This window comes from Salmo salar, chromosome ssa05 (genome assembly GCF_905237065.1).
Source record: "Salmo salar chromosome ssa05, Ssal_v3.1, whole genome shotgun sequence".
Taxonomy (NCBI): domain Eukaryota; kingdom Metazoa; phylum Chordata; class Actinopteri; order Salmoniformes; family Salmonidae; genus Salmo; species Salmo salar.
The window spans coordinates 10,357,163-10,409,560 of NC_059446.1; the positions used below are offsets into that span (position 1 = coordinate 10,357,163).

At 45.4% G+C, this 52,398-nt stretch overlaps 1 protein-coding gene across 4 annotated transcripts; it reads left to right on the top strand.

Annotated features, from left to right (window-relative positions):
• Window positions 1-2,427: 2,427 nt before the first annotated feature.
• sh3rf2 (SH3 domain containing ring finger 2) lies at window positions 2,428-51,381 on the top strand. 4 transcript variants are annotated; one of them, XM_014198670.2, is made up of 12 exons: window positions 2,428-2,591; window positions 3,131-3,605; window positions 5,858-6,184; window positions 18,580-18,675; window positions 21,082-21,606; window positions 27,236-27,259; window positions 43,471-43,595; window positions 43,977-44,147; window positions 44,398-44,684; window positions 44,937-45,397; window positions 45,882-46,171; window positions 50,755-51,381. In XM_014198670.2, the coding sequence occupies exons 2-12, from the start codon at window positions 3,153-3,155 to the stop codon at window positions 50,933-50,935; spliced, it is 2,940 nt and encodes a 979-aa protein (XP_014054145.2). In that variant the 5' UTR covers window positions 2,428-2,591; window positions 3,131-3,152; the 3' UTR covers window positions 50,936-51,381. The 4 variants fall into 4 exon arrangements, with proteins under 4 accessions (XP_014054145.2, XP_014054147.2, XP_014054150.2 ...); XM_014198672.2 differs by lacking the exon at window positions 27,236-27,259 and having other exon boundaries at window positions 21,082-21,618; XM_014198675.2 differs by lacking the exon at window positions 5,858-6,184 and having other exon boundaries at window positions 50,755-51,380.
• The last annotated feature ends 1,017 nt before the right edge of the window (window positions 51,382-52,398 follow it).

Sequence of the window (52,398 nt, forward strand, 5' to 3'; positions counted from 1 at the left end):
ATCTGCTGCTGCTACTCTGTTTATTACCTATCCTGATTGCCTAGTCACTTTTAACCCCTACCTACGTGTACATATTACCTCAATTATACCTCAACTACCTCGTACCCCTGCACATTCACTCGGTACTGGTTCTCCTTGTATATAGCCTTGTTATTGTTATTTTATTATGTTACTATTTCCATTTTTTATTTAGCAAATTGTTCTTACTTTTTAACTCTGCATTGTTGGGAAAGAGCTCGTAAGTAAGCATTTCACAGAAAGGTCTACACCCGTTGTATTTGGCACGTGACAGTACATTTTTTATTTGATTGTAATTCGTAACATATCCTACTAAATGGATGATGGACATCAACAAATGAATCCATACCATACGAAATGTAACATACCATACTAAATGGATGATGGACATCCACAAATGAATCCATACCATATGAAACGTAACATACCATACTAAATGGGGTGTCCAGGATTGACATTTACTATGTTGGACGAGAAGAACTGCACTGTTCAACCAATCCAGTAAATGTGGAGGAGTTAAGATGGGGTGTGGCACAGAGAGATAGAAAGAGGCCTCATTGTATCCGTGCAATTATGGCGTCTGTGAAAGCCTCAAAGGCGCTGCCCATGCTATCTCCATTTTGAAGTAGTACATTTTCTTCTTCACGATTGGTTGATCTCTCCTGATGACCCGGTTGGACATGACTCCAACAGTGTCAACCAACAGGGATCAGACAATGAAGTCGGAAGTCTCACCCAGTTCGCTACATTAAAATGGTGCAAACCCTTAATGGCGCTGCCCATGCTAATACGGCCTTTTGGCCACTAGAGGCCTCTATCGTATATGTAGCCTTGTTTAACGTCCAAAACAGGAAGTGGCGCCACAGGGTCTTTCCATTTCTCCTGATAACCGGAACATCCGGTTGTTGCTAGTCGGCTAACTTCATGATGAGATTAGGCTAACTTCATGATGAGATTAGGCTAACTTCATGATGAGATTAGGCTAACTTCATGATGAGATTAGGCTAACTTCATGATGAGATTAGGCTAACTTTGATGAGATTAGGCTAATTCATGATGAGATTAGGCTAACTTCATGATGAGATTAGGCTAACTTCATGATGAGATTAGGCTAACTTCATGATGAGATTAGGCTAACTTCATGATGAGATTAGGCTAACTTCATGATGAGATTAGGCTAACTTCATGATGAGATTAGGCTAACTTCATGATGAGATTAGGCTAACTTCAGGATGAGATTATTATGGATAAAAGCTAGATCATTTTAATTTGTCAAAAGGCAGCCAAGCATCAGGTCTTATTCTGGTGACATGATGATTGATGCTTGGCTGCCTTTTGACAAATAACAATTATTTATTGGAAAGCAGCATCAAGCTCACCACCATCCAATTTCATCACCCTGTGAAGTTCATCACAATTTATTTAATTTTTTGTCTAATAAACTACATGCTTTCCCGAGTCGTAGTGGGAGGACCACACAACATATCATCCATCGCGTGACTTCAGTACTTCGATATGATGGTTATTATATCAATATTTGCGCATATGGAGTTTCCACTGCAATTTCTCGCATAATTAAAGCGTATTATGTTTTGTAGACATTAGTAGTTTGCCGACAAATTTGCTGTATCCATCAGGCCTTTCGTGACATTTTTTTTATCTGACATGTACTTTTACTCGTATGAAAAGGTTGGATGGAAACCTGGTTTATATGGGTAAATTATTTATCCATTGGATGTAAGAAAGGGAATTTGGAGTTAAGTGTGTGAATGAAAATCTGGCATTTCATCACCCACATCATCATCACCACCACCTCCTCTTACTTCCCTCATCATTGTCATTTAACTGACGTAATTAAAGTTCAAAGAGTTTCCAAGAAAATGCATTAAATGTCAGAGGTTTGAGCCTGAAATATTGTAATATTTCTTTATTGCCCTGTAATAATACGTAGTTAAAAGATGGTAATAGCAGATTTCTCTGTTTTCAGATGAAATATGTGAAATGTATCTACTACCACTAGAGGGAGTACATGATACATGATAGAGAGAGACAGCCGGCTCGGACTATAAAGGCAACATCATGCCACTTTTCAAATCATTAGCATGCTGATAGGCCTCCTGCTTTCTGCCAGCATCAATTTCTATTGTACAGACACAATCTTCATTATAGCTTCACAGTAGTACCCATTTTATATTCAGTTAAATCGTCACAGCCCGTATATGGGCAAGCCTACTTCAAAATATTACATAAGAAAAATAACTATTACCCTTTTGATAAACTAAAGAAAGATAATGTATGTGACTTGTCTGCATTTTACAGTTTGGCGACATAGCCTACTGTGTGGTGATGGTTTGGTTATGGGCTGACTACGTACCTTTCCAGTTTTGATTGTGTACAACCACAAATAATGATTTAGTGGCGAAATCTCCGCCAGCTACCAGTCAAGGGTTAAGGAGTGAGACATGTAAACCGATACGAGTGTCTGGCAAGTGCAGTTGCAAAACGTGTTCAGTTTGGACGTGGGAATGTTTGTTAGCATACTTGCCTTTAGAAGAGTGATTCCGACAAAAGAGGTAGGCTATGTATTGATATTGTGGACAAATATGTGGGTTGAATTTAAAACATTGCATTGAAACGCGTGTCTGTAAATCGACAAGGAGATTTGTCAATTGTGCGGCTTTCTACTGCGTCAGCCGAAGCGCAAGAGACAGTTCCAGCGCGTAAACAATTTTTGTTGCAATTTATTTTCATACGTTTATTGAAATCTACCGTCTACTGTCTGTAATTTTAACAAGCACGGTACGTTATTCATTACAGCGATTCTACGTTGATGTGTTTTTCGATTGAGTGGACAGGTATGTCGCTTGGTATTGCACTTCCGGTTACCTGAACAGTAGGCCTCACCGCAGGTGACATGACACTTATGCGCGATCTGCACCGCTCAAGAGAAGAAGCAACCGTATTCGATGCGATGTTTACAAGTGGAAAATATGATCACTAGCCTGTATTTAATGTAATAACAATACATTACGTAGTATAGAATTGTATACATGGGAGATTCTTTTAAGGAAAATCTTTATATAACTTATGATTTCCTTATCCTCCTTCCCAGGATGCTGTAATCAGTCTGATGAATGAGAACACATAGCCACACCGAAGCAGAACCCTGCACCCATTCTAAGATGGAGAAGCTGGCTGTGTTGGACTTATTGGAGTGCCCGCTGTGTTTAGAGCGGCTGGATGTTTCAGCCAAGGTCCTGCCTTGCCAGGATACCTCCTGGAAGCCCAGCCTGCATCAACAGGAGACCTCCAGGCCCGGGGCCAAGATTGAGCTCCACTGCCCAGAGTGTCATACCCTGGTCCAGGCCAGGTCGGTGGAGGAGCTGCCCCCTAACCTCCTGGTTCGGCTCTTGAAGGGGCTCAACCAAGGGTCCATGGGGCCAGGACGGGACAGAAACAAACCGTCTGCCCGATATATGGTATCCTCTGCCAGGGGCAGGGAGGCCCAGCAGCAGCATCAGAAACAACAACAACAGAACCCACATTCTGATCAGCAGCACAGAGAGAGACAGCCAGGAAAGAATGAGGTGAGTAGCCTATAGGGCTGAGTGTTATTATGGATCCACTCTCCTTTGAAGTTATGATGTGAAACTCATCACTCTGACTAGTGCAGAATGACAGCACCAACCAGTATTCTGTTACTAAACTTTACATTTGGACTGATCTTCAACTAAATGTGTTTTGGTAAAATTTGTTAAGTGTGCAAAGAGTTGTATGGTTTGTTTAACTTTGTAATCACCGGTTTTTGTTTGACATACATTTTAAAGTGGAACATAGTGCTGGTATACAGTAGTGCTCCTACAGTGATTTGATCCATGCTGGTATACAGTAGTGCTCCTACAGTGATTTGATCCATGCTGGTATACAGTAGTGCTCCTACAGTGATTTGATCCATGCTGGTATACAGTAGTGCTCCTACAGTGATTTGATCCATGCTGGTATACAGTAGTGCTCCTACAGTGATTTGATCCATGCTGGTATACAGTAGTGCTCCTACAGGGATTTGAGCCATGCTGGTATACAGTAGTGCTCCTACAGGGATTTGATCCATGCTGGTATACAGTAGTGCTCCTACAGGGATTTGATCCATGCTGGTATATTGCTCCTACAGTGATTTGATCCATGCTGGTATACAGTAGTGCTCCTACAGGGATTTGATCCATGCTGGTATACAGTAGTGCTCCTACAGTGATTTGATCCATGCTGGTATACAGTAGTGCTCCTACAGTGATTTGATCCATGCTGGTATATTGCTCCTACAGGGATTTGATCCATTCTGGTATACAGTAGTGCTCCTACAGTGATTTGATCCATGCTGGTATACAGTAGTGCTCCTACAGTGATTTGATCCATGCTGGTATACAGTAGTGCTCCTACAGAGATTTGATCCATGCTGGTATACAGTAGTGCTCCTACAGTGATTTGATCCATGCTGGTATACAGTAGTGCTCCTACAGTGATTTGATCCATGCTGGTATACAGTAGTGCTCCTACAGTGATTTGATCCATGCTGGTATACAGTAGTGCTCCTACAGGGATTTGATCCATGCTGGTATACAGTATTGCTCCTACAGGGATTTGATCCATGCTGGTATACAGTAGTGCTCCTACAGGGATTTGATCCATGCTGGTATACAGTAGTGCTGCTACAGTGATTTTTACAGTGCATTTTGATTTATGTTGTGAAGGGTCCAAATATCTGTATCAGATTCACATATATTATTCATTAATTTGATATATTGTCAGGCTTGATTTCACCCCCCAATATGAAATACACTGCATTCAATACACTGCATTCAATGAAAAATGTAGCACTACAAAATAGTACAATGTATTGCATGACATTATAATAAGAGGCTCTTATCTGAGCAGTTCAATAGAAATAACAGTCAAGGCTAAGTTTACTGATAGGTATCATGACTGTTGAAACGCCTCTTCTTTCCCCACTTTGTTGTGTACGCCGCTGGCTTTGTTGGAGGGGATCAGAACTGCTGTTCTGAGACTCTGTAAATACAGTTCCTGACTCCCGCTCCCAGTTTGTCAGACTAGGCTGAGGCCCAAATGGCTCCCTGTATTGTACACTACCTTTGGGCCCTGTGCTAGTCTAGCGTCCTGTCCAGGGGGGTGTACATCAAGCTGCCTCATGCTACGGAAACAGGAGATAGGAGCAGGAGCCTATGAGCCATTCTGGCTGGCACAAGCCAAGGCTCCTTACCTACTGTTGACCAGAGCCCTATGCGGTAGTAGTGCACTATATAGGGAATAGGGTGCCATTTGGGAGGCAGAGTAGATCGATGTCAGAGACTCAGAGTCCTGTGTTAGACCAGAAGGAGAAGCAGGTGATTGTCTTGGCAATGAGACACCGTTTACATCTGACATCATGGGAAAGTAGAAGAAGCATGGCATGGAAACAAAGTTAGGGGCTTCTCGCCCCAAACTGTTCAAACACACTATTTGTTTTTATTTGACTATTTTTATGAATAATTCTGTCATTAAAAATGTCCAACAAGACTCTACAGAACGTCAGGGCTATTGAGTTACATTAGTCCTCGATGGTCACACGCCACCCTGCTGGTTCTCTTTATTCCTCCGGAGTTAATAGATCAATGAATGTCATCGATTAACCAGTGAGTTCAAACACCTCATTGTCCCAGATTCACACCCTTCTAGAAAGAATACATTCAGCTGGCCTCTAGCTAAGAACAAAATAGACCTGTCCTGCATATACCTCCTGGCAAACGTACAGTAACAAACTCTATTTTCCCCATCCTGTGTCCAGTTCATTGCCAGAGCCCTGTACGACCACAGAGAGAACGTCCCAGGAGTGATTGACATGGCGTCTGGTGACATCATCATTCTGAGACAGAAGGTGGATGAGAACTGGTATTATGGAGACACGAACAGCAGTAGTGGGCTGGTCGCTGCTAACATGATACAGATTATTGACCAGCAGCAGACTCCACCACAGTGTCAATCCCAACAGTCCCAGACCCAGCCACAATTCCAATCTCAGCCTTTAGCCCTCTGCAAAGCCCTGTACGACTTTGACTCCAAAGAGATGAACGTGAATCTGGATGACTGCAAGGACTGTCTCACATTCCACAAGGTACATCTGCCTGTCTCTCTTTAACTGTATATACTACTACAATACATCAAAGTAATTCAAGCCTGGCCCTGGAGACCCACAGGCTGTTACTCCAGCCAAGTTGATGTTCTCCAGGTCTCCTCAAATTATAAATATACTGTATTTTATACCATCTATTGCATCTTGCCGATGCCACTCGGTCATTGCTCATCCATATATTTACATGTACAGTTGAAGTCAGAAGTTTACATACACTTAGGTTGGAGTCATTAAAACTCATTTTTTAACCACTCCACACATTTTTTGTAAACAAACTATAGTTTTGGAAAGTCGGTTAGGACATCTACTTTGTGCATGACACAAGTAATTTTCCCAACAATTGTTTACAGACAGATTATTTCACTTATTCACTGTATCACAATTCCAGTGGGTCAGAAGTTTACATGCACTACATTGACTGTGCCTTAAAACAGCTTGGAAAATTCCAGAAAATTATGTCATGGCTTTAGAAGCTTCTGATAGGCTAATTGACATCATTTGAGTCAATTGGAGGAGTACCTGTTGATGTATTTCAAGGCCGACCTTCAAATTTAGTGCCTCTTTGCTTGACATCATAGGAAAATCTAAAGAAATCAGCCAAGACCTCAGAAAAAAAAATGTAGACCTCCACAAGTCTGGTTCATCCTTGAGAGCAATTTCCAAACGCCTGAAGGTACCACGTTCATCTGTACAAACAATAGTATGCAATGTGGCAGACCAGGGTGTTGGATCAAAACGTTTACACAGATCAGACACGGACAGAGTAGGATTAGCTCAGTTTCAAAGGTGTTTACTAAAATAAAAGTCCAAAAGAAAATAGGTCTCCCCCAAGAGAACCTCTCCGGGATACCGTCTTCTGGGCTCCAGGTCTTGCTGTATCCTGTGTGGATCAAAAACTGAACTCCCTCCTGTTACCTCTGGTACCATCCCCAACTATATGGGAGTCCTTTCCTCCCCCAGTCTCTCCCCTGTGTGCTGCCCTTCTGGCAACTTTATGGGACTTGTACAGCTGGTGAGCAATCAGCTCTTGATTACTCACCAATCAGCCCCAATTAGTCCTGGCCGGAGATCCCGTCGAGATCTGGCACGTCCAGCAGATGGAGCCATCGCCTCGTGATTTATACTCCGTCTGTCACCAGCCTTCGACGAGTCTCCCCCTGGTGGCTGACCTGCTGTACGCCACAGAAAGTATATACACCAGGAAGGAGAGATGAACGTCCTAGAGATGAATGTACTTTGGTGCGAAAAGTGCTAATCAATCCCAGAACTACATCAAAAGACTTTGTGAAGATGCTGGAGGATATAGGTACAAAAGTATCTATATCCACTGTAAAACGAGTCCTATATTGACATAACCTGAAAGACCGCTTAGCAAGGAAGAAGCCACTGCTCCAAAACCGCCATCAAAAGCCAGACTACGGTTTGCAACTGCACATGGGGACAAAGATTGTACTTTTTGGAGAAATGTCCTCTGGTCTGATGAAACAAAAATAGAACTGTTTGGCCATAATAACCATCGTTATGTTTGGAGGAAAAAGGGGGAGGCTTGCAAGCCGGAGAACACCATCCCAACCGTGAAGCACGGGGGTGGCAGCATCATGTTGTAGGGGTGCTTTGCTGCAGGAGGGACTGGTGCACTTCACAAAATAGATGGCATCATGAGGCAGGGAAATGATGTGGATATATTGAAGCAACATCTCAAGACATCATTCAGGAAGTTAAAGCTTGGTCGCAAATGAGTCTTCCAAATGGACAATGACCAAGCATACTTCCAAAGTTGTGGCAAAATGGCTCAAGGACAACAAAGTCAAGATATTGGAGTGGCCATCACAAAGCCCTGACCTCAATCCCATAGAAAATGTGTGGGCAGAACTGAAAAAGCATGCGCGAGCAAGGAGGCCTACAAACCTGACTCAGTTACACCAGCTCTGTCAGGGGGAATGGGCCAAAATTCATAGATACTTTGTGGGAAACTTGTGGAAGGCTACCCAAAACGTTTGACCCAAGTTAAACAATTTAAAGGCAATGCTGCCAAATACTAATTGAGTGTATGTAAACTTCTGACCCACTGGGAATGTGATGAAAGAAATAAAAGCTGAAATAAATCATTCTCTCTACTATTATTCTAACATTTCACATTCTTAAAATAAAGTGGTGATCCTAACTGACCTAAGACAGGGAATTTTTACTAGGATTAAATGTCAGGAATTGTGAAAAACTGAGTTTAAATGTATTTAGCTAAGGTGTATGTAAACTTCCAACTTCAACTGTAGATATTCTTATTCTAGATTTGTGTGTATTACGTAGTTGTGGAATTGTTCGATTACTTGATAGATATTGCTGCACTGTCGGAACTAGAAGCACAAGCATTTCACTACACTCGCAATAACATCTGCTAACCATGTGTATATTGGGGCGGCAGGTAGCCTAGTGGTTAGAGCGTTGGACTTGTAACAGAAAGGTTGCAAGATTGAATTCCCGAGCTGACAAGGTAAAAATATGTCGTTTTGCCTCTGAGCAAGGCAGTTAGCCCACTGTTCCTAGGCCGTCTGTAACGATCGTCTGGAAGAGGGGACCAAGATGCAGCGTGGTAAGTGGTCATAATTATATTTAACGAAACACTTTAAAACAAACAAGAAAACGAAAGCCAACAGTTCTGCCAGGTGAACACACACAAGACAGAAATCAACTACCCACAATACCCCAAAGGAAAACAGGCTGCCTAAGTATGACTCCCAATCAGCGACAACGATGTACAGCTGTCCATGATTGAGAGCCATACCAGGCCAAAACAAAGAAACACAAAAGCATAGAAAAAAGGACATAGAATGCCCACCCAACTCACACCCTGACCAAACCTAAATAGAGACATAAAAAGGCTCTCTCAGGTCAGGGCGTGACAGTACCCCCCCAAAGGTGCGGACTCCGGCCGCAAAACCTGAACCTATAGGGGAGGGTCTGGGTGGGCATTTCTCTGCGGTGGCGACTCTGGAGCGGGACGCAGACCCCGCTCCACCACTGGCTCACCCCACTTTGGTGGCACCTCTAGAGCGGGGTCCCTCGCCGCGGGCCCCGGACTGGAGGGCGACTCTGGCGGCGCCGGACTGGCGGGCGGCTCTGGCTGCGCCGGACTGGCGGGCGGCTCTGGCTGCGCTGGACTGGCTGGCGGCTCTGGCTGCGCCGGACTGGTGGGACATGCAGGAGGCCTGGCTCTGGGAGCAGGCACAGTACTCACCAGGCTAGGGAGACTTGTAGGAGGCCTGGCTCTGGGAGCAGGCACAGGACTCACCAGGCTGGGGAGACATGCAGGAGGCCTGGCTCTGGGAGCAGGCACAGGACTCAACAGGCTGGGGAGACCTACTGGAGGTCTGGTCCGTGGAGGAGGCACAAGATAGACCGGGCTGTGGGGGAGCACTGGAGGCTCCGGGCTGAGGAGCGTCGCTGGAGGCTCAGGGCTGTAGGCCGTCTCTGCAGGCTCCGGACTGTAGGCCGTCTCTGCAGGCTCCGGACGGGGAACTGCCGCCGGAAGCTCCGGACGGGGAACTGTCGCCGGAGGCTCAGGACGGGGGAACTGCCGCCGGAGGCTCAGGACGGGGGAACTGCCGCCGGAGGCTCTGGACGGGGAACTGTCGCCGGAGGCTCTGGACGGGGAACTGTCGCCGGAGGCTCTGGACGGGGAACTGTCGCCGGAGGCTCTGGACGGGGAACTGTCGCCGGAGGCTCTGGACATCCGGCTGAATGCGCGGAGGCTCTGGACGGGGAGTGAGCACTACAAGGCTAGTGCGAGGAGCAGGAACAGGACGTACTGGGCTGGGCAGGCGCACTGGAGAGAGAGTCCGAGAGGCAGGCACATGCTTACCACAAAAAGCACGGGTAGTTGACTCAGGCCTCACCTCTGGTCCAGCAAAACTACCCGTGTGCCCCCAACGATGTACAGCTGTCCCTGATTGAGAGCCATACCAGGCCAAAACAAAGAAATACAAAAACATAGAAAAAGGACATAGAATGCCCACCCAAATCACACCCTGACCAAACCTAAATAGAGACATAAAAAGTCTCTCTCAGGTCAGGGCGTGACCGTCATTGTAAACAAGAATTTGTACTTAACGGACTTTCCTAGTTAAATAAAGGTACAATAAAATTATAAGTATTTGAATTGTTGATAAAAGTGTCTTTTAAAACACACGTCCAAAAACTAACGAATTAATTTCGGTTTCCTCCATAGAAATAAATCCTGCCTTACTTTTGAAAACAGGAGGAAGATTGTTCAAGCATCGTTCCTCCCAGTACTTGACTATAGTGATTTAATCTACATGGATGCAATAGCCTCTGGTTTAAAACCTTTAGATTCAGTCTATCACTCAGCCTTTTGTTTTATCACTGGAGACAATTTTTGTACACATCATTGCCTTTTATATAGTTCTGTTGGCTGGGAGTCTCTGACTACCAGAAGGGCCCAACATTGGCTGCTATTTGTTTATAGAAAGCAGTTCCCCAGAAATTCCCATACTACCTCACCTCACTTCTTTATTGGAAATCCAGACACCATCAGACTCTCTCTCAAGACTGGCTGGTTCTAGAGCCGGGGTCTCCAACCTTTTCTTACATGTCGCTAGCTACTGTTTCTGATCATTTTTTATGGAGATATCAAATTGGCCCATTCTTCTCTTCTCCTCTACCCTGCAACTCTTCCCTGGGTCCTTTGTTTACAAAATAAAGTAGTGCGCTGTGTTTTCTGTCAATATACCTGGTATAATAATGGTTGATAAACAACCCTAAGGCCCCATAAAATGATCTTTCTTATTTTCCTGAATTCTGTATTGTCGGTTTTATTTTTCCGGGTATTTTTTTTCCTTCAGTTTTTAACTCTCAATATTACAATTATTCCCAGAGAAACAACGAAAATGGATGTTCTGAGTCCATTTTGAGGTTTGGAGAAAAAAAACACATTTGAGATTTTTTGTGTGTAATTGCCCTTTAAATGTTCATTTAGTAAGAGAGGAATGTTTTGGTCAAGCGATGTTTCTGTTAGGCCCACTACTACAGCACATGCCATGGCAGAGTTTGCAAAACAATCGCCACCCAATTCATACAAATAATCATGAAATCTTTCTGTCAGGAAAGCCAACATTGCAGTTAACATTTAATTGTGAAGGTTATTGGGGGAACGTCTTTATGTCTACCCACAAGACGGTTATCATTAGCCTACTAGCATCGCTAACTGGCTACATATGGAGGGATACACAAACGGGCACACCAAAGACAGACAGAGACAATATTGAAATGATTTGGCAGATATTGTGTTAGGTTTGGCTTTTTAAACCAATTGTGGCTAACCAGGAGTGGGATGTCATTTTGGCTTTGACTGGATAGTAGCCAGTAGCTTTACAGTATGTTTATGACTGTTAAAGAGGAACTTTGACTGGATAGTAGCCAGTAGCTTTACAGTATGTTTATGACTGTTAAAGAGGAACTTTGACTGGATAGTAGCCAGTAGCTTTACAGTATGTTTATGGCTGTTAAAGAGGAACTTTGACTGGATAGTAGCCAGTAGCTTTACAGTATGTTTATGGCTGTTAAAGAGGAACTTTGACTGGATAGTAGCCAGTAGCTTTACAGTATGTTTATGGCTGTTAAAGAGGAACTTTGACTGGATAGTAGCCAGTAGCTTTACAGTATGTTTATGGCTGTTAAAGAGGAACTTTGACTGGATAGTAGCCAGTAGCTTTACAGTATGTTTATGGCTGTTAAAGAGGAACTTTGACTGGATAGTAGCCAGTAGCTTTACAGTATGTTTATGGCTGTTAAAGAGGAACTTTGACTGGATAGTAGCCAGTAGCTTTACAGTATGTTTATGGCTGTTAAAGAGGAACTTTGACTGGATAGTAGCCAGTAGCTTTACAGTATGTTTATGGCTGTTAAAGAGGAACTTTGACTGGATAGTAGCCAGTAGCTTTACAGTATGTTTATGGCTGTTAAAGAGGAACTTTGACTGGATAGTAGCCAGTAGCTTTACAGTATGTTTATGGCTGTTAAAGAGGAACTTTGACTGGATAGTAGCCAGTAGCTTTACAGTATGTTTATGGCTGTTAAAGAGGAACTTTGACTGGATAGTAGCCAGTAGCTTTACAGTATGTTTATGGCTGTTAAAGAGGAACTTTGACTGGATAGTAGCCAGTAGCTTTACAGTATGTTTATGGCTGTTAAAGAGGAACTTTGACTGGATAGTAGCCAGTAGCTTTACAGTATGTTTATGGCTGTTAAAGAGGAACTTTGACTGGATAGTAGCCAGTAGCTTTACAGTATGTTTATGGCTGTTAAAGAGGAACTTTGACTGGATAGTAGCCAGTAGCTTTACAGTATGTTTATGGCTGTTAAAGAGGAACTTTGACTGGATAGTAGCCAGTAGCTTTACAGTATGTTTATGGCTGTTAAAGAGGAACTTTGACTGGATAGTAGCCAGTACTCTACAGTATGTTTATAACAGTTAAAGATGGAGCAAATGAAAAAAATGCATGTACTTTCTGAATTGTTTGGGGAGCTGCTCATAGTTGGGCTGCGAGCTACTGGTAGCTCACGATCTACCTGTTGGAGAACCCTGATCTAGAGGTTTATTGGGTTCCACAGAGTCTGGGATGATCACGTTTAGTTATTGTGCCCCTAGCGTATGGATTGACCTCCAGGCCACTTTCAGGCGTAACTCTCTGGTCTGGAAGGGTCAGTTTGAGGTGTAAGTCTCTGGTCTGGAAGGGTCAGTTTGAGGTGTAACTCTCTGGTCTGGAAGGGTCAGTTTGAGGCGTAACTCTCTGGTCTGGAAGGGTCAGTTTGAGGCGTAACTCTCTGGTCTGGAAGGGTCAATTTGAGGCGTAACTCTCTGGTCTGGAAGGGTCAGTTTGAGGTGTAACTCTCTGGTCTGGAAGGGTCAGTTTGAGGTGTAACTCTCTGGTCTGGAAGGGTCAGTTTGAGGTGTAACTCTCTGGTCTGGAAGGGTCAGTTTGAGGTGTAACTCTCTGGTCTGGAAGGGTCAGTTTGAGGTGTAACTCTCTGGTCTGGAAGGGTCAGTTTGAGGTGTAACTCTGGTCTGGAAGGGTCAGTTTGAGGTGTAACTCTGGTCTGGAAGGGTCAGTTTGAGGTGTAACTCTGGTCTGGAAGGGTCAGTTGAGGTGTAACTCTGATCTGGAAGGGTCAGTTTGAGGTGTAACTCTCTGGTCTGGAAGGGTCAGTTTGAGGTGTAACTCTCTGGTCTGGAAGGGTCAGTTTCGGATTCTGAGGAGAAATGTTGTAAAGTAGAACTGCACTTGTTTTGATTGATGTGTAATTTTGTCTGTTGCTTTTGAATTTGATGTATTGTTCCCAGGGTACCCTTGTAAATGAGACCCTGGTCTCAAGGGGTTTCCCCTGGTTAAATAAATCTATAAAGAAATCTAGGACTACACCTGCTTTTTAAATGGAATTAACCATCCAGACCGTGATTCATTTAGTCAGATGTGTTCGTACTGGCCATGCACGCCCCGTGGGTCGCCACATTGAGAGGCCTGTCCTGACAGAGTAGTCTCTAGCATGTGAATACATGACTTTCTTTCTCAGAGATTGTGTCGTTCTTATTCAAATTAGGTGTGGGGGGATTTCTTTGATTTGATCAGTTGATGATTAGTTAACAGATCATTGTGTATAAACTCACCATACCCTGGTGTTCTGTACCTATCATAAGGCTGTAGTTAGTAGATACATAAAATAACATACTACTACTTCAAAATGACTTATTTCAGATCTCAAATGTTCTTTCTGCACTTCTTTTAAAGGCTCTGAGAGAAACAACAGAAACATATAAACCCACTAGCTATTTATGTCTGTCTCTGTCTGTCTGTCTGTCTGTCTGTCTGTCTGTCTGTCTGTCTGTCTGTCTGTCTGTCTGTCTGTCTGTCTGTCTGTCTGTCTCTGTGGCTCCAACTCTATCTGTCTGTCTGTCTGTCTGTCTGTCTGTCTGTCTGTCTGTCTGTCTGTCTTTCTGTCTGTCTGTCTTCCTCTCTATCTGTCTGTCCAACTGTCTGTCTATCTGTCTGTCTTTCTCTATCTGTCTCTGTGGCTCCAACTCTGTCTGTCTATCTGTCTGTCTCTATTGTCTCTGTGGCTCCAACTCTGTCTGTCATCTGTCTGTCATGTCTCGTGGCTCCAACTCTGTCTGTCTGTCTGTCTGTCTGTCTGTCTGTCTGTCTGTCTGTCTGTCTGTCTGTCTGTCTGTCTGTCTGTCTGTCTGTCTGTCTGTCTGTCTGTCTTTCTGTCTTTCTGTCTTTCTGTCTTTCTTTCTTTCTTTCTTTCTTTCTTTCTTTCTTCCTTCTCGCTCGCTCACAGAGACCTCTGATGCAGTGTTTCTTACCATGAAGGAGGGAGGCTTAGAGAGGAAAGACTTATATAAGGGTCTTAGTACTCTCTCATTCACACTCTGCATTAAGGAACACATTCTAGCAATGCTTCTTTGGAAAGCAGATGGTTACAAAGAATTCGAAAACAAATCCCGATTTTGATAAATTCCCATATCTATTGGGTGAAATACCACAGTGTGCAATCACAGCAGCAAGATGTGTGACCTGTTACCACAAGAAAAGGTCAACCAGTGAAGAACAAACACCATTGTAAATACAACCTATATTTATGTTTATTTATTTTCCATTTTGTACTTTTTGCACATCATTACAACACTGTATATATACATAATGACATTTGAAATGTCTTTATTCTTTTGCAACTTGTGTGAGGGTAATATTTACTGATAACTTTTTTTATTGTTTATTTCACATTTGTTTATCTATTTCACTTGCTTTGGCAATGTAAACATATACAGTTGAAGTCGGAAGTTTACATACACCTTATGTCACGCCCTGATCTTAGAGAGCCTTTTTATTTCTCTATTTGGTTAGGTCAGGGTGTGATTTGGGTGGGCATTCTAGTTTTCTATTTCTTTGTTTGCCGGGTATGGTCCCCAATCAGAGGCAGCTGTCTATCGTTGTCTCTGATTGGGGATAATACTTAGGCAGCCTTTTTTCCACCTTAGTTTGTGGGATCTTGTTTTTGGTACTGTGCTGTTAGCCCTACTGAATGGTACGTTTCGTTTGTATTTGTTTTGGGTGTTCATTTTAATAAAGTAAGATGTACGCCTACCACGCTGCACCTTGGTCCAATCCTTCCAACAACGATCGTAACACCTTAGCCAAATATTTTGAACTCAGTTTTTCACAATTCCTGACAGTTAATCCTGGTAAAAATTCCCTGTCGTAGGTCAGTTAGGATCACCACTTTATTTTAAGAATGTGAAATGTCAGAATAATAATCGAGAGTGATTTATTTCAGCTTTTATTTATTTCATCATATTCCCAATGGGTCAGAAGTTTACATACACTCAATTCGTTTTTGGCTGCATTGCCTTTAAATTGCTTAACTTGGGTCAAACGTTTTGGGTAGCCTTCCACAAGCTTCCCACAATAAGTTGGGTGGATTTTGGCCCATTCCTCCTGACAGAGCTGGTGTAACTGAGTCAGGTTTGTAGGCCTCCTTGCTCGCACACGCTTTTTCAGTTCTGCCCACACATTTTCTATGGGATTGAGGTCAGGGCTTTGTGATGGCCACTCCAATATCTTGACTTTGTTGTCCTTAAGCCATTTTGCCACAACTTTGGAAGTATGCTTGGGGTCATTGTCCATTTGGAAGACCCATTTGCGACCAAGCTTTAACTTCCTGAATGATGTCTTGAGATGTTGCTTCAATATATCCACATAATTTCCCTCCCTCATGATGCCATCTATTTTGTGAAGTGCACCAGTCCCTCCTGCAGCAAAGCACCCTTACAACATGATGCTGCCACCCCCGTGCTTCACGGTTGGGATGGTGTTCTCTGGCTTGCAAGCCTCCCCCTTTTTCCTCCAAACATAACGATGGTCATTATGGCCAAACAGTTCTATTTTTGTTTCATCAGACCAGAGGACATTTCTCCAAAAAGTACAATCTTTGTCCCCATGTGCAGTTGCAAACCGTAGTCTGGCTTTTTTATGGTGGTTTTGGAGCAGTGGCTTCTTCCTTGCTGAGCAGCCTTTCAGGTTATGTCGATATAGGACTTGTTTTACTGTGGATATAGATACTTTTGTACCTGTTTCCTCCAGCATCTTCACAAGGTCCTTTGCTGTTGTTCTGGGATTGATTTGAACTTTTTGCACCGAAGTACGTTCATCTCTAGGAGACAGAACGTGTCTCCTTCCTGAGCTGTATGACGGTTGTGTGGTCCCATGGTGTTTAAACTTGCGTACTATTGTTTGTACAGATGTACATGGTACCTTCAGGCGTTTGGAAATTGCTCCCAAGGATGAACCAGACTTGTGGAGGTCTACAATTTTTTTTCTGAGGTCTTGGCTGATTTCTTTACATTTTCCCATGATGTCAAGCAAAGAGGCACTGAGTTTGAAGGTAGGGCTTGAAATACATCCACAGGTACACCTCCAATTGACTCAAATGATGTCAATTAGCCTATCAGAAGCTTCTAAAGCCATGACAAGGAACAGTCAACTTAGTGTATGTAAACTTCTGACCCACTGGAATTGTGATACAGTGAATTATAAGTTAAATAATCTGTCTGTAAACAATTGTTGGAAAAATGACTTGTGTCATGCACAAAGTAGATGTCCTAACCGACTTGCCAAAACTATAGTTTGTTAACAAGAAATTTGTGGAGTGGTTGAAAAACGAGTTTTAATGACTCCAACCTAAGTGTATGTAAACTTCAACTGACTTCAACTGTATCTCCCATGCCAATAAAGCCCCTTGAATTGAATTTAATTAAATTGAGGGAGAGAGAGAGAAGGACTGTGTACACAGAGAGGGACAGGAGAGAGAGAGGTTGTACGTAGAGAGGGAGAGAGCGAGAGAGACTGTACGTTGAGGGGAACAGGATAGAGAGAGAGGGTCTGTACGTAGAGGGGAACACGAGAGGGGGAGAGAGAGGGGCTGTACATAGAGAGGGACAGGATAGAGAGAGGGGCTGTACGTAGAGAGGGACAGGATAGAGAGAGGGGCTGTACGTAGAGAGGGACAGGATAGAGAGAGGGGCTGTACGTAGAGAGGGACAGGAGAGGGAGAGAGAGGGGCTGTACGTAGAGGGGAACAGGAGAGGGAGAGAGAGGGGCTGTACGTAGAGGGGGGACAGGAGAGGGAGAGAGAGGGGCTGTACGTAGAGAGGGACAGGAGAGGGAGAGAGAGGGGCTGTATGTAGAGAGGGACAGGAGAGGGAGAGAGAGGGGCTGTACATAGAGAGGGACAGGAGAGGGAGAGAGAGGGGCTGTACATAGAGGGGAACAGGAGAGGGAGAGAGAGGGGCTGTACGTAGAGAGGGACAGTAGAGGGAGAGAGAGGGGCTGTACGTAGAGGGGAACAGGAGATGGAGAGAGAGGGGCTGTACGTAGAGGGGGACAGGAGAGGGAGAGAGAGGGGCTGTACGTAGAGAGGGACAGGAGAGGGAGAGAGAGGGGCTGTACGTAGAGAGGGAGAGGGAGAGAGAGGGGCTGTACGTAGAGAGGGACAGGAGAGGGAGAGAGAGGGGCTGTACGTAGAGGGGGACAGGAGAGGGAAAGAGAGGGGCTGTACGTAGAGGGGGACAGGAGAGGGAGAGAGAGGGGCTGTACGTAGAGGGGGACAGGAGAGGGAGAGAGAGGGGCTGTACGTAGAGGGGGACAGGAGAGGGAGAGAGAGGGGCTGTACGTAGAGAGGGACAGGAGAGGGAGAGAGAGGGGCTGTACGTAGAGAGGGACAGGAGAGGGAGAGAGAGGGGCTGTACGTAGAGGGGAACAGGAGAGGGAGAGAGAGGGGCTGTACGTAGAGGGGAACAGGATAGAGAGAGAGAGGGGCTGTACGTAGAGGGGGACAGGAGAGGGAGAGAGAGGGGCTGTACGTAGAGGGGAACAGGAGAGGGACAGGAGAGGGGCTGTACGTAGAGGGGGACAGGAGAGGGAGAGAGAGGGGCTGTACGTAGAGGGGGACAGGAGAGGGAGAGAGAGGGGCTGTACGTAGAGAGGGACAGGAGAGGGAGAGAGAGGGGCTGTACGTAGAGAGGGACAGGACAGGGAGAGAGAGGGGCTGTACGTAGAGGGGAACAGGAGAGGCCTACAGACAGAGTGGATGCCAGATTGTGTTGAAGGTTGGAGGGATTGAGTGGGGAGCTCCTCTGAGTGGTTCCTTCTGCAGGCGTAGCTCTCTCTCTGTTCTAAACACGTTAGATGTGCTGCCTCTTACTCACCCAGTCTCTCTCTCCTTCTCTTTCTCTCTCTCTCCTCTCTCTCTCTCTCCTTCTCTTTCTCTCTCTCCTCTCTCTCTCTCACTCTAATCCTGAATTCCAGGGAGACGTCCTCACGGTCATCAGACGAGCAGATGAAAACTGGATTGAAGGAAAGCTGGGAGACAAAGTTGGCATTTTTCCTCTCCATTTCACTGAGGTTAGTCCTCTTTATTCCTTCCATCCATCCATCCATCCATCCATCCATCCATCCATCCATCCATCCATCCATCCATCCATCCATCCATCCATCCATCCATCGTATAGTGAGAATACCATAGTGTTAGATATGATCAACGTTGTGATACCTCATCTCTCAGGACCCTATGCGTTGGTATCTTGTAATAGAGGTTAATACTGGCTCAGTGCTGAGGCAGTACTTTGATTCCTCTGAAATCTCTCTTTGATTCATACCTAAATGTCAGGCCTCCTGCCTTCTGAATTGTGGTGTACTGAGGCGAATAGAGCTAATCCTACTCTCCCTACTGAGTCTGGCCCAAATCCCAATAAAGTGCACTACTTTTGCCCAGGGCCCTCTTCTCTTTCCTCATTTCCTATCTGCCACTCTCTTCTTTTCTATTTTTACCCTTCCACTCTTCTGTCTTCTCCTCTCCGACCTTCCACTCTTTCGTCTTCTCCTCTGCGACGTTCCACCCTTCTGTCTTCTCCTCTCTGACCTTCCACTCTTCGATCTTCTCCTCTCTGACCTTCCACTCTTCGATCTTCTCCTCTCTGACTTTCCACTCTTCTCCTCTCCGACCTTCCACTCTTTCGTCTTCTCCTCTGCGACGTTCCACTCTTCTGTCTTCTCCTCTCCGACCTTCCACTCTTCTGTCTTCTCCTCTCTGACCTTCCACTCTTCTGTCTTCTCCTCTCCGACCTTCCACTCTTCTGTCTTCTCCTCTCCGACCTTCCACTCTTTCGTCTTCTCCTCTCCGACCTTCCAATCTTTTGTCTTCTCCTCTCCGACCTTCCACTCTTCTGTCTTCTCCTCTCTGACCTTCCACTCTTTCGTCTTCTCCTCTCCGACCTTCCACTCTTTCCTCTTCTCCTCTCCGGCCTTCCACTCTTCTGTCTTTTCCTCTCCGACCTTCCACTCTTCTGTCTTCTCCTCTCCGACCTTCCACTCTTCTGTCTTCTCCTCTCTGACCTTCCACTCTTCGATCTTCTCCTCTCTGACTTTCCACTCTTCTGTCTTCTCCTCTTCGACGTTCCACTCTTTCCTCTTCTCCTCTCCGACGTTCCACTCTTCTGTCTTCTCCTCTCCGACCTTCCACTCTTTCGTCTTCTCCTCTCCGACCTTCCACTCTTCTGTCTTCTCCTCTCTGACCTTCCACTCTTTCCTCTTCTCCTCTCCGACCTTCCACTCTTCTGTCTTCTCCTCTCTGACCTTCCACTCTTTCCTCTTCTCCTCTCCGACCTTCCATTCTTCTGTCTTCTCCTCTCTGACCTTCCACTCTTCTGTCTTCTCCTCTCCGACCTTCCACTCTTCTGTCTTCTCCTCTCCGACCTTCCACTCTTCTGTCTTCTCCTCTCCGGCCTTCCACTCTTCTGTCTTCTCCTCTCTGACCTTCCACTCTTCTGTCTTCTCCTCTCTGACCTTCCACTCTTCTTTGCACTTTTAGCCTTTCATATTTATCCCTCTGTTTTCCTGTTATGTTCTCTCCTCCTCTCTACCCTTCTTTTATCCTCTACCTCTTCCTCTCCTCTCTGTCTCTGAGCCTGCGTCCTCTCCTCTACTCCCGTGTCAGGCAGTGAAGCGTAAGGACACATTAATGCTTTCTGTGCTTGGATGGCATAACAGCACATCACTGTAGGGAGTGAGAGCATTAGCACTGTCTGCCTGTCTTCCTGCCTCTCTGCCTGTCTGTCTACCTGCCTCCCTCCCTTCCTTCCTTCCCGTCTGCTCTGCCTGTTTAGCAGCATCACTCTGCTCCACTCTGCCTCCTGCTCCTCTTAACCTCACGACTGACTGCCTATCTCAACTGGTGCTTTTCTGCCTGCCTGACTGCCTAGAGCCTAGAGAGCCTAGAGCCTAGCCAACAAGTGCAGGATGAGAGCTGGGGAGTGAGAGAGTACAGGCCTCTTTAAAACAGCTGCGTCACAGATCAGAGAAGACCACAGTGGAATGAGAGTACAGGCCTCTTTAAAACAGCTGCGTCACAGATCAGAGAAGACCACAGTGGAATGAGAGTACAGGCCTCTTTAAAACAGCTGCGTCACAGATCAGAGAAGACCACAGTGAGGATCCATGGGATGGCAGGTAAAGAGGCTGAGAGAGGGAGAAGGAGGAGGGAGGAAGAAGGAGGAGGGAGGAAGAAAAATTTCCTCTCTGTTTGTGATCAACACTTTTTTATTTTCACTGGGAGATTAGGAGTGAGTGGGTTCTCTATTTATGCTCTCTCTCTCTCTCTCGGTCTCGCTCTCTCGGTCTCTCTTGCTCTCTGTCTCTCTCTCTGTCTCTCTGTCTCTCTTGCTCTCTCTCTCTCTCTCTCTCTCTGTCTCTCTGTCTCTCTCTCCTCTGTTCTCTCACTCTGATCCTGTAATGTGTTTCTTTCTCTCCCAGCCATTCACAGAGGCAGCAGCCAAGCTTCTGGAGGAAAAGACTTGGAAGGGGAGTGACTCCTCGGCTGAATCTCGCCCAGGGATCGGGAGTGAGAGTGGAGTTAGCAACAGCGGGACCGGTGACTCAACAAACCCCGACCGGGCAACCTTCTTCGGGGCGACCCAGAGCCCCACGAAGACCCCCAATATTTCTGCTCTCAGCACCACCCAGGGGAAACAGCAACAAGCTAACAGCAGCACCCTGTACCAGTCCAACCAGACACAACCTTCTAAAATCAGTGGTCTGTACCAATCAACCCAGGCACCACAACCTGCTAATATCAACAGTGTGTACCAGCCGACTCAGGGGCGGGGGCAGCCACCCAGCGTCAGTGCTCTCAACAGCCTGAACCATCAGGTTCAACAGAGCCAGCTGTCCCAACCCTCTGCCCCCCCTCCCAACCACAGCTCCTCTCACCGCTCAGGTGTGACCTCACAGCGCGTGAAGAGAAACTCAGAGAGAACTGGCAGACACCTGTCACAACAGGTGAGTCCTCAGGTGTGTTTGTGTTCAGGACAGCGTAGAGGATTTGGATGAAGCTTCAAGCCATTTACTCTGTGGCTCAGTGTCTTGGTGTTGACTTTGTGCTTGCTTCCTACATCTGGTTATTTTTGTTATATTCTTCCTCTTTGGAATTCCCCCATCAACTGTCTCTCTATTGTCTCAAGATCTCTGTGGAATGCCAGGGTTAGAGAGAGAACTAGTCCGTTAACACAGGCTGTTTTCACAATAACTAGTCCTATAACACAGGTTGTTTTTCACAATAACTAGTCCTTTTAACACAGGCTGTTTTTTACCATAACTAGTCCTTTAACACAGGCTGTTTTTCACAATAACTAGTCCTTTAACACAGGCTGTTTTTTTTTCTCCATAACTAGTCCTTTAACACAGGCTGTTTTCACAATAACTAGTCCTATAACACAGGCTGTTTTTCACAATAACTAGTCCTTTAACACAGGCTGGTTTTCACAATAACTAGTCCTTTTAACACAGGCTGTTTTTCACAATAACTAGTCCTTTAACACAGGCTGTTTTCACAATAACTAGTCTTTTAACACAGGCTGTTTTTTTTACCATAACTAGTCCTTTAACACAGGCTGTTATCACCATAACTAGTCCTTTTAACACAGGCTGTTTTTTTACCATAACTAGTCCTTTAACACAGGCTGTTTTCCCAAGAACTAGTATTTTAACACAGGCTGTTTTTCACCATAACTAGTTAATTTAGCACAGGCTGTTTTTCACCATAACTAGTCCTTTTAACACGGGCTGTTTTTCACAATAACTAGTCCTGTAATACAGGCTGTTTTCACAATAACTAGTCCTTTAACACAGGCTGTTTTTTTACCATAACTAGTCATATAACACAGGCTGTTTTTCACAATAACTAGTCATATAACACAGGCTGTTTTTCACAATAACTAGTCCTTTAACACAGGCTGTTTTTCACAATAACTAGTCCTTTAACACAGGCTGGTTTTCACAATAACTAGTCCTTTTAACACAGGCTGTTTTTCACAATAACTAGTCCTTTAACACAGGCTGTTTTCACAATAACTAGTCTCTTAACACAGGCTGTTTTTTTTTACCATAACTAGTCCTTTAACACAGGCTGTTATCACCATAACTAGTCCTTTTAACACAGGCTGTTTTTTTTTACCATAACTAGTCCTTTAACACAGGCTGTTTTCCCAATAACTAGTATTTTAACACAGGCTGTTTTTCACCATAACTAGTTAATTTAGCACAGGCTGTTTTTCACCATAACTAGTCCTTTTAACACGGGCTGTTTTTCACAATAACTAGTCCTGTAATACAGGCTGTTTTCACAATAACTAGTCCTTTAACACAGGCTGTTTTTCACCATAACTAGTTAATTTAGCACAGGCTGTTTTTTACCATAACTAGTCATATAACACAGGCTGTTTTTCACAATAACTAGTCATATAACACAGGCTGTTTTTCACAATAACTAGTCCTTTAACACAGGCTGTTTTTCACAATAACTAGTCCTTCAACACAGGCTGTTTTTCACAATAACTAGTCCTTTTAACACAGGCTGTTTTTTACCATAACTAGTCCTTTAACACAGGCTGTTTTCACAATAACTAGTCCTTTTAACACAGTCTGTTTTTCACAATAACTAGTCCTTTAATACAGGCTGTTTTCACAATAACTAGTCGTTTAACACAGGATGTTTTTCACAATAACTAGTCCTTTAACACAGGCCGTTTTTCACCATAACTAGTCCTTTAACACAGGCTGTTTTCACAATAACTAGTCTTTTAACACAGGCTGTTTTTCACAATAACTAGTCCTTTAACACAGGCTGTTTTCACAATAACTAGTCCTTTTAACACAGGCTGTTTTTTTTTACCATAACTACTTCATTTAACACAGGCTGTTTTCACAATAACTAGTCCTTTAACACAGGCTGTTTTTCACAATAACTAGTCCTTTAACACAGGCTGTTTTTAACCATAACTAGTCCTTTAATACTGGCTGTTTTTCACAATAACTAGTCCTGTAATACAGGCTGTTTTCACAATAACTAGTCCTTTAACACTTGCTGTTTTTTTAACCATAACTAGTCCTTTAATACAGGCTGTTTTTCACAGTAACTAGTCCTTTAATACAGGCTGTTTTTCACAGTAACTAGTTAATTTAGCACAGGCTGTTATCACCATAACTAGTCCTTTAACACAGGCTGTTTTTTTACCATAACTAGTCCTTTAACACAGGCTGTTTTCCCAATAACTAGTATTTTAACACAGGCTGTTTTTCACCATAACTAGTTAATTTAGCACAGGCTGTTTTTCACCATAACTAGTCCTTTTAACACGGGCTGTTTTTCACAATAACTAGTCCTGTAATACAGGCTGTTTTCACAATAACTAGTCCTTTAACACAGGCTGTTTTTCACAATAACTAGTCCTTCAACACAGGCTGTTTTTCACAATAACTAGTCCTTTTAACACAGGCTGTTTTTTACCATAACTAGTCCTTTAACACAGGCTGTTTGTCACAATAACTAGTCCTTTAACACAGGCTGTTTTCACAATAACTAGTCGTTTAACACAGGATGTTTTTCACAATAACTAGTCCTTTAACACAGGCTGTTTTTCACCATAACTAGTCCTTTAACACAGGCTGGTTTTCACAATAACTAGTCCTTTTAACACAGGCTGTTTTTCACAATAACTAGTCCTTTAACACAGGCTGTTTTCACAATAACTAGTCTTTTAACACAGGCTGTTTTTCACCATAACTAGTTCATTTAGCACAGGCTGTTTTTCACCATAACTAGTCCTTTAACACAGGCTGTTTTCACATTAACTAGTCCTTTTAACACAGGCTGTTTTTTTTACCATAACTACTTCATTTAACACAGGCTGTTTTCACAATAACTAGTCCTTTAACACAGGCTGTTTTTCACAATAACTAGTCCTTTAACACGGGCTGTTTTTAACCATAACTAGTCCTTTAATACTGGCTGTTTTTCACAATAACAAGTCCTGTAATACAGGCTGTTTTCACAATAACTAGTCCTTTAACACTTGCTGTTTTTTTAACCATAACTAGTCCTTTAATACAGGCTGTTTTTCACAGTAACTAGTCCTTTAATACAGGCTGTTTTTCACAGTAACTAGTCCTTTTAACACAGGCTGCTTTTCACCATAACTAGTTCTTTAACACAGGCTGTTTTTCACAATATCTAGTCCTTTTAACACAGGCTGCTTTTCACAATAACTAGTTCTTTAACACAGGCTGTTTTCACCATAACTAGTTAATTTAACACAGGCTGTTTTTCACAATAACTAGTTCATTTGACACAGGCTGTTTTAAAAAGGATAATTGAGTCACAGGAGAGTCAAGGGCTGCATCCCAAATGGCACCCTACACCTTAAGGGATGGAACCATTATGACTATGTCCTTTAGGAATGAACCAGAGGGAGGGGAAGCATTATTACAGATGGAGGTAGTGAACGATAGAGGGAGTGAAGGAGCGGTGGGTGGAGGTTGTGTTGTGAAGGAGAGGTGAGTGGAGGTAGTGAAGGAGAGCTGGGTGGAGGGAGTGAAGGAGAGGTGGGTGGAGGGAGTGAAGGAGAGGTGGGTGGAGGTAGTGCAGGAGAGGTGGGTGGGTGGTGATAGTGAAGGGGAGATGGGTGGAGGGAGTGAAGGGGAGGTGGGTGGAGGGAGTGAAGGAGAGGTGGGTGGAGGGAGTGAAGGAGAGGTGGGTGGAGGGAGTGAAGGGGAAAGGTGGGTGGAGGGAGTGAAGGAGAGGTGGGTGGAGGTAGTGAAGGAGAGGTGGGTGGGTGGAGGTTGTTAAGGAGAGATGGGTGGGGGGAGGTAGTGCAGGAGAGGTGGGTGGGTGGAGGTAGTGACGGAGAGGTGGGTGGGTGGATATAGTGAAGGAGAGGTGGGTGGGTGGAGATAGTGAAGGAGAGGTGGGTGGAGGGAGTGACGGAGAGGTGGGTGGGTGGATATAGTGAAGGAGAGGTGGGTGGGTGGAGATAGTGAAGGAGAGGTGGGTGGAGGGAGTGAAGGGGAGGTGGGTGGAGGTTGTGAAGGAGAGGTGGATGGGTGGAGATGGTGAAGGAGAGGTGGGTGGGTGGAGATAGTGAAGGAGAGGTGGGTGGGTGGGTGGAGGTTGTGAAGGAGAGATGGGTGGGGGGAGGTAGTGCAGGAGAGGTGGGTGGAGGTAGTGAAGGAGAGGTGGGTGGAGGTAGTGAAGGAGAGGTGGGTGGGTGGAGGTAGTGAAGGAGAGGTGGGTGGGTGGAGGTTGTGAAGGAGAGGTGGGTGGGTGGAGGTTGTGAAGGAGAGATGGGTGGAGGTTGTGAAGGGGAGGTGGGTGGGGGGAGGTGGGTGTAGGTAGTGAAGGGGAGGTGGGTGGAGGTAGTGAAAGATGAGGGGGAGTCTATAGGAAATGGTAAGGAAGCCCAGATTCCAATCAGAAAGGTTGGTAGGAGACCAGGCTTCCCTGAAGCTGATGAGTAGCAGTCTGAAAGGATATAGCATGCTCCTGCTGTGGTCTAGCCTAGGAGATAGAATACACCTGCGTCCAAACCCTATTCCCTATATAGACCAGGGCTCTGGTCAAAAGTAGTGCACTATGTAGGTTGCAATTTGGTATGGAGCCACAGACAGGAAGGGTGCTCAATAAGGTGTATCTGAGACGAGATGGAGGGGACAACAACCTTGAACTTAATGTACCATAAACATAATCTGGACTGCTGATACAGCGTTAGCTATGCACCTATGCTGACTCAGGTGCAGTACCTACCGTGTGTTATGTTGTGCCTGGTCCCAGATAAAGAAATTAACCCTAAATGATACTGTACAACTACACTATGCTGTGCAGTCATAGTCATTTCAAAGCAGGTAATTCTGACGCTAGTGCTATGTCAGCCGTAACCAACACAAAAACACCTCTGCTTTCATTTCAAACCTCAGGGCTCGACACTGACCTTTTTTTAAAGGAGCACGTGTGTGGCTAAGTTAAAAGACGTAGGCACACACAAAGGAATATAGGGGCACAAAGAAAACATATTTTAGGTGGTATTAAAGCTAGAATCCTTAATTATTCTGTGTACACTGGTACTCCTTAATAACAATTCCAGGTCGCACAGCAAAATATTTCTATGTGAGTAAAATGGTCACACCGAAAGAGCCTTGTAACCTACTTCTCACTGGCTGTTGCCAGCTGACCTACCCCTTTAAGATAATTAGTTTGATTAAATAGAAACGTCATTGTTCTACCCTGCAATTATATATGTCAGGGAGGGACAGAATCATGTTGAAAGTGCAGATGTAGACTCATGCTCTCACGCAGGGATAAAGAGGAGGATGAAGAAAGGAGAGGAAGAAAGGAGAGGAGGAGGGAGGTCCAGAGCGCCCCTCTGTCTCTCTGTTGGTCCCTCACATGCTTATGATGATGATGATGATGAGTCACTCTGTAGAGTCAGTTATATAACAGTACCCCTTGTCTCTCTTTCTGTTTTCTCCTCTCTCCCTCTCTTTCTCTCTCGTTCCCGATTCCCCCCCTCTCGCTTTCTGTCTTTGTCTTTCCCTCTCTCTCTTTCTCTCCCATCTCCCTCTCTTTTATCTGCCTGAGAGCTCCTTCCTCTTCACTGAGCAGGTAACAGTCCTTCACATCGCTGTGCCTATAATAGCAGACAAGCCTGGTCCTGCATGCCCGCCCTCCCTCCCTCCCTCCCTCCGTCCATCCCCGCTATACAGAGGGAGGTTGTTCATGTTATGTGTGTTTTCTTCCCATCTCAGCACTTTGTTGTGATGTCATGATGTGAATGGGGGATTGTAGGAGGTAAGGATGTAGAGGAAGTAAACCAGTCTTTAACATTGCTGTTTATTTGTAGAGCTGTAAGTTAACGTTACACAGTATGGGCTTCATAATCAGAGAGCCACGTTCTGTCAACATTATCAACATCTCAAAATGGATATACAATGCTATGAGGCTGTCTGTGGAGAACAGTTTATTTCTCCTGTTTCTTTGCCAGATCTGAATTGTGATGTTTGGGATGAGTTGGCTAATGAAGTACAAACAAACAGATCTCTGCTAACAGTCACTAATAGTTTAACAGTTGCTAAGAAGTTACCTGCTGCTAACAGTTGACTTGTTGTGTTGCTGGAGATGGTATGATATTATACCAAGTGGTGAGACAGTAGGAACACGCTGCCAGGCTGTGTTTCTAGAGGTGTGATGCTAATAGCCTGGGTCTGGAACACCCTGCCGGGCTGTGTTTCTAGAGGTGTGATGCTAATAGCCTGGGTCTGGAACACCCTGCCGGGCTGTGTTTCTAGAGGTGTGATGCTAATAGCCTGGGTCTGGAACACCCTGCCGGGCTGTGTTTCTAGAGGTGTGATGCTAATAGCCTGGGTCTGGAACACCCTGCCGGGCTGTGTTTCTAGAGGTGTGATGCTAATAGCCTGGGTCTGGAACACCCTGCCAGGCTGTGTTTCTAGAGGTGTGATGCTAATAGCCTGGGTCTGGAACACCCTGCCAGGCTGTGTTTCTAGAGTTGTGATGCTAATAGCCTGGGTCTGGAACACCCTGCCGGGCTGTGTTTCTAGAGGTGTGATGCTAATAGCCTGGGTCTGGAACACCCTGCCGGGCTGTGTTTCTAGAGGTGTGATGCTAATAGCCTGGGTCTGGGACACCCTGCCAGGCTGTGTTTCTAGAGGTGTGATGCTAATAGCCTGGGTCTGGGACACCCTGCCAGGCTGTGTTTCTAGAGGTGTGATGCTAATAGCCTGGGTCTGGAACAGCCTGCCAGGCTGTGTTTCTAGAGGTGTGATGCTAATAGCCTTGGTCTGGAACAGCCTGCCGGGCTGTGTTTCTAGAGGTGTGATGCTAATAGCCTGGGTCTGGAACACCCTGCCGGGCTGTGTTTCTAGAGGTGTGATGCTAATAGCCTGGGTCTGGGACACCCTGCCAGGCTGTGTTTCTAGAGGTGTGATGCTAATAGCCTGGGTCTGGAACACCCTGCCGGGCTGTGTTTCTAGAGGTGTGATGCTAATAGCCTGGGTCTGGAACACCCTACCAGGCTGTGTTTCTAGAGGTGTGATGCTAATAGCCTGGGTCTGGAACACCCTGCCGGGCTGTGTTTCTAGAGGTGTGATGCTAATAGCCTGGGTCTGGGACACCCTGCCAGGCTGTGTTTCTAGAGGTGTGATGCTAATAGCCTGGGTCTGGAACACCCTGCCGGGCTGTGTTTCTAGAGGTGTGATGCTAATAGCCTGGGTCTGGAACACCCTGCCGGGCTGTGTTTCTAGAGGTGTGATGCTAATAGCCTGGGTCTGGAACACCCTGCCGGGCTGTGTTTCTAGAGGTGTGATGCTAATAGCCTGGGTCTGGAATACCCTGCCGGGCTGTGTTTCTAGAGGTGTGATGCTAATAGCCTGGGTCTGGAACACCACAATATAGTGTTTACAGAGTGACTATAAAGTGAACCACAAACCATTACAACAGGAGAGGAGGAGGAAAGGGATTAGAGGGAGGAGGAGGAGGGTAGTGTGAGGTTGAAGGTAGGAGTGAGATGCTTAAGAAATAACCACAAAAACAGGAGGGGAGGAGAGCAGGAATGAGAATATACTGAGATTCACTGCTAGTTTTGTCTTCGGACTGAAGAAAAACGAACCAAAAAGCTAAACATCATAAGATATTTAAAATGCAGTGGTTATCAGAGAACTTCTCAATTGATAATACATTATTTTTACTCTCAGGTTGTTGTTTCTTGGATCTTTCTGTCTCTATTTCTGTCTTTCTCGCTCTGTCTATCGCTGTCTCTCTCTCATTATTAGAATGCTGCACAACACAGCACTTGAAACAACAGGCTTTGAGTCTGAAGTGATGTTGTTGACATCCTGGTTAGAACAGCCAGTTACTAGAGTCTGAAGTGATGTTGTTGACATCCTGGTTAGAACAGCCAGTTACTAGAGTCTGAAGGGATGTTGTTGACATCCTGGTCAGAACAGCCAGTTACTAGAGTCTGAAGTGATGTTGTTGACATCCTGGTCAGAACAACCAGTTACTAGAGTCTGAAGTGATGTTGTTGACATCCTGGTCAGAACAGCCAGTTACTAGAGTCTGAAGTGATGTTGTTGACATCCTGGTTAGAACAGCCAGTTACTAGAGTCTGAAGTGATGTTGTTGACATCCTGGTTAGAACAGCCAGTTACTAGAGTCTGAAGTGATGTTGTTGACATCCTGGTTAGAACAGCCAGTTACTAGAGTCTGAAGTGATGTTGTTGACATCCTGGTTAGAACAGCCAGTTACTAGAGTCTGAAGTGATGTTGTTGACATCCTGGTTAGAACAGCCAGTTCCTAGAGTCTGAAGTGATGTTGTTGACATCCTGGTCAGAACAACCAGTTACTAGAGTCTGAAGTGATGTTGTTGACATCCTGGTCAGAACAGCCAGTTACTAGAGTCTGAAGGGATGTTGTTGACATCCTGGTCAGAACAGCCAGTTACTAGAGTCTGAAGTGATGTTGTTGACATCCTGGTTAGAACAACCAGTTACTAGAGTCTGAAGGGATGTTGTTGACATCCTGGTCAGAACAGCCAGTTACTAGAGTCTGAAGGGATGTTGTTGACATCCTGGTTAGAACAGCCAGTTACTAGAGTCTGAAGTGATGTTGTTGACATCCTGGTCAGAACAGCCAGTTACTAGAGTCTGAAGGGATGTTGTTGACATCCTGGTCAGAACAGCCAGTTACTAGAGTCTGAAGTGATGTTGTTGACATCCTGGTTAGAACAACCAGTTACTAGAGTCTGAAGTGATGTTGTTGACATCCTGGTCAGAACAACCAGTTACTAGAGTCTGAAGTGATGTTGTTGACATCCTGGTCAGAACAGCCAGTTACTAGAGTCTGAAGTGATGTTGTTGACATCCTGGTCAGAACAGCCAGTTACTAGAGTCTGAAGTGATGTTGTTGACATCCTGGTCAGAACAGCCAGTTACTAGAGTCTGAAGTGATGTTGTTGACATCCTGGTCAGAACAGCCAGTTACTAGAGTCTGAAGTGATGTTGTTGACATCCTGGTCAGAACAACCAGTTACTAGAGTCTGAAGTGATGTTGTTGACATCCTGGTTAGAACAGCCAGTTACTAGAGTCTGAAGTGATGTTGTTGACATCCTGGTCAGAACAACCAGTTACTAGAGTCTGAAGTGATGTTGTTGACATCCTGGTTAGAACAACCAGTTACTAGAGTCTGAAGTGATGTTGTTGACATCCTGGTCAGAACAGCCAGTTCCTAGAGTCTGAAGTGATGTTGTTGACATCCTGGTCAGAACAACCAGTTACTAGAGTCTGAAGTGATGTTGTTGACATCCTGGTCAGAACACCCAGTTACTAGAGTCTGAAGTGATGTTGTTGACATCCTGGTCAGAACAGCCAGTTACTAGAGTCTGAAGTGATGTTGTTGACATCCTGGTCAGAACAACCAGTTACTAGAGTCTGAAGTGATGTTGTTGACATCCTGGTCAGAACAGCCAGTTACTAGAGTCTGAAGGGATGTTGTTGACATCCTGGTTAGAACAGCCAGTTACTAGAGTCTGAAGGGATGTTGTTGACATCCTGGTTAGAACAGCCAGTTACTAGAGTCTGAAGTGATGTTGTTGACATCCTGGTTAGAACAACCAGTTACTAGAGTCTGAAGTGATGTTGTTGACATCCTGGTTAGAACAGCCAGTTACTAGAGTCTGAAGTGATGTTGTTGACATCCTGGTTAGAACAGCCAGTTCCTAGAGTCTGAAGGGATGTTGTTGACATCCTGGTCAGAACAGCCAGTTCCTAGAGTCTGAAGGGATGTTGTTGACATCCTGGTCAGAACAGCCAGTTCCTAGAGTCTGAAGTGATGTTGTTGACATCCTGGTCAGAACAGCCAGTTCCTAGAGTCTGAAGGGATGTTGTTGACATCCTGGTTAGAACAGCCAGTTACTAGAGTCTGAAGTGATGTTGTTGACATCCTGGTCAGAACAGCCAGTTACTAGAGTCTGAAGTGATGTTGTTGACATCCTGGTCAGAACAGCCAGTTCCTAGAGTCTGAAGGGATGTTGTTGACATCCTGGTCAGAACAACCAGTTACTAGAGTCTGAAGTGATGTTGTTGACATCCTGGTCAGAACAGCCAGTTACTAGAGTCTGAAGTGATGTTGTTGACATCCTGGTCAGAACAACCAGTTACTAGAGTCTGAAGTGATGTTGTTGACATCCTGGTCAGAACAGCCAGTTACTAGAGTCTGAAGTGATGTTGTTGACATCCTGGTCAGAACAGCCAGTTACTAGGGTCTGAAGTGATGTTGTTGACATCCTGGTCAGAACAACCAGTTACTAGAGTCTGAAGTGATGTTGTTGACATCCTGGTCAGAACAACCAGTTACTAGAGTCTGAAGTGATGTTGTTGACATCCTGGTCAGAACAGCCAGTTACTAGAGTCTGAAGTGATGTTGTTGACATCCTGGTTAGAACAGCCAGTTACTAGAGTCTGAAGTGATGTTGTTGACATCCTGGTCAGAACAACCAGTTCCTAGAGTCTGAAGTGATGTTGTTGACATCCTGGTCAGAACAACCAGTTACTAGAGTCTGAAGTGATGTTGTTGACATCCTGGTCAGAACAACCAGTTACTAGAGTCTGAAGGGATGTTGTTGACATCCTGGTCAGAACAACCAGTTACTAGAGTCTGAAGTGATGTTGTTGACATCCTGGTCAGAACAGCCAGTTACTAGAGTCTGAAGTGATGTTGTTGACATCCTGGTCAGAACAGCCAGTTCCTAGAGTCTGAAGTGATGTTGTTGACATCCTGGTCAGAACAGCCAGTTACTAGAGTCTGAAGTGATGTTGTTGACATCCTGGTCAGAACAGCCAGTTACTAGAGTCTGAAGTGATGTTGTTGACATCCTGGTTAGAACAGCCAGTTACTAGAGTCTGAAGTGATGTTGTTGACATCCTGGTTAGAACAACCAGTTACTAGAGTCTGAAGTGATGTTGTTGACATCCTGGTCAGAACAGCCAGTTACTAGAGTCTGAAGTGATGTTGTTGACATCCTGGTCAGAACAACCAGTTACTAGAGTCTGAAGGGATGTTGTTGACATCCTGGTCAGAACAGCCAGTTACTAGAGTCTGAAGTGATGTTGTTGACATCCTGGTTAGAACAGCCAGTTACTAGAGTCTGAAGGGATGTTGTTGACATCCTGGTCAGAACAGCCAGTTCCTAGAGTCTGAAGTGATGTTGTTGACATCCTGGTTAGAACAGCCAGTTACTAGAGTCTGAAGGGATGTTGTTGACATCCTGGTCAGAACAACCAGTTACTAGAGTCTGGTGCTGTAACTGGCAGTGTTCTGTTCTCTATCTCTCCCACGACAGAAACCATGAGGCATTATTTGTGTGCAGCCCAAATGGCATCCTAATCCCTGTTTGGTACACTACTTTTGACCAGGGCCTGCATAGGGTTCTGGTCAAAAGTAGTGCACTATGTGGAGATTATATAGGGTACCATTTGTTAGCATCCATTGACTAATTGTCAACCTTTCAAGTGTTTCTAAAGAAGAGCCTAAATGGATAGCTCTATCTGCTGTCTACCAAATCCCCTGGATGGTGGAATGCCCGGTAATGAACTGTCACCCTTCCAGAATCCTCTTAAACAATAGCAGCATATCTCCAGGACATGCCATGAGTTGCTAACTTGGTCTCACCTTACTTCTGCCTCATAGTATTGCTTTTTACATTGCAAAGTGCATGCCACGCACAACTTTTGATCAGAACCGTGTGTGTGTGTGTGTGTGTGTGTGTGTGTGTGTGTGTGTGTGTGTGTGTGTGAGTGACACAGGCTGTTTTCACAATAACTAGAGAGAGAGAGTTGTTACCCCTCAAACCCCCGGAGGATAACATTAGTGCTTTAATAATGTTGTCTAGCACCATGTATTAAGTAGTTCCATGCCTGATTGTTGAACGGTATCACCGGAATGCCAACACACCCACTCTGAGATTACCGTAGACTCCTAGGCAACGCAATGAGAACATTACTGTTGTTAATAGAATAACGTGAGTGATGCACACATAGATACGACGCCTCTGCAAATGAGTCACCGTCTATTTTCAGTGGCTTGGTTAGGTAATGAAGGGTCATTATCCTGAAGGCTGTGGTCTGACCCGTTGGGAGACGCACTTCAGGTTGTCAGTACTGACTCACAGATACACCTCAGAGTAGAGACACACTAAACCTCCATCAGTACTGACTCACAGATACACCTCAGAGTAGAGACACACTAAACTCCATCAGTACTGACTCAGACACACCTCAGAGTAGAGACACACTAAACCTCCATCAGTACTGACTCAGACACACCTCAGAGTAGAGCCACACTAAACCTCCATCAGTACTGACTCACAGACACACCTCAGAGTAGAGCCACACTAAACCTCCATCAGTACTGACTCACAGATACACCTCAGAGTAGAGCCACACTAAACCTCCATCAGTACTGACTCACAGACACACCTCAGAGTAGAGCCACACTAAACCTCCATCAGTACTGACTCACAGATACACCTCAGAGTAGAGCCACACTAAACCTCCATCAGTACTGACTCAGACACACCTCAGAGTAGAGCCACACTAAACCTCCATCAGTACTGACTCACAGACACACCTCAGAGTAGAGCCACACTAAACCTCCATCAGTACTGACTCACAGACACACCTCAGAGTAGAGCCACACTAAACCTCCATCAGTACTGACTCACAGACACACCTCAGAGTAGAGCCACACTAAACCTCCATCAGTACTGACTCACAGACACACCTCAGAGTAGAGCCACACTAAACCTCCATCAGTACTGACTCACAGACACACCTCAGAGTAGAGCCACACTAAACCTCCATCAGTACTGACTCACAGACACACCTCAGAGTAGAGCCACACTAAACCTCCATCAGTACTGACTCACAGACACACCTCAGAGTAGAGCCACACTAAACCTCCATCAGTACTGACTCACAGACACACCTCAGAGTAGAGCCACACTAAACCTCCATCAGTACTGACTCACAGACACACCTCAGAGTAGAGCCACACTAAACCTCCATCAGTACTGACTCACAGACACACCTCAGAGTAGAGCCACACTAAACCTCCATCAGTACTGACTCACAGACACACCTCAGAGTAGAGCCACACTAAACCTCCATCAGTACTGACTCACAGACACACCTCAGAGTAGAGCCACACTAAACCTCCATCAGTACTGACTCAGACACACCTCAGAGTAGAGCCACACTAAACCTCCATCAGTACTGACTCAGACACACCTCAGAGTAGAGCCACACTAAACCTCCATCAGTACTGACTCAGACACACCTCAGAGTAGAGCCACACTAAACCTCCATCAGTACTGACTCAGACACACCTCAGAGTAGAGCCACACTAAACCTCCATCAGTACTGACTCACAGACACACCTCAGAGTAGAGCCACACTAAACCTCCATCAGTACTGACTCACAGACACACCTCAGAGTAGAGCCACACTAAACCTCCATCAGTACTGACTCACAGACACACCTCAGAGTAGAGCCACACTAAACCTCCATCAGTACTGACTCACAGACACACCTCAGAGTAGAGCCACACTAAACCTCCATCAGTACTGACTACAGACACACCTCAGAGTAGAGCCACACTAAACCTCCATCAGTACTGACTCAGACACACCTCAGAGTAGAGCCACACTAAACCTCCATCAGTACTGACTCAGACACACCTCAGAGTAGAGCCACACTAAACCTCCATCAGTACTGACTCACAGACACACCTCAGAGTAGAGCCACACTAAACCTCCATCAGTACTGACTCACAGACACACCTCAGAGTAGAGCCACACTAAACCTCCATCAGTACTGACTCACAGACACACCTCAGAGTAGAGCCACACTAAACCTCCATCAGTACTGACTCACAGACACACCTCAGAGTAGAGCCACACTAAACCTCCATCAGTACTGACTACAGACACACCTCAGAGTAGAGCCACACTAAACCTCCATCAGTACTGACTCAGACACACCTCAGAGTAGAGCCACACTAAACCTCCATCAGTACTGACTCAGACACACCTCAGAGTAGAGCCACACTAAACCTCCATCAGTACTGACTCAGACACACCTCAGAGTAGAGCCACACTAAACCTCCATCAGTACTGACTCAGACACACCTCAGAGTAGAGCCACACTAAACCTCCATCAGTACTGACTCACAGACACACCTCAGAGTAGAGCCACACTAAACCTCCATCAGTACTGACTCAGACACACCTCAGAGTAGAGCCACACTAAACCTCCATCAGTACTGACTCACAGACACACCTCAGAGTAGAGCCACACTAAACCTCCATCAGTACTGACTCACAGACACACCTCAGAGTAGAGCCACACTAAACCTCCATCAGTACTGACTCACAGACACACCTCAGAGTAGAGCCACACTAAACCTCCACCAGTACTGACTCACAGACACACCTCAGAGTAGAGCCACACTAAACCTCCATCAGTACTGACTCAGACACACCTCAGAGTAGAGCCACACTAAACCTCCATCAGTACTGACTCACAGACACACCTCAGAGTAGAGCCACACTAAACCTCCATCAGTACTGACTCAGACACACCTCAGAGTAGAGCCACACTAAACCTCCATCAGTACTGACTCACAGACACACCTCAGAGTAGAGACACACTAAACCTCCATCAGTACTGACTCAGACACACCTCAGAGTAGAGCCACACTAAACCTCCATCAGTACTGACTCAGACACACCTCAGAGTAGAGCCACACTAAACCTCCATCAGTACTGACTCACAGACACACCTCAGAGTAGAGCCACACTAAACCTCCATCAGTACTGACTCAGACACACCTCAGAGTAGAGCCACACTAAACCTCCATCAGTACTGACTCAGACACACCTCAGAGTAGAGCCACACTAAACCTCCATCAGTACTGACTCAGACACACCTCAGAGTAGAGCCACACTAAACCTCCATCAGTACTGACTCACAGACACACCTCAGAGTAGAGCCACACTAAACCTCCATCAGTACTGACTCAGACACACCTCAGAGTAGAGCCACACTAAACCTCCATCAGTACTGACTCACAGACACACCTCAGAGTAGAGCCACACTAAACCTCCATCAGTACTGACTCAGACACACCTCAGAGTAGAGCCACACTAAACCTCCATCAGTACTGACTCAGACACACCTCAGAGTAGAGCCACACTAAACCTCCATCAGTACTGACTACAGACACACCTCAGAGTAGAGCCACACTAAACCTCCATCAGTACTGACTCACAGACACACCTCAGAGTAGAGCCACACTAAACCTCCATCAGTACTGACTCACAGACACACCTCAGAGTAGAGCCACACTAAACCTCCATCAGTACTGACTCACAGACACACCTCAGAGTAGAGCCACACTAAACCTCCATCAGTACTGACTCAGACACACCTCAGAGTAGAGCCACACTAAACCTCCATCAGTACTGACTCACAGACACACCTCAGAGTAGAGCCACACTAAACCTCCATCAGTACTGACTCACAGACACACCTCAGAGTAGAGCCACACTAAACCTCCATCAGTACTGACTCACAGACACACCTCAGAGTAGAGCCACACTAAACCTCCATCAGTACTGACTCACAGACACACCTCAGAGTAGAGCCACACTAAACCTCCATCAGTACTGACTCACAGACACACCTCAGAGTAGAGCCACACTAAACCTCCATCAGTACTGACACACAGACACACCTCAGAGTAGAGCCACACTAAACCTCCATCAGTACTGACTCACAGACACACCTCAGAGTAGAGCCACACTAAACCTCCATCAGTACTGACTCACAGACACACCTCAGAGTAGAGCCACACTAAACCTCCATCAGTACTGACTCACAGACACACCTCAGAGTAGAGACACACTAAACCTCCATCAGTACTGACTCACAGACACACCTCAGAGTAGAGACACACTAAACCTCCATCAGTACTGACTCAGACACACCTCAGAGTAGAGCCACACTAAACCTCCATCAGTACTGACTCACAGACACACCTCAGAGTGGAGACACACTAAACCTCCATCAGTACTGACTCACAGACACACCTCAGAGTAGAGCCACTCTAAACCTCCATCAGTACTGACTCACAGACACACCTCAGAGTAGAGCCACACTAAACCTCCATCAGTACTGACTCACAGACACACCTCAGAGTAGAGCCACACTAAACCTCCATCAGTACTGACTCACAGACACACCTCAGAGTAGAGCCACACTAAACCTCCATCAGTACTGACTCACAGACACACCTCAGAGTAGAGCCACACTAAACCTCCATCAGTACTGACTCACAGACACACCTCAGAGTAGAGCCACACTAAACCTCCATCAGTACTGACTCAGACACACCTCAGAGTAGAGCCACACTAAACCTCCATCAGTACTGACTCAGACACACCTCAGAGTAGAGCCACACTAAACCTCCATCAGTACTGACTCACAGACACACCTCAGAGTAGAGCCACACTAAACCTCCATCAGTACTGACTCACAGACACACCTCAGAGTAGAGCCACACTAAACCTCCATCAGTACTGACTCACAGACACACCTCAGAGTAGAGCCACACTAAACCTCCATCAGTACTGACTCACAGACACACCTCAGAGTAGAGCCACACTAAACCTCCATCAGTACTGACTCAGACACACCTCAGAGTAGAGCCACACTAAACCTCCATCAGTACTGACTCACAGACACACCTCAGAGTAGAGCCACACTAAACCTCCATCAGTACTGACTCCCAGACACACCTCAGAGTAGAGCCACACTAAACCTCCATCAGTACTGACTCAGACACACCTCAGAGTAGAGACACACTAAACCTCCATCAGTACTGACTCAGACACACCTCAGAGTAGAGCCACACTAAACCTCCATCAGTACTGACTCACAGACACACCTCAGAGTAGAGCCACACTAAACCTCCATCAGTACTGACTCACAGACACACCTCAGAGTAGAGCCACACTAAACCTCCATCAGTACTGACTCACAGACACACCTCAGAGTAGAGCCACACTAAACCTCCATCAGTACTGACTCACAGACACACCTCAGAGTAGAGCCACACTAAACCTCCATCAGTACTGACTCACAGACACACCTCAGAGTAGAGCCACACTAAACCTCCATCAGTACTGACTCACAGACACACCTCAGAGTAGAGCCACACTAAACCTCCATCAGTACTGACTCACAGACACACCTCAGAGTAGAGCCACACTAAACCTCCATCAGTACTGACTACAGACACACCTCAGAGTAGAGCCACACTAAACCTCCATCAGTACTGACTCACAGACACACCTCAGAGTAGAGCCACACTAAACCTCCATCAGTACTGACTCACAGACACACCTCAGAGTAGAGCCACACTAAACCTCCATCAGTACTGACTCACAGACACACCTCAGAGTAGAGCCACACTAAACCTCCATCAGTACTGACTCAGACACACCTCAGAGTAGAGCCACACTAAACCTCCATCAGTACTGACTCACAGACACACCTCAGAGTAGAGCCACACTAAACCTCCATCAGTACTGACTCACAGACACACCTCAGAGTAGAGCCACACTAAACCTCCATCAGTACTGACTCACAGACACACCTCAGAGTAGAGCCACACTAAACCTCCATCAGTACTGACTACAGACACACCTCAGAGTAGAGCCACACTAAACCTCCATCAGTACTGACTCACAGATACACCTGAGTAGAGCCACACTAAACCTCCATCAGTACTGACTCACAGACACACCTCAGAGTAGAGCCACACTAAACCTCCATCAGTACTGACTCACAGACACACCTCAGAGTAGAGCCACACTAAACCTCCATCAGTACTGACTCACAGACACACCTCAGAGTAGAGACACACTAAACCTCCATCAGTACTGACTCACAGACACACCTCAGAGTAGAGCCACACTAAACCTCCATCAGTACTGACTCACAGACACACCTCAGAGTAGAGACACACTAAACCTCCATCAGTACTGACTCACAGACACACCTCAGAGTAGAGACACACTAAACCTCCATCAGTACTGACTCACAGACACACCTCAGAGTAGAGACACACTAAACCTCCATCAGTACTGACTCACAGACACACCTCAGAGTAGAGACACACTAAACCTCCATCAGTACTGACTCAGACACACCTCAGAGTAGAGCCACACTAAACCTCCATCAGTACTGACTCACAGACACACCTCAGAGTAGAGCCACACTAAACCTCCATCAGTACTGACTCAGACACACCTCAGAGTAGAGCCACACTAAACCTCCATCAGTACTGACTCAGACACACCTCAGAGTAGAGCCACACTAAACCTCCATCAGTACTGACTCACAGACACACCTCAGAGTAGAGCCACACTAAACCTCCATCAGTACTGACTCACAGACACACCTCAGAGTAGAGCCACACTAAACCTCCATCAGTACTGACTCACAGACACACCTCAGAGTAGAGCCACACTAAACCTCCATCAGTACTGACTCACAGACACACCTCAGAGTAGAGACACACTAAACCTCCATCAGTACTGACTCACAGACACACCTCAGAGTAGAGCCACACTAAACCTCCATCAGTACTGACTCACAGACACACCTCAGAGTAGAGCCACACTAAACCTCCATCAGTACTGACTCCAGACACACCTCAGAGTAGAGCCACACTAAACCTCCATCAGTACTGACTCACAGACACACCTCAGAGTAGAGCCACACTAAACCTCCATCAGTACTGACTCAGACACACCTCAGAGTAGAGCCACACTAAACCTCCATCAGTACTGACTCAGACACACCTCAGAGTAGAGCCACACTAAACCTCCATCAGTACTGACTCAGACACACCTCAGAGTAGAGCCACACTAAACCTCCATCAGTACTGACTCACAGACACACCTCAGAGTAGAGCCACACTAAACCTCCATCAGTACTGACTCAGACACACCTCAGAGTAGAGCCACACTAAACCTCCATCAGTACTGACTCACAGACACACCTCAGAGTAGAGCCACACTAAACCTCCATCAGTACTGACTCAGACACACCTCAGAGTAGAGCCACACTAAACCTCCATCAGTACTGACTCAGACACACCTCAGAGTAGAGCCACACTAAACCTCCATCAGTACTGACTCACAGACACACCTCAGAGTAGAGCCACACTAAACCTCCTTCAGTACTGACTCACAGACTAGTTCTAGTGAAGTAGAGATTTGTAGTTAAAAGGTCCGTTCTGTAGCGTGGTAGGCAGACTAGGCACACTGTGTCTTGTTCTGAGTTCCTCATTACTGCGTTTCATAGGAAATGAATGTATATTTATAGTGAAGAGACTAGTTAAGGGCAGAAAGGAGCTCTGCTGGCTAAGAGCATCAGCATTGTTTGCTGTTCCCATCATGAAATATCAATTACTGTGGCTTTTACCGAACACTGAGCATGAGGCCCAAATGGCTCCCTATATAGTGCACTACTTTTGACAAGTAGTGCATTATATAGGGAATAAGGTACCATTTGGGCCGCAAGCCAGCTACTTCATCACCTGGTATCTACAGTATGGGGTAAATCCCCTTTTTCTATTTGAACCAAACCTTCCATACATATTTGCCCATTTGTAGAAGTGCTGAAAAGTGACTTTATTTTGGACCTGAATGCCAAAACATTCCAGAGGTAAAGGTGCTGAAAGTTGACCCATTTTGCGTACCACACCATGAGACGGCCATGTCGTCATCACTGGAAAAGATAAATGGTTATGATGGATATAATTTAAAAGCTTACAAACAGGTTGGATGTAATGGCATTTATTTATCTAGAAGTACAGATGTTACATGGTTGACTTTCCCCCAGAATTCAACCACCCCTGGGCATTTCCACAGGACATGCTGAAAAGTACCAAGGTCCCCAGAACTCACATAATGGTGATGGATTAATACCATGTGATGTCTTTTTTAAGTGTTTTTTTTTAATTCATTAATTGGTGATTGGCGTTTCTAGATGATCCAAATATCTTTTTCTGTACCGTCTCCCAATTTATTTGTCTGTCAGAAAGTGTAAAATCTTTTTCCAATAAAGTGGATAGAGTTCATGGTTTTTGTGCTGCTACAATGAATCGACTATAGATGTCAGAAACAACTCCTTTTGAGTGGCGTCTGTCCATTAGGCATTTGACCAATGGGTGTACTGCTAGCTCTGCTCCCCAGGGGACCCCATAGGCTGGCGTGGGTAAACAGAGTTGAAGGTGAATCTGGGACATTACAACACTGGTGGATTTCCTGGAAACGGTGGAGTCCATTCACATTGAGTATGTCTTTGAAAGTAATAATACCCAGCCTTCCCTGTGGCTCAGTTGGTAGAGCATGGTGTTTGCAACGCCAGCATGGTGTGTGCAACGCCAGGGTTGTGGGTTCGATTCCCACGGGGGCCAGTACAAAAAAAAATGAAAAAATAAATGCATGAAATGAAATGTATGCATTCACTACTGTAAGTCGCTCTGGATAAGAGCGTCTGCTAAATGACTAAAATGTAATGTAAATGTTAGACCAAGAATCTGATATAAATAGTTTCTTACACGCGGAGAATTCTTTATTACGCCATATTGGAAAGTATGAATTAAGATCTAGATCTCATGCTTCTCTGTAGCTTTCCACACGTTTACTGAGTATGCTATAATGGTCCAAATAATAATGCACGTTTTTAAGAGTCAATTCAGAAACTAATAAATATTGTAATCGAATTGGAGAAACTATTGACTCTCCTATAGCACGCCAAGGAATAGAAGCCTGGGTTCAACCAGGGCTTCAGGAAATTCATGTGGAATGATAGGTGTTAAAATGTTAGGTTTGGAACTGCAAGTCCACCTAATGCTTTTGTTCTCTGTTACTGTTGCACATTTAATCTGTGGTCTCGTTCTCCCACAAATGAACTTGTTTATGACAGAGTCCCGTTTAGACCAGTAGTCTGTAGGAGGAGGCAGTGGTAATTGAGATTTTGAATAATTGAGAGTCTTTTTATATATTTTTTAAATCTTTTGAAAAAGTCACTTTCTGACCACTTCATCCAAGGCTAAACGTATGGATGTTTTGTTTAAAGGGAAAGGGAAAGGGGGATACCTAGGCAGTTGTACAACTGAATGCCTTCAACTCAAATGTGTCTTCCGTATTTAACCCAACCCCCCCATCACATCCACGTCTTCGGCGCCCGGGGAACAGTGGGTTAACTGCCTTGCTCAGGGGCAGAACGACAGATTTTTACCTTGTCAGCTCGGGATTCGATCCAGCAACCTTTTGGTTACTGGCCCAGCGCTCTAAGGATGTTGTCAGAGTGATTGAATTCAAATGGATTTCCCATTTTAGCTTAATTCATATCCTTATTTTAAATCAAACAGGTTTAAGTCCATATATCTTCCTGTTTCTTTCTCTCCCACATTATCTCTTTCTAGCATTTCTGCTTTGTCTGCTTTATTTCTCATTGATACCACATAAATGTCCTTTCACATTTAACATGAGAATATCTTATTCTTACTCGGTCTTTAACAGGTCAGTTTACGCGATATCTTCGCCGACTTTACTGTTTGATATCTTGGTCTTCCTCTCTATATAGGGTGAGAGGAAGAACACTCTATGGCAGTATACATATTTACATCCTGGTCTTCCTCCTCCTCCTCCTCTCTGTCTATAGGGCGTGAGGAAGATGAGTAGTGGTGAAGCTCCTCCCACCATCACCATGGCTCTGATCAACCCCCAGTCCGCCTCCGTCTCCTCGGACACCAAACAGTCCTCCACTCAGCAGCTCTCCATCAGTGTGTGAGTAACATGGTAGTAACATAGTAATAGCTTTGTAGTAACATATGAGTAACAGCCTCCGCTGACACCAATGTGTGCTCTACACAGCAGAGAAACATTGGAGTAACGTAGTAGTAACGTAGTAGTAACTCAGGAGTAATACAGTAGTAACATGGTAGTAACAACCTCCGCTGACACCAAGCAGTCCGCCACCTAGGAACTCCATCAGCGTTGTGAGTAACACTGGAGTAACACTGCAGTAACATCAGCCGATGTCACAAAGTGCTGTACAGAAACCCAGCCTAAAACCCCAAACAGCAACCAGTGCAGATGTAGAAGCACGTGATGATATAGAATTTGTCATCTTTGTGAGATTGTGGTAACATGTAATCTGTTGTTCAGGTGTGCTGCTCTGTACTCCTACAAGCCCTGTCGTTCTGAGGAACTGGAGCTGAGGAAGGGGGAGATGGTGGGGGTGTATGGGAAGTTTAAGGAGGGCTGGCTCCGAGGCCTCTCTCTACGGACGGGCAAAGTGGGCATCCTGCCCGGCAACTACGTCACACCTGTCCTCAGGTAAGTGGGAGAGCTATTTCTACCGGTTTCATTAGGCGGACCGTGAGAAACAAGTGACAATTGTTTTTGGGGTTATAATGTTGTGTTTTTATATAATCATTGAGAGGATCAGCCTTACTGTTAGACGATGTATGTGTCATCATTGACCACTTTCCTACAGTGGTTCCATCTTTTTGACTTTCATTTGTGTCATGGACACCTCATTTATTGATTTTGACAGCAATATCTATCTATTTCCTGTCTGCCACAGAACCTCTGCCAGGCTCTTGGAGTCCAAGGCAGTGACGGCAGGCCCTGGTACAGTCCCTGGAAGAAGAACCTCCTCGTCCTCCAAAACGCCAGCGGTGGTTCTAGCTCTCCACAGGGTCAACTCAGATGAAACTAGTTACTCTACTGGACAACGGGTTCCGCAGCAGTCCACCTCCGTGGCCACGCAGCTTGTGACGTCATCAGGCGGCGCCACCAGAAAGTCCCGGCACGGGGTGGGCTCGGAGGGATGGGACACAGTGAGGAGAGTCTTCCATCGTTCACACAGAGGTGAGAGTGGCGGAAGTTCGTAACTCTACAAAGTTCCATTTTCAATGGTTGGATGGCTCCAAAGTTGGTTATTATCCTAACATTATGCATTATTTAACAGTCAGAGATAGTAAACCTGTAAAGACTTCTCTGTTCTAGTTTGTATATGTCTGATAATCACAAAATGGAACCCAGAACAGTGCAGTGGAAATTAGATTGATTTGACAAGGATCCATTTTGAGTGATTTCAAAGCCTTTTTAATGTTCCCTCAGGCTCATCTCAGCGGGGAAACCACTACCCCCACACCACCATCTCTTCCAGCTCAGCCCTTCAATCCCAGACCCAGACCCACAGTCAGAGCTCATCCCAGAACTCATCCCAGCGCTGTAACCACTACCCCCACACTACCAGCGCCACCTCAGGCCTTCAACCCCATTCTCAGTCCCATTCTCACAGCCAGAACTTTAGCCATATTCAGGCCCCTGGCTACTCCCCTGCTCTGCTCAGGAAGAAACAACACATGAGCATCCTGCCCAATCACAACAGATCTCTGGCTTGGATGTCTGAGGGACCCGCGCCCTCTAGTGGTGGTTTTATGAAGGACAGGGACACTGCTGCTAGAGAGACGTTTGATAGGCAGGTGTTGGAGACAAGGCAAGCAGCATCGAATGGTCAGCAGTCCATCAACTCCATCCTCGTGAAACCAGACGCCCTCAAGAACAACACAGAGAAGGTAACACACCTGCCGTCTAGGTATTATTAAGTAGTGGCGCAGCGGTCTAAGGCACTGCATCTCAGTACTTGAGGCGTCACTATGGACACCCTGGTTCGATTCCAGGCTGTATCACAACTGGCCATGATTGGGAGTCCCATAGGGCAGCGCACAGTTGGCCCAGCGTCGTCTGGGTTTGGCCGGTGTAGACCATCATTGTAAATAAGAATTTGTTCTTAGCTGGCTTGCCTAGTTAAATAAAGGTTAAATTAAAAAAACATACAAAATAAATGTAAAAGTAGTTTTGAGGGAGAGTTGACTGGCTTCATGTCTACTTTGACTTCTAATTCAGATTGTCTTTATTGTGAAATTCTCTCTTACCATGAACTCTTTCACGTAGCAAATGCTGACTGCCACTGTCTGCTATATCCAGCATCAATCATCTTTATTCCTATTCCACTACTGTATCATAATGCCAACATTGTTTGTGTGTTGTATCCCTCAGCCCACCAAGTCAGTGCGGTTCCTGACCCAGCCTGATTCCCCTCCACCACGGCCCAGGACCACCTCCCTGCCCTCGGGTAGCCAGCCTCCCTCCAGTGCTCACCCTGGTCCCCCTCCCCTGGAGGTCTGGGCTCCATCACTCACACTGGGGCGAGATGGGCCTGGGATCATACTGAAAGAAGGCAAGGCTCCTGTTCTTAGGAAAGGTCTGGAGACAAACCCCTCAGATGTTCTGACTTCCAATCAGAAACCAGCACCATCAGCGTCAATACTGTCCAGCAGCCCTAGCAGGTACAGTGAGTTTCATTCAAATTACAGTACACATCAACTCTACAGGAAAGGGAGATAGATATACCAATGTTGACATTGTAATGGTTATGGGGGCAGCTGTGATCTGTGATGAGAGTAACAAGCACCTCCTCTTTCACAAACTGACCTGCTTAGTGTCTTATTTCAGGAAGTAGGATTTCTGTATTCTGAATGTGATGGTGGTCCTCTGTTGCTCGCTTGCATCACCAAGGGTCGTTAGTTCCTCCTGTACTCCTGTTCACCCATAACTGCATGGTCAACCACGACTCCAACATCATCATTAAGTTTGCTGACGACACAACAGAGGTAGGCCTGATCACCGACAGATGAGACAGCCTATAGGGAGGAGGTCAGAGACCTGGCAGTGTGGTGTCAGGATAACAACCTCTCCCTCAACGTGGTCAAGACAAAGGAGGTGATCGTGGACTAGAGGAAAAGGAGGGCCGAGCACAGCCCTATTCTCATCGACTGGGCTGTAGTGGAGCAGGTTGGGAGCTTCAAGTTCCCTGGTGTCCACATCACCAACTAACTATCATGGTACAAACACACCAAGACAGTCATGAAGATGGCACGACAACGCCTTTTCACCCTCAGGAGACTGAAAAGATTTGGCATTGGTCCTCAAAAAGTTATACAGCTGCACCATCGAGAGCATCCTGACTAGTTGCATTACCGCCTGGTATGGCAACTGCCCAGCCTCCGACCGCAAGGCACTACAGAGGGTAGTGCGTATGGCCCAGTACATCACTGGGGCCAAGCTTCCTGCCATCCAGGGCCTTTATTTACATTTACATTTACATTTTAGTCATTTAGCAGACGCTCTTATCCAGAGCGACTTACAGTAGTGAATGCATACATTTCATTTCATACATTTTTTGTTCCCGTACTGGTCCCCCGTGGGAATCGAACCCACAACCCTGGCATTGCAAACACCATGCTCTACCAACTGAGCCACAATGACAACAAGCTCAGTCCGATGATGCTGTGACACACCGCCCCAGACCATGACGGACCCTCCACCTCCAAATCGATCCCGCTCCAGAGTACAGGCCTCGGTGTAACGCTCATTCCTTTGGCGATAAACGCAAATCCGACCATCACCCCTGGTGAGACAAAACCGCGAATCGTCAGTGAAGAGCACTTTTTGCCAGTCCTGTCTGGTCCAGTGATGGTGGGTATGTGCTCATAGGCGACGTTGTTGCCAGTGATGTCTGGTGAGGACCTGCCTTACATCAGGATAACAAGCCCTCAGTCCAGCCTCTCTCAGCCTATTGCGGACAGTCTGAGCACTGATGGAGGGAGTGTGCGTTCCTGGTGTAACTCGGGAAATTGTTGTTGCAATCCTGTACCTGTCCCGCAGGTGTGATTTCCGAATGTTCCGATCCTGTGCAGGTGTTGTTACACGTGGTCTGCCATTGCGAGGACGATCAGCTGTCCGTCCTGTCTCCCTGTAGCGTTGTCTTAGGCGTCTCACAGTACGGACATTGGCATTTTTTGCCCTGGCCACATCTGCAGTCCTCATGCCTCCTTGCAGCATGCCTAAGGCCTGAGCATCTTTCTTTAGGTGCTTTTCAGAGTCAGTAGAAAGGCCTCTTTAGTGTCCTAAGTTTTCATAACTGTGACCTCAATTGCCTACCGTCTGTAAGCTGTTAGTGTCTTAACAACCGTTCCACAGGTGCATGTTCAATAATTGTTTATGGTTCATTGAACAAGCATGGGAAACAGTGTTTAAACCCTTTACAATGAAGATCTGTGAAGTTATTTGGATTTTTACAAATAATCTTTGAAAGAAGGGTCCTGAAAAAGGGCACTTTTCTTTTTTTGCTGAGTTTATATGTATAGGAAGTGGCGGCAAGATAGTCTTAAGAGAAGGCTAGAGTGAGGGCAGAATGCCCCACTGACAATTGTTGGCATTTATAAAGAGAAGTGTCTACGTGGTCAGAAAACCACTGGAACCTTTGAAGATACATATGGTAAATACCGAAGAAGTGTCTCCGTGTGTCTGCAGCCATTACTAATAGCACGTGGTGTTATTTTATATGTATAGGATGTTGCGTCAAAAGAACCGTTGAAGATACATATGGCATAAGATGTAACGATAGTCTACGTGGTCTGAGAACCACTGATAATAGCACGAAGTGTTACTGTAGGCATTTTAAGTCGTTGAAGTTGCACATGAGTGGTGTGGATGTCTGTAGGCATTCACGTTGATCTGTAACATTATATAGGGAATTTGTGTATGTGAGAGATATGAAAGGAGAACATACTATTGCCGAATATGCTGTTAAATAGAACAACTAGTGTAAATATCTAAACCCCTGAAAGAATAGAACACTAGTCTAAAGGAGGAATTGGTGAAGTATACTGGGTTACTAGAGATTTGATAAAGTAACAATGGAGAAAAATAATAAACAACTTGCACACCTACACATAGGAGTACGTAAGTGGTGCAAAAAGTATTCTGAGAAATGTTCAGAGTGGTCCCTCCATGGATCATTTGATAAAGAAAAGGTTAAAGCATTGTATGACTGTCTAAAGGGTCTGGGAAATAGAGTCTCAGACAAAGATTGGCGTATATCCACTTTTGGTAAAGGTACAGGACTTGACTTACCCCTAACCAATAAAACTATAAATAGAACCAATGAATTAATGTTGAACATGATTCTGTTAACTAAATTTAAGGCTACAATTTATTGTACTCCCAATGGAGTTTTCATTGATATCCCAAATTATAACGCTCTAAACCAATTTGTGAGTAGGCAAAATGGAAACTGCCTGTTTCCCTGTCTGTGCTGTCTCAGGTGCCAGACGTATTATGGACAGAGTGCGCCATCTACAGGGGACTGATATAGTCTCGATATAGTCTCGAGAGCTACCTCCAAAGTTTCTCTTCCCTTCTGAATTGGCCGATGTATTTTATAAATTCAGCGCATTACATGTTAATCTTAAAATAGACTTTTAATAAGTTTCAATACAAGGTCACACATATGTTGTGATGTGCTGCAAAGCAACTCTTCATAGCTATTGGATGTCTGTAATAATGCTAAAATTCTCTACCTCTGCCACACACCTGCAAATGTGCATGCACACACTCCTCTCAACTCTACCAGAGGCTACTTCAACCGAATCACATAAAAAGTATCAAATGTACAGAGCCAGTTGCAGGGCTGCATTTAGTGGTTTAGGATTTCAAGGCTAAAAATGTTAGGCAGGAATTATACAAACCTAGGCTGTGTATATGAATATCAAACGCGTGGCTGAATTATGCTGGCTAATGTGGGGGGACTGGCTGGTGAAGGCCTCTGTATGGTATGTGGCTAGGGAGTCCTGCCCTGCTATGCACCAGTCACACCTTAGCCCCAGGATGGGAGGGGGTGAAGGGCCTCCCCTTGGCACAGTGAGGGCCAGGGACGTTTACTCAGCTGGGTCTGCAGACTGGTGTGTGTGGCACTGCAGCCGCGCACACACACACACACACACTAGATGGCACCCACCCAAACCCCTTGTTTATTTTAGTAACAGGCTGTGGCAGTGAAGTTATTTTACTATAGTATTCGGTAACAACTACTACAATTATGTCCCTTTCAAGTTCAACTCCTGGGCCAATGTGTAATTCTCGCTTTCACGGGTCCGGGAAAAAAATAAATAAAATAAATAAATAAATATATATATAATAATATCACATTCCTGCTACATGACAGGTAAACTAACCAACAACCTCCCCTTCAAAACAAACCAACCGTCATAGACTCAGGTATTAGGCCAGATAGGTGGGCAAAACTTCACGTTAAGCGCCACTAACCCAACTTTCATTACGAGCTAGCTTCTTATCATTTCGCTTATAAAAACAAGCCAAGTCAATAATTACAGCTTAGAAACACGCTAAACTACATAGAACTAAACTGTAAAAAAATGTCAACTGTCTTCCTTCAGGAAGCCAGCAGAAATGTCTGACAAGCTGCCTCATCCCCCCCCCTTCCCTCTGTGGTTTGCAAAGTGTGCGAGGATAGAAATGTCTAATCGTCGTCTGCAATGTGGGTGGCATTCCCCTCGACCCCGTGAACACTGCGGCTACACAAACGCCGACGAAGCTCCGACAGGCGCGGCTCTGTTTTCTGTCCTCTTGCACAGCCTCAACCCCTCAGAAAACCAGTAAAACAAAGAAATCCCGTCCCTGGTCTGCACGGTGCACTCTGTCCAGCGAGCATATATCAGCCCTTCATAGTCAGGCTCTACAAGTCCAGCGCACTCCTACTTTCCTCTTTTTCACCCTGACCCAAGAACATGATTTGTTTTGAGTCCGGTGGCTGGAGGAAAGGTGAGGAGGGTGTGGGGGCAGGTTTATACTAGCTTTATACTAGCTTTTATAGCTTCACTTTTACACCTGTTGTATTCAGCATTTCACTGTAAGGTTCTACACCTGTTGTATTCGGCTCATGTGACAAATAACATTGACGTAAAATGTATACATGCATGACTGTAAGTCTCTTTGAATAAAGGCATCTGCTAAATGGCATCTATTATGTTATGTTAGATGGAAAATCTCTTTCTCTATCGTCCCTCAGACACAGAGTAGGGACGTCATACCAGGCCCAGACGGAGTCAGAGATGAGCCTGATGCAGGGTGAGCCTGTCCTGCTCCACAGACATCGGCCCGACGGACGGGTTCTGCTCACCCAGGAGAGCAGTGGCCACACGGGCCTCTTCCATAGCAGTGTTCTACAGTTCTTAGACCGGTTCAGTTGACTGCCTGAAGTGTTTAGTTGTTATTATTATATGTGTGTTTTTCACATATAAATAGAATGACTAGCATGGGAAAGCTCCCTAGACCGCGACAATTTGATAGTACACTCAATATGGCCGCTGGCCCACCCAGGTACAATCAATTTGGCCGCCAGCCTACCCCATCATGTAATGTTGACTTGAAAACCAATGTCCATTCTAGCTATTCTATTTCTATGGATCTCCATGTGTTGACACTGCCAAATGAGATGCCCAAACTGTGGAAGTGTGTGTGTGTGTGTGTTTTATCTGTGTGTTGAAAATAATATATTATACTGCCATATAATGACTATATATAAAGTATGTGGACACCCCTTCACATTTTGTGGATTTGGCTGTTTCAGCCACACCTGTTGGTGACCGGTGTATAAAATTGAGCACACAGCCATGCAATCTCCATAGACACAAATTGGCAGTAGAATAGCCTTACTGAAGAGCTCAGTGAAATGTATATTTGGTACATGGATGCCACCTTTCCAACAAGTCAGTTTGTCAAATTTCTGCCCTGCTAGAGCTTCCCCGGTCGACTGTAAGTGCTGTTATTGTGAAGTGGAAATGTCTAGGAGCAACAACGGCTCAGCCGCAAAGTGGTAGGCCACAGAAGTTCACAGAACGGGACCGCTGAGTGCTGAAGCGTGTAAAAATTGTCTGTCCTCGGTTACAACACTCTCTACCGAGTTCCAAACTGCCTCTGGAAGCAACGTCAGCACAATAACTGTTCGTCTATAGCTTCATGAAATGGGTTTGGGATAAATTGGAACGCCGACTGCGCGCCAGGCTTGATCGCCCAACATCAGTGCCCGACCTCACTAATGCTCTTGTTACTGAATGGAAGCAAGTCCCCGCAGCAATGTTCCAACATCTAATGGAAAGTCTTCCTATAAGAGTGGAGGTTGTTATAGCAGCAAAGTGGGGACCAACTCCATATTAATGCCCATGATTTTGGAATGAGGTGTCCACATACTCTTGGTCATGTAGTGTATTTTTTTCTTTTTGAGGTTCTTTGGACCCGTTTTAAACTAGATAAATAACTATGAGGTTCAGAGATATATTTGTGTATATTTTGATGTGCAGAAGCATGAGAGTTGCATAGACCTACTGTATACATTTATTATTACCAATCCCAGTTGCACAAACCCACCTCAGACCAATGTTTTGCTTAAAGAATTAGTCTTCTCTTTATTCAAGAGCTATTAGACACACTAGTCAGTGCCTTTGCAAAGCCCACAAAGTATAGATTTGAAAAACAATAACAGCCCTCTTACCAGAGGCAAAATGTATGCAAAAGTGAGGATCGTATAGTGGTAATAAACAATGCTTCCGTCAACTACAGCATGCGTTTGTTACATTCTCAACCTGATTTTGCTAAATAACTGCACACCTATGGTATGTGTCCTGTCCTGCACTTTGACGACTTCAGAAAACAT

Coding starts and splice junctions, on each gene's coding strand:
- sh3rf2 (XM_014198670.2), top strand. CDS start 3,153: ATGAGAACACATAGCCACACCGAAGCAGAACCCTGCACCCATTCTAAG. Junction 27,260..43,470: donor CCTTCCTCTTCACTGAGCAG/GTAACAGTCCTT, acceptor CTCTGTCTATAG/GGCGTGAGGAAGATGAGTAG. Junction 45,398..45,881: donor TCAAGAACAACACAGAGAAG/GTAACACACCTG, acceptor TGTATCCCTCAG/CCCACCAAGTCAGTGCGGTT.